Raw genomic sequence first — 70,983 nt, forward strand, 5'->3', positions numbered from 1 at the left:
CATGTTAGCAAAGGAATTCAAGCAGTAAAACATTTGAATTCATTCAACATAATAGCACAATCATGCACGACTTTTTCATTACATCATTTTACAAAGCTATTATAAGGTTGGCAATATGAAAGAGAAAAAATTGTTAATGATTTACCTCACTGACATTACATTGCTCCAAGAACAGATTTCTCCCTTTGTAAATTCTATCAGGCCTTTCCTGGTAATGGTTTACGTAGTGGAAATGGCTTCTTATCACCGTTTTCTCACGAACCACCTTACACAAGAAGATACTGACATTTTATTGTGACATAGCCTTGATCAGCCTTTCCAGTGCTGACCATAAAAACAAGGAAGTGAGTGGATGTGGAGTGGAAACAACTTCAGACTAGCAAAGAATTACAATACTGTTGTTCTTTCCTCTCCTGGGGAGTTGAATCCACATTGTGGTGGGACTGAAGACCAAAGTATCTGCTCCTCACATTCAGACAGCCAGTAGAAAATGGCCTGGATATGATTTTTTCCCAAAATATGACACAGGTCTGATTTTATTATGTCAGTGTGAACAGAAAAAAACGTCTGAATCTGGAACTTTCAGTTCTGATTTGAGCCACTTTCAGAGCGTCATTACTTATCGATTGCAAAAAGACCAGATCTGGCAGGAAAAAAAATCTGAGTTCACACAGCAGCTGAAAGTGACCCGATTCTCAATTTTCTCTCTGATTTGATCTTGTAACGTTGACTGTTCAAACTCCACCTTGTATGGGAGCCATTTTTTACATCAGTGTGTACAGATCTCTGCTGTGAGCCCACAGATTCACATTTACAAGCAAGCGTACATGTTAATACAAAAAAATGTCACTGACGCAGTCCATCATCAATATGAATAAAACAGTGGTGCAGGTATTCATCTCTTGAGTGGTTTGCTGAGGTAACAGTCTGTCAGCTGTTCAGACTGAGGGCAGCGTCACATCAGCAGGAATCAGAAACAAATCTGATTTAAGTTAAGACCGAATATGAAAATGGCCCAAATCAGAATTGAAAATTCCTGATTCAGTATTTTCAGCCTTTGTGGAAATCCACAATCAGGACCACAGTGTGTGTGTGTGTGTGTGTGTGTGTGTGTGTGTGTGTGTGTGTGTGTGTGTGTGTGTGTGAGTGTGTGTGTGTGTGTGTGTGTGTGTGTGTGTGTAACAGGTATTACAGTTTTTTTCAATCGCTTTACCTCCTTTGTCAACTCAGAAATGCTGGTATCAAAACAGTTAATCCATAGGCCTAATGAGAGGTGCACTTCCCAAAATAACACATTTTGTTTGCAAAAGGCTCTTACCATGACAAAACATTTCAAACATGCAGCAAAAGCACATTTTGTCACCGCCCAATACAACTCGCAGTCAGGTGAGTAAATCCAGCCACTCACTCACTTCATACTCAACACCAAAATGCAACACACCTTTTTTAGTCTGAGCAGGTTCAACCTTACTTTTTTCCTGTGTGTATTGCAGTCATATTTTTGACAATTTACATAGTTACATATTACAGTTTTTTTCAATCGCTTTACCTCCTCTGTCAACTCAGAAATGTTGGTATCAAAACAGTTAATCCATAGGCCTAATGAGAGGTGCACTTCCCAAAATAACACATTTTGTTTGCAAAAGGCTCTTACCATGACAAAACATTTCAAACATGCAGCAAAAGCACATTTTGTCACCGCCCAATACAACTCGCAGTCAGGCGACATAATCCAGCCACTCACTCACTTCATACTCAACACCAAAATGCAACACACCTTTTTTAGTCTGAGCAGGTTCAACCTTACTTTTTTCCTGTGTGTATTGCAGTCATATTTTTGACAATTTACATAATTACATATTGTAAAGCAAGTAGCAAAATCCAATATTTCCCTCAAACAACTCAACTTCTGCCCAAATGAGTAGATTTCTTCAGTCAGCTCTACTGTACTGTAACACAGCTGACAGCAGAATACAAAATACAGCTGTCAGTTTGAACCGGGTTCTCCTGTGTGCTACACATTCAAATGTGAACTTACAATAAAGAATTGCATCCAAACTCAGAAAGACTTTGAAGTGAAATTATACTGTATTGATGGGAAAAACTGAAATACGGTAAGTCACATACAGTATTACACAGAAAAACTCAAAGGAGTTGAGAAAAAAAAATACAGAATACAATTTATAGGCCCCTTTTCTGTAGGTGCATACTGATTGATTGGTGAATGGTGATTTGTGGAAAGGGTAGTGATGCAGGTGCACTAGTGATTTCACAGTGATGCAGGTCATTTCTATCAGCTGTGAGCAGATGTTTTGCTTTTGACTACCACAGTGAAGTCAATGGAGTCAGGGCCATGTAAATGACACATGTGAGAAGTGTTGCGCAAGAGAGCCTGAAAATGTGTGAATCCAATGAAAAGGTATGAACACGTTTGCAAAAGAAAACTTCTGCTGTGGTTTGGAGGTGAAGATGACGACAAAGTGGATCCCAGTTTCATTATACTGGAAAAAGCGAATGAAAAAAACTGTAACAGTATTTAGGGGACCTAAATCCACAATTACACAATCAAGTTGTGGTGACTTGCCTCCCGCATGGAGACAAAAAGCAAGTCCCCTTGGTGAAAATCATTCATTTTAGGGTGAAGACTTTATTTAAAGGTAAGCTAACTTTTGGTTAGGTTAATGTTAGGGTTAGGGTTAGGCAAGTACTGCTTAGGGTTAAGGTAAGGATAAGTCTCCAGGAAATGAATGCAATTCAATGTAATGTCCTCTGAAGTGATGGAGGCACGACTGTGTGCACGTGCTTTTGCAGGTGTTGTGTAATCTGTTATCTGTGAAACAGACAAACAAGGCTGCAGGAACCAGAATCAAACCAAAAGCTTGCAAGAAAAGGAGTGGCAGGAGGCGGCAGGTTTCCATTCCAGCCAAAAATCATACGATGTGACTGATTACTTCACCTTTGAGCAGAAAGGAGGAACTACTCAGTGAAGTTTCCTGATTTTAGTTTTGCTTAGCATGAAAACCTGCAGCCTCATGGCTCACAATGGCACTGGTTTGACACACTGACCTACATCATTCACATTTGAGGTTCCTGATGTCTGTCTCTTGCGTTATGCCATGTCAAAAAGTTTCCTGGTATTTTATGTGACATCAAAAAATGACCTGATTGGACAATGCAATCATTGTTAAGATTAGGCTGTAAAATGGGCTCAGGGTTGGTCTTATATAGCCGATAGAAATGCAGCAAATTTAAAAAAAGTCACCCTTTTTGGAATATTTACTTTTTGTTGCCAGACAGTTCAGTATAAGCCGTTTGCTATCCAAATCAAGTGCCGTCAGGAATATTTAACATATTGAGACCTCGATATTCCACCACTATATCAAATTTAGTCCAACACAGGATTTAAGAACAACTTCAGACTAGCAAAGTATTACAATGATGTTGTTGTTTCCTCTCCTGGGGAGTTGAATCCACATAGTGGTGGGACTGAAGACCAGAGTATCTGCTCCTCACATTCAGACAGCCAGTAAAAAATGGCCTGAATCAGGAATTTTTAGTTCTGATTTGAGCCACTTTCAGAGCAGCATTATTTAATGATTGCAAAAAGATCAGATCCGGCAGAAAAAAAAGCTGAGTGGGGTTTGGCCAGGCAGAGACAGTTGTCCACAATATTTTAGATCTATCTGAGTACATGGGGCAAAATCACATCAAACAGGGGTCTGCAGCTTAATGACAGTCAGCTCCAGGTGCATGAATCACGAAAGTCTTGATGTAATGTGTGATATATCTTTCTTTGTGATGCAACAGAAAATAAAACTTAATTTTATCCCAATAAACTTTAAGAGCTCCTGATTTTAAAACAGATTGTTTTCCACTGTGGCCAGACTTTGCTGTCGTTTATGAAGTTGGACATCTCCTTTATTGCAACTTGCACCAACTGGCATTTCAAACCACCATACTGTCACTGGACATCAGAATCCACAATCAAGTGCCATTCATCATCATCAAAAACACAAAATTTCAAATAAATAGTAAAACATTTAGGATATTAGAAGCACATTTATTTTTGTACTCTTTTCTTCGTTTCTATTTTTGTGGCATCGTCATAACTCTGCAGAATCCTTAAGTAAAAAATGATATAAGCCTACTCCTACAGAGAAGATAAACAAAACTTATGCTTTCCTATATTTTAGCAACCTTCTTTTCCCGTGATTGGGTGTATATTTAACATGTATCCAAAGAAACAGCACATCATCTTTATTGTTCAGTGTATATGTACGCCTTTCAAGCATAATTGTATTGTAATGAAAAGTGCATGGTTAATTGTATTTTTTTTTTTTTGGATGCATTTCTTTACTTCAGTTGGCAACCTGTATGAATGCAAATGACTTAGATTGACCTGCCTTAGGCCATGGTTGTGAGAAAGTCACATGTGTTTTGAGAAAGCTGTTGTGCACCTAAAATAAGTCACCTCATAAAACAAACCTGTATTTCATATCAACAATACCGTGTTTGACATCTGACAAAACAAAGACAAAGAGTATTTGTTTACAGACTTCCAAGACTTCCTGGAACAATTGATTTCATAACAATTAGCATGGATTTTATCCCACAGGTGTGTACTTTATTTCTCTAGAACTCATGTCTCAGACTTGTTCCATGGAGGGTAAGGATGTAGCCCGTTTTCATTCCAGCCACACCATCAGTGGCCACACCAGCCACTTTCAGAGCATCATTATTTATCAATTGCAAAAAGACCTAATCTGAGAAAAACAAACAAACAAACAAAAAAAAAACCGCTGTGTAAAAAATGAGTTCACACAGCAGCTGAAAGTGACCCGATTCTGAATTTTCTCTCTGATTTGATCTTGTAATGTTGACTGATCACACCCAACCTTGTATGGGACCCATTTTTTACATTAGTGTGTACAGATTTCTGCTGTGAGCCCACAGATTCACATTTACAAGCAAGCGTACATGTTAATACAAAAAAAATGTCATATAGTGTTTTGCAATCAGTTATCTGTGAAAAAGACAAATGAGGCTGCAGGAATAAAGACTCAAACCAAAAGTTTTTAACAATAGGCTAAAATACAGTGAAAAACAGAGGAAAATATAGCTGCAAGCAGCACTTCCAGGGTTCAAGCCAACAAAGACCCTCAGAAGTTGAAAGCTTCCACAGCTTCATTAAGAATATTTTTTTGTTATTTGTTGTTTGTATGTTTTTGAGACATACCTTGAAATATCATCTGAGGGCTAATGTTTTGCCATATTTAACATCTGAACTTTTGGCGCAGCACACAACTTGATGAGAAGCACATGTTAGCATAGGAATTCAAGCAGTAAAACATTTGAATTCATTCAACATAATAGCACAATCATGCACGACTTTTTCATTACATCATTTTACAAAGCTATTATAAGGTTGGCAATATGAAAGAGAAAAAATTGTTAATGATTTACCTCACTGACATTACATTGCTCCAGGAATAGGAATAGGGTTACAAGAACAGATTTCTCCCTTTCTCCCTTCCCATTCCTCCCTTTCCTGGTAATTGTTTACATAGTGGAAATGGCTTCTTATCACTGTTTTCTCACGAAACACTTTACACAAGAAAATACTGACAACATCTTATTGTGACATAGCCTTGATCAGCCTTTCCAGTGCTGATCATAAAAATAAGGAAGTCATTGGTGTGTGAAATATTGAATGAGATGTTCCGAGGAAATGTTTCATCACATGCATTGATACCTCAATCAAAACTTAAAATGCTCCATAAATATTGGTTTCATTTCAGTCACCAACAATATAATGTGCTAATGGATATTTTATCCTTGATAGACCACATTTAGCTTTGAATTTTCAGTGAAAAAAAGATATAATTCATCAGTTATATTCCTTACGATCAAAGTGGGGTGAATTATCAAATGTAAAAAATGAAAGAGCTTTATGTATAAAACTACTAAAAATGTTCATTTTAGATAAGACATGACATTTATAGTCACCAAAAATGGGGCCCATCAAGTTTGGACTACATCTTCTCTTTCACTTTTAACACTTCCCTGCCTTTAATTTGTTCACCTGAAGCACTTTGTACAGGTGACTCGAGTCACAGTCACCTGTGTTGAATAAATATTGTAGGAGGCTGCACGTGTTCACAGGGAACTTATTTGTTTGTCTTCCTCAGCATGTTCAGTGATCTTATTACAGCAAGCACATAAGGTATCACAAAAGAAATATCTGTCATAGTCATAGTCATAGTCATATTTATTAACTCTTCACTACAATTGTGGTATGGAGTACAAACAACACAAAACAAATGATGAACAGCCATAATGAGTCATCACAGGTCGAAGTTAAAAGAAAAAACAAGCCTGCACTCGATCATTTAAAGAGTGGCAAAACCTTATTCAAAAAAGCACCCAATTTACATATTGTTTGTAAATTATCAGTCTTCAATAAAGCTATACATTTAAACATAGATGGGCGATTTAAAAAATATTTAGGCAAGTACTTATTTCTGGTCTCAGACAAAATTAAATTTTTACATTCAAACAAGACATGATATTCATCTCCCAGGTGGCCGTCATTACACAGGTTACAAAACCTTTCATTCCTTTCCAGACCCTTGTATCTACCTGTTATTTTAGGAAGTCTATTATTAGAAGTTCGGAGATTACAAATGGCCTGACTATACTTCTTATTTTCACAGAGTAAGTATTTTTCAAACTTAAAAACTTCTTTAAATTCACAATATAAATCACATGAGGACATGCTCTGTAGTTCATAACGCCATTTCTGCACAAACTGATCCTTTAACCTCTGCTCAACTGCCATCTTCAGCCATTTAATAATTTGAATACAGAAAATTTTAAATGTATATAACTTTACATGAGGATAAGAAGAGGAACCAGGAAAATAATATTCCCTCCCATCAGAATGATTATGGTTTGATTATCACTACACATGTGTTCAAATGGGACAATATCTCATTGAATTTGTCATGACTGGCATATTATTGAGAACACAAGATATCACTGAGATATACACAGCTCCCCCAGGCAATGTTAGAGTTCTTATTTCTGGCTTTTCGAGCTTTCTAAGGTGTTGTCTTTGTCTTTAAAATTGAGTGGTGGGCTTATAATAGTTGTAAAGAAATTCCAGTAGAGATAAGTTACTCAAAGACGGCGGAATGATGTCCCTGAGGTAAAGCTGAAACCACTATCACACCCTGTGTACATAGATCCTCTGGAAATGCCAGAACATGAACAGGCTTATAGAGGTTAGAATTCCCGCACTCCTCCAGTATTTTCCTGTTTCCTTTTACACGATCCAAACAGTGAGAGCAAGAGTGTGACACAACACACCTGAGACAAAGAGAAAATCTAATCCTGTGTGATGACTAATTCCATCATGGTAGCACTTTACTTGAACTTTTTAACCAATTTATAATCGCGGACTGCCCAACACATGATGCCACATACATTCATGAATATTTATATATTTCAATTTATATATTTCAATTTTTGAAATAAAAATTCTCTGCAATTAGTATCTTGCCTTTGTTCAAAATGACAGAAGGGATTACATCTTTTTTTTTTTTTGTGCTGTCCTGAGCAGTGCTTCATGTGTAATTTAGCATTTTGGCCTGTGTAATGGGTTCTTGTATGGGTCTTGTACAACTGAGGGATTGTTTTGTCATGTCCTGTCCTCTCCAGTGTCCTTGTGTCCTGTTCATTTCTGTTTTTCTGATGTGATGTGTGCTCTTTATCAATTGGTGGTCATTATTTTGCTAAGCTATATTTTTGTATGTAGCTTTTAAACATTTTTCCAAGATACCAAATATAACAGTATATGTAGCACTTGCTGAAAGCTGATGTTTTCAAAATTATTTGGTGAGACAGAACAAAATGTGATGTGACAGTCTGAATTCCTCAGCTATATCTTCACCTTTCATTATATTTAATAGGATCTATACTTAGAATAATGAGCTAATCAAAACTGAATTAGTCAGTTTACTTACATTTGGCAGAAGTTAAGATGGGCATATCAAATAGTTATTTAATTGTCAATTGGTGACTCATCATCTTGTGTCCTGGCTGGTGCACTTTTAAACAACGTCAGGACAGGAACAAGTGATACAGGACAGGACACATGGGACAGAGTGAAGGACACAACACGCAGGAGGCTGCTGTGTGCTTGATTGATGCTTGGAAATGCTTGGAAATTTCCATTAAAGCTATCTAAATTCTACCACTATCACATAATTTTCAACTGTTCTGACTCAAGGGATGTACATGTAAAAAAGTGCTTGCTCATTTATGTGTATATTCATTATTGTAGAAAATTAAACTCCCTGGCTCTTATCAGTTCTGTTGTGGTCTGACTTTTTTTTTTTTCTTTTTCTTTTATGAAGGAGACTGCTGCCAGAATTATTCACTGGCATTTATCAGAAATGCAACAAAATGAAAACAAATATACACAAATTACATGCAAATGGTAAAATTTTATTGTAAAATTATTGCAAACAACATTGTACATTTTCAGTATAGCAATGTATCATGGCAACATGACCCTTCATCAGAACCTGTAACTTACTTCATTAGACTTTATCATGATATATATATATATATATATATATATATATATATATATATATATATATATATTTCTTTTAAGGCACATAAGTTATACTACATTACAGAAGAAAACATTGTGCAAAGAACACTGCACAGGTAGAGTATAAACTGAATTTCTATTTTGTAAAATTGTTGCAAACAACATTGTACATTTTCAGTATAGCAATGTATCACATTGGCAACATGACCCTTCATCAGAACTTGTAAGTAACTTCATTAGACATTAGACATGACCAATAGATAGATAGATAGATAGATGTAGATATAGATATGTACACATATATATGTGTGTGTATCTGTATCTATCTTTTTCTTTTAAGGCACATAAGTTATACTACATTACAGAAAAAAAAAAATTTTTATTTGCAAAGAACACTATGCACAGGTAGAGTACAAACTGAATTTCTATTTTGATATTTGATAATTTATCATTGTCAGAAAGGTTAGGATCGATGGGTGCTGCTGCTGCGGAGAGAATTTTTTTTCATGATATCCTTGAAACATGCATATCTATTCATTGTTAGAAATAGAATTTCATCTTCCCTAGTTTCTTGTGTTATTTTACAACCTTAGATTGTTTGCTTTTGCATATTTTTTTCTTTTCTAGTCATTGTAAATGGGTTGATTCACTTGTTAAGGATAGGTCTAACCATATGACAGCTGCAACATTAGTTAAGTTTTAGTGAGGTGGTGATTGGTGATTTGAGCTAGTATCATTCAGTAATATGGAGTCTACTTAACATATTTACACTGATATTCTTCATATAATCTCCCTGAGTGGTTAAATGTGTATATAGATAGCATGCACTTAAGGACAAGAAACTGTAAGAAATCCAGACAGAAGTGAAGAGATTTACTGAGGTGGACAAAAGCGACTACATGATAATTACAGCATAGAGCTCTTCACTCTGTCAAATATTTGTCGGACTTTTACTGCAGGAACACAGCCTTCCCTCACAATGTTGATGATCCCTGTGGAAACAGCAACATAGTTTTGAATGAGATGGTGCATGTCAAAAACAAAGGAACAAAGACAGTTTATTGGGCAAGAGTCCACATCGTACCTTCATTGATCTTCAGGCAGTTGACCACGGTGGAGGCCACCACTTCATTGGAGTCGCCGTCACACAGAACCCCCTGAATCTTGTGTCCTAGTCGACTGCAGCACAAAAAAGATGGCAGATGAGATAACTGAATGTGCATCATCCATGATTACCAGAAGACTGTAATGAACTGACAAACCACACATTTGTCACGCTGATAAAGTTGGCACACTTAATTTAGTGTGCTGGAAAAAGCGATATTAAATCCCATATCAGAGGTCAGATCATTCTGCCCAAGCACAAGCCTCAGGAATGTATCACTCCTTTGAAATTATCTTAGCATCAAACTTTATGACTCCCTCCAAACTGAAACGTGACACGGTGTAATTGTGGATCAGCTGAATAACAGCAGACATGCTTGAGGACTTGCGTACAGTAGTGTTCTGTGAGGAGACGCTTACCTGATGACCATGCTGTGGTGGGTGCTGTCAGGCTCTCCGCTGGGATTGGCTGAAGTAATGGCAAGGGGTCCAGTCATGTGACACAAGTGCCCGGTCACAGTGTGGTCAGGGACACGGATCATGATGCTGTCTCTGGTACCAACACGGTCATAAGCTGGTCCCACGCCTAAACACATTAAATTAAAAAGTGAAGAGAATGCTGGTAACTGTCATTTAGGTATTTTTTGCATATGTGTTTGATCACAGCAGCCATGCCGTCTTTACCCAGTCTGAGGAGCCAGTCTCCTTTGCTGACAATGCAGCTGATGCCTCCTGGGTACACGTTCCTCATGAACTCCCAGAGCAGAGGGCTGAAGGGAGGTTTGGCTGCCACCAGTTGCTCCACACTGGAGATACAAATACAGATGGGCTTCTCTGCTGGTCTGTCCTGGAAAAGGCCACAGTAACAGCTTTATTAGCTTGACATGAAGCACAAAAAGGAGGGGACTGAAGTTTAACTTATTTACTAATCAAGGCTTAATAGTGTAATAGCTGTTGTTTATATCTTCCACATTCCAGCACAAAATGACACAAACTAGACAATTATTATATTATTATTATATTATTATCTTACTTTAATGTTGTAGATCTTCTCTATAGCCTGAGGGTTCTTGCAGGAGGCAGCCAGGGCATACACTGTATCGGTGGGAATACCACATACCCCACCTTCCTCCAGCAGGCCAGCAATCCGCAAGAGACCACTGGTGAACCGGGATTCAGCCACAGGACAAGGAAGTTCTTGAGTTGTCTCCTCCTTCTTTGTTTCCTAAAAAGGCCACAGATAAAAGGATAGTGTTTTTAAAGAAAGAACACAGAAGATAACAGAAGATAACAGAATGTGTGTCTCTCAATAAGTCACCTTTAATAAGGCTGGACCCATAGGTAGCAGTGTCTGTGAGAACATGCAGTTAACCAATGATGCCAGTGCTCCGTACATGCAGATCATTGAAAAGACTGCAAGCATGGCCACTGTGAAGAAAATCAGAATGTTTAAATAACTTATTACACATTTACATATTGGGATTAAAGCTTATTTTAGACTTAAAAACCTATTTTCATGGAAATTATTTGGGTGTTTGGGGTCATCCATCCTTACTTTCAAGTTGGTATGGCAGTCGCTGCAGGGTAGACAGCAGGAAACAGACCAGTAAAACCTCCATGATTGCAGTGAGAAATAGCAAAACGAGGTTCCGATATGCAGCTGACAGAAAGAAAAAAGGACTATTAGTCATAAACAAACTATTTTGCTTGTCTATTAAAAAATATTCTTGTAACCTTACCAATCAACATGAGGAAAGAATTAATGACCAGGAAAGCAATGGCTCCTGCTGCAAAGCCATAGGCTGCTTCTGTGGTAAACTGGAGTAGGTTACCTGGAATAGAATGATTTGTCACATATTAGAATTCCATATAAACAAGTCAACAAATGTTACTTCATTTATAATTTTGACTTGACATACCTGCAAACCTATACCAGGTCCAGGTTGCCCATACTGCTACATAGAAGGATGGGATTACTGATCCAAAGCGCCCATTTCCTGTGACTTGCAGCCGGCTGACATAGGCCTGGATGATGCCTCCAGAGATGAGGACCCAGGGGACAGTCAAATGGAGGTAGAAGGAGTTTGTGCTGGACACTCTAGTGTGGAGAGCTGAGAGAGCCGCCACTCCATTGGAAAGGTAGAACAGGGCATCTGCAGTCTCTTCAGCATGAATCAGTACCCCTTGGTCTCTCCTTTTGGACCTGCAGAAACTCAGAGCCTTCTGAAGTTGGCTGGTGGAGAGCGGCTGGGGACCTACTGGGATCAGGGACTTCTCTGCTATGGTGTTGATGAGACGGCAGAAGGTGCCATAAAGGGACACTGCAGTGAACAGGGAAGAAGCCACACCAAAGAAGATGTAGTATCCCTGGAGGGGGATCTGGGAGATGGTGGAGACTGTGAGCAGGAGGAAGAGTATACTGTGGATCAGTTCCAGGGTGTCTGTGTTCAGGCTTCCCACACAGAGCACTATCGCTGCCACCACAAAGAACCAGTCACCAACCATTGCTTCCCTCCCGGAGGCCACTTTACTCTCCTGAACAATCAGGGCAGATGACACAAACTCATCCCAAGCCTTGATCAGCCAATATGCCGCATGTAGACCAAACTTAGTGGTGTGGTAGCAATCTTGGCGCAGGTGGGCATAGTAGCTGGAGAACAGCTGGGCAAAGGAGTTGATTGAGACCCATGCAACCCCTAACGCAAACGACTTCATGTACCCAAAGGCGTAGAAAGCGAAGATGAAGGAGGCAACAGTGTCACAGAAGAAACCCAAGGCCATTGGCTCTGCATATTTTGTGTTCTTCTTCTTCTCCTGGCCAAGGTTCTGGGTGCTTGCTGTATTGGTGGTCCCTAGCAGGAGGACATTGAAGAGGGGTGTCCCAAAGCCCTTGAGGGATAGACGTTGGGTCAGGCCTTTCATAAGCAGTGCAGCCGAGCCATAGATGGCAAAAATAAGGATAAGAAGCTCCAGGACTCCAGAAACCACAAGAGCCCATGAGTTGGCCACAAGACCTGCTGCTTCAAACACTAATGTGGCTGTAATGGCTCCAAAAACAAAAGGCATGATGTAGTTGACTGTGGCAGAGCAGAAGGCTAGGACAAAAGACAGAAGGATATAGGGGACCAGACCAGAGATGGCTGATTCTTTAATTGACAGGCTTGAAAGCCAAGCGGGGATCTCAGAGGTGCCATTCAGAGACATGTTGCCCATCAGGTTAGTTGACATGTTCATCTCATGAGTTAAAAATGCTGTAGTAGGAGTTTCAGTCACTGCACCGTAATAGATTCGGGTGGCACCATAACTGCCCCAGAGTGCAGCATAGCCAATAAAGGCAGTGCCACTCAGATGATCATATTTCCGGAAGGAGAGCATGCCAGCTACCAGTTGGCATATGCCACCAATCAGGATGAGGTGAATACCTGAGAAAAGTATTGGTGGGTTAAGTTTTTCAACAAGATTATAGCCAAAATATAAATTTTGAAAATTGGATTTGAGTTTAAATGTTACATTTTTGTTTTTTGGAATCATAAATTATTCTTTTATTCACATTTATTGAGTACAAAGCAATTTAAAGTCTCAACGATGTTGTGGTCTGTGACAGCTATATCCTATTTCAGACAGCACACTCTGGTCTTTACTGTCTTTCTTGAATAAATGACACCATATGTTACAAAAAAAAAAACAAAAAAACAAAAAAAAAACAGTATACTAGTCTTTTAACTGACTTATTTAAATTGTTTATTAAACTGTTTTCTGACCTTAGAATGAATTTAATTATTCATTCATGTTTTTATTTTTATTTATTTGTATTTTTGTTATTTGTATTTATTTATTTAATAATTCAGCTATTTTCTTCTCTTAGTGATGAGTGAGCAGACTCATTCAGGAATCACTCTATTCAGAACTGCAGCTGTCAAGGATAACAGCATTCTTGGTTGATAGTTGTCTGTTCATGGTTTAAAAAATCCCTAAAACCTAATGAATGGTAATGAAAATACCTAATTTGTTATTAGTTTTACCTGCAAGGATGTTCTCTGTCCCTTCTGGTGCAATGCCAGTGTGTGCTGTATTGAAGTTCTGCAGGAGTACGAGAAACGCACTGATCCCGTTGGCTAACATGCCAAGCACTCCGGGCTCACCATAGAAACTGGCTGGAAAACCATCTGATGTTGCCATAGTGATGTCAAATCGTAGTTTCAGATCAAACAGCAGCTAATGAAATAAATGGTAGAGAGAACAGATTTGGAAATCAAATGCAAACATCCAATGTGTATATCATCTACTGACACTTAATAATTTAATTAAGTAATGAATTTAATGAATTATAATTATAACACATATGATCAACTTAGAGCATTAGAGCATTATTCTTGATTCTGGCTAATTAAATACTATATTTTTCTTGTCAAAAGGACATACCCCCATATGCCTGTATGTTACAAAATTACAAAAGCATTACAACCATGTTATCAACCAAGTTATTTGCACAGTGAGATCACTGGCATTGATGATAAGTAGTGTTTATGGTAGGAAATAGCAACATGGTCTGTTTTCGTGACTGAGAATACTCCAACAGCCATCCTGGAAAGATTTTTTAATTATTTGTACAAACAGACAATTGGGATCAAAAATTAGTAGCAGAGAAACATACAGGTAAATCACAACTTCCACAATAAATTCCACCACAATATAATAATTGAACTGTAATAATTGAGCCAGACATAAAAAGGCTACACTATTTCATTCAAGTCTGGGAAGTGGAAATTCTCACTCTCTTAGTTTCTTTTTCATTTCTTAAGCATTAAAAACAAACTGTTTGGCCCTGCCCATTCACTGGTGTGTGTGCTGTTATGATATATTGTGTAACAGTGACAAGAAACACATACACACAGGTGGCTGCTTTCAGCTTTCCTGCTGGAAGTGACAAGGAAGCAGCAGGCTACGGCTTAAGTTATTCAGTGACTAGAATGATATCAGACAAAACAGGAGCACAGCGCACACACACAGGTAACTTTTCAATATCCCTAAACTGTTATGCAATGTATTCATGTTAATATGGCAAATAACTGTTTATAATAGTAGCAATAATTTTGCCTGGAGCAGCAGGTATAATGTAAAGTTTTATTCACATATCATGCTGACATTTGGAAAAAAAAAAAAAAAAAATCATATCAACTAGTGATACAGCTTTGTGAAACGTACATGCAAAAATATTTTGTGATTGTCAGGTATTCTGATAGTCAGTTGTGAGGCAAAAAGGGAGTAAAGATTACCTGGTGGTGACGCTCAAAGAAATGAAGAGTTGTTCGTGAAGTAGGGTTTTAAAGCTTCCATAAATATGCCTCCCCCAGGTGTAGGAGGAGTTCAGTGTAAATTTCCCGAAAATATCCAGTTACATGTGAAATTGCATCACTGCATTCCTCCTCCTCCTCGCCTGACGATGATGATGATGATGATGACGATGATGATGATGATGACAATCTTATGGAAATCCCTCCTATTAATTGGGCAGTGTCTTATGATGAATACACCTGTCCTTCCTTGTTCCTCCTGGGTCAGTATCCATATCATTTCAAGTCCTGGGCTATATAAGGAAGGCAGCCTCTTTCTTCAGGAGCTACAGCATCCTTTGCCACCTCTGGACAGAAAAGAGGAAAGAAGAGAGAAGTTTAAAGCAACTCGTCTGCAAAAACACCACAGTGAAGCCATGATCTCCAAGCTGCAGGTAAACTTACTGAATATTGTTGTTGTTAAGTTAATAGGCATGTGTATCACAGGCTTGAGAGTTTAGTGAGTTGTGGGCTGTAATTGTTTGACTCACACACTCTGGACTGGTTTTAGGGGTTTTTCTGCTGCTTGACTCAATGTTGACAAGTGACATACTTAGCAGCTCTAACCGCACACTGCATCTTTAGAGCCAGGAGTACCAATTTACTCCAATGAAAGATCCAATGCAAAATTATAAGATCACAGAATATGTACTCTGTAGGTGTTTTTGTCACATTAGTTTCTCATTAGATGCTAGGGGCGAATTTCATAGAGCTCTGGTTTAATGCTGACCATACCACACCTGTTTCACCTGTACAATGCTTCTTTCACAAGGGGCACACAGAGCAATATTCATCCTCGTAATGTCACACACACCAAAAGGTTGATTTAATAAGATGTGTGTCTGTAAGACAGAAAGTCACTTCATGTATTAACTGTCTCTCATCTCCCTCTCTGCCAGATTCATACTGTCATAGAAAGTATAAAGAATAATAAATAATAAAATTGATTAAATTTCCCTTTTGTATTTAGAGTGTCAGCAAATATATTCAATATACTATGTGTCCCACAGAAAACCATTAGACCACTGTGTGCAATCAGAGGAATGCATAAGTCTGCAGTGGAAGGTAAGCTCCCATCCTGTCTTCCTGCCATCATAAGACCTCTGATACATAGAATATTGTATGGAATAAAAGAAAACAGCTAAAATTATGCTAAAAGAGCTAATGTTCATTTTCTTATACTCCACGTACTTTTAGACATGAATAACTGAACAGAACTGAACACTCAAAATTTCACTGCTTTCCCTTTTTATTCAATTGTACATTCCTGTCCCCTCATTCTATTCCTTTCATGCCCAATACTTTCTCCTGTCCTCTTTCCTTCTTCTTTCTCACTGCCTTCCTTCACTCCTGTCTCTTACAGTCTTGGAGCGCCCAGCCCCTGAGGACACAGTCACAGCCAGCTTTGGGCAGTTTATCAGTGGGGTGAAACCCCAGCACTTGTCCTCTGTGGTGCTCCACCGCAGTAAAAGGATGGTGCTGGACAGCATAGGGGTCGGCCTGCTTGGCAGCACCACTGACGTGTTTGAGCTGGCTCTGCAGCACTGCCAGGTGAGACAGAGACAGGGAAAGAAGAAGAGAACAAATAACTTTTTCATCTTGTCTGATGCTAATCTAAACTGATATGAGGCAGTCGGACCGGTGAATGCAAATGCCTGACCTTACAAAAACTTTACCCCTGAATTGGTGCAAACACTGTATGTTGACAGATAAGAGAAAAAAAAAATAAAATAAAATAAAAAAAAAAAAAAACACTGGATTAGTCATAAACTTAGACATAGACATTTCTGTCTGTCGGATGACTTTTTTCTGGCTTTCTTTCAACTATGACTCACAAACACACTTCATCACGTTTCACCAGCTGAGGAATGATATACCCAGTCCTCTCCGAATGAAAGTGACTTTGTGTGTGTGTTGACAGACTGTCTGATTTTACACACTGGAATTTTCTATGTAAAATGTCCCTGTGGCTGATCATCGTCTCCTCCTTTTCCCCTCAGCACATGTATGCCCCTGATGACATCAGCTCTGTGTACGGACGCCGGGGCACCAAGCTCTCCCCGACACTTGCAGCCTTTGTCAATGGAGTGGCAGTGAGTAGAAATAGAATAGGTGGAATAGATGTGTCACAGACTTCCCCTATGCACCAGACAATTTGGTACTAATCCACAATCCAAACCACTCCCCATAGCTAAACCACAGCTTTTTTTTATACTCTGCCAGCCTAGCAAACCAGCTGGTTAGTTAGGTTCAGGGGTTGATGCAAATCCTGAACTTAGCTCTCCAAATCCACCTTACAGTAGGCCTTGATGCTGATAACCACATAAAAGAATCAAAAGCATAGTTATTAGTAAAAGATACTGGCTGAGAAGGCAGTATACATCTCAGATTTTCAAAATACACTGGCCACATGTTATTGTGAGGGAGAAGATGATATGTTTACCCATATCAACCTGCAAAATTCAATCATTTTCTGTTTTCAGTATCATTGATGCTACAATTGAATATCATTCTACTGTTTAAAATAAATTTGTCTCTCTGGCAGGCTCACTCTATGGACTTTGATGATACATGGCACCCCGCCACTCATCCCTCAGGTGCCGTCCTTCCTGCTCTGTTAGCTCTCAGCGAAAGGATGCCTGGTAACAAGCCCAGTGGCCTGGACTTCCTGCTGGCTTTCAATGTTGGCATTGAGATCCAAGGCCGACTGATGAGGTTCTCTAATGAGGCCCGCAACATCCCCAAGAAGTGAGTGCCACAAAGCATGCATGGCATTGGAGGGACATACGTTAGGTAGCTATATGTGAAACGCTTTGAGTGTGCTTACCCTTCATATGGTGGAATTAAGATTCATTACCTTCAGTGCACATTTCATTGACATAAATATTAGCGTGAAAAAGTAGCCCCACTGGTCTTTAAGGAGTCCATATATGACTCCAGTGTTCTCTCTGATGCAATTTAAAAGGAGGCCTGTGTAGTGCAATGTGAAGTCTGTTACTGGTGTCAGTGAGGTGTGAGAGGCTTGTTATTGTGTTCTCTTGGGGATAGCTGAGGCTCTGTGTGTAGCAGTGTTAGCACAATTAGCCATGTGGAGAGGAACATTGCTGAGGGCACCATTTGGCAGGTGTTTACACAAAGTCAAATGACCCACTACTTTATTTGCTTTCTGGGCAAATACTAAGATGACTAAAATCTGTTATTTCCTTGAGCACTCCTGAAATAGACTGTCTCTGCATACGGAGAGTTTTGTCACAGAAGAGTTGTGAATACAGCATACACCGCTACTCACAGCAACTCTGTTGTAACAGCATAATGATGGCAGGTGCTCCCAGTTACAAGAGCAAATTGTACCAAAATATCTGACCAAAGTCTCTCTGTCCCTGTCTCTGTTTCTGTCTTTCTCATCACCAGGTTCCACCCTCCCAGTGTGGTAGGCACCATGGGAAGTGCAGCAGCCTGTGCCTGCTTACTGTCTTTGAATGCCTCCCAGTGTAGTCATGCCTTAGCCATTGCTGCTTCTCTATCTGGAGCCCCAATGGCTAATGCTGCCACCCAGTCCAAACCTCTCCACATAGGCAATGCTTCTCGGCTAGGGCTGGAGGCTGCTCAGTTGGCCTCTCGAGGTCTGGAGGCGAGTCCTCTGGTCCTCGATGCTGTGACAGGGGTGGCCGGCTTCAGTGCTTTTTATGAAGACTACATGCCGCAACCTTTGACATCACCCAATGGTGAAACCCATACCTTCCTGCTAGAGGAGCAGGACATGGGCTTCAAGCGCTTCCCTGCCCATCTTGGGATGCACTGGGTTGCAGATGCAGCAGCTGCTGTTCATAAGTTCATTGTTGGGATTGAATCAAACACAGTCTCCCCTGCTCAGATTCAGGACATCATGCTCAGAGTCCCCCACTCCAAGTACATCAACAGACCATTCCCTGAGTCTGAGCACCAGGCGCGCCATTCTTTTCAGTTCAATGCTTGCACCGCTTTGTTAGATGGGGAGGTGACAGTAGAGTCTTTCTCCCCTGCTGCCTTGAGACGCCCTGAGCTGCTCAGTCTGTTGAGTCGGGTTAGTGTTGAGCATCCCCATGACAACCCAGCCAACTTCGATCGCATGTACGGCGAAGTCGAGGTGACGCTTGTTGGAGGAGATGTTCTAAAGGGCCGCTGCGATACCTTTTACGGTCACTGGCGCAACCCACTGACCAATGAGAGCCTGAGGAAGAAGTTCCGCAACAATGCAGGAGTGGTGCTGCCCCCAGAAAATGTTGAAGGCCTGATTGAAGCGGTAGAGGGACTGGATGAACTTGAAGACTGTACACCTCTTCTCTCCCAGCTACAGTGAACTCACAGATATACAACCCACAGATATACAACAACAAAAATATTATCGTTGCACATAAAAGGAAAATTACATAGAAAATTAAAGTTATTTTGTACATTTTTCTTGGATCAGAGATTTGAGCTGATGTTTGGTATTACAATAATTAACTTAAACTAGTTCTAAAATAACAAAAAGCGTCAATTTTCATTGTACATATTCACTTATGTTATGCTGTGTTGAATCACTTTACTGTACTACTGTTTGAATTTTTTGTGTGTAGAATTTCTAATAAGTCAATACTGTGAGTTATAAAAATGTAAGCATAGCTTATTCTATAATGAATGATTTGAAATCTCAAAGATATATAGTATATGCTGTGTTCACAAAAAGTACTAAAATGCTGTAAGATTGGGCTTATAAATGGATCAGGAAAATGTATGTAATTTCTAGATGCATGTACATATAAATGTGAGAATTTATGACTTGTAGTTTCTCTTTTTCATTTGTGTATTTTACAAGGGAAGTATATCCTTTTATCTCTGTATTTTCTTTGTCAAATAAAATTACTGAAAACTACACTCTGAGCTATTTTGCCTTTCAAATAGGCCTAGTGGAAAACAATATGAGAAGGTGATACTGTGTCATCATTTAGAGTCAGATTATCTCACATGTATATCTTTTATAAATTTCTCGAATGAATCAATGATTCAGCTTCTTGTAGATAGCACAAACCCTTGTGTATTCAGTATTATCTTGATCACATGTATCTAAGGGATGGATGGACTGTGGACCTTGGGTCATCAAGGTCCACAGTCATTGATGATGCATGCAAAAGCTAAAATCTAGGACTAGGTGTTTGCGTCACGCATGAAAGTTTGGAGAGCAAACAAAAATCAGTTCTATGTGAGGTCCTGGGAAATGTAATTGCCTAGGAACTTAAAGTCATTAGATCTCTTCACTATCTCTCCGTTGGTGTGCAGAAGAGCAAATTCCTCTCTGCTCTTCCTGAAGATTATCAGTTCTTTTAGTACCAGGTGCAGTGGTGCACCAAACAGTTTTTGGACTTCATCTCTGTAGGCAGACTCATTGTTTTGGATCAGTCCCACAACAGTTGTGTTGTTCACAAACTTAATGATTTGGTTTGCGCTGTGGGTTGGTTTGCAGTTGTAGATGTATAGGGTGTAGAAACTAGGACTAAGCACACATCCCTGTGTGACTCTAGTCCTGAGAGTCAGAATTCAGAAGTGAAAAGACCCCATTCTAATAGCCTATAGGTGATCTGTTACAAAGTCCTTGCTCCAGGAAGGGTGGACGTGAGGATTTGATGTGTTTCAGGACCAGCCTCTCAAAGCACTCTATCACAGTTTAAGTAAGAGCCTCAGGTCTGTAGTCATTAAGGCTGCTGTTACATCTTTTCTCTGGGACAGGCACAGTGGTAGCAGATTTGAAGCATTTATGGACAATGCATGTTGACAGAGAGAGGTTGAAGATGTTGGTAAATCCACCAGCCACCAGCTGGTCCCAGAGTACTCTCCCTGGAATGCCATCGGGGCTAGCAGCCATCCTGAGGTTGACACTGCAGAGTACTCTCCTGATATGCTGTGCTCACAGTGAGTGCCAGGTTATCAGTGGTGGTGGTGCAGGTACCAGGTTGGTACCTGCACCACCAGCCACCACCAATACTCCGTCCTTGTTGCCCTTGTAAGGGCAACAAAAGTTGGAAAAATGAGAGGTCTTTCCTCATGCCATTCCTCTGTCCTTATTGTCTAAGGGGAAATGTCTCTGAAGTTACTATGTGACTATAAATCTGGACTCAAGGAAATAGGGACCTGTCCAGAAAGCATGAGGGCACAGTTCCAAATGTCTTCCCAGATTAGCTCTGCATCACACAAGAGGAAACCAGCACATTTACATATGAGGTTTGGCCCTGTCTGGAGTGGCTGGCTAGTGTTGGCACAGTTGAATCAACAGAGATGTGTCTTGCACTGTGCCCGTTTCATAAAGATTAATGAGTTAAGGGGATTTCACAAATGTTGGGGAAACTAAGTGACCTGACACGGCGCAACTTCTGTCATCCCACGATCATGGCTGTGATTTACCTGTTTTTTATGCTGTTTTTTATGTAGAGGAATGGAACTAAATCTCTGCATGCAAATCTGTAGAAAACTAAAACTCCGTAAAACACAGCATTATACAATGAAAAGACTTGACTCACATTTCTGTATTCATGTGTAACATGACCAGGAGGCCTCTGTGGTGGGACACATTCAGCTGACTACAAAGAAAGAAAACAATTCACCCTAAATAGCTACAGCCTACAGGTGTACAATATCTATGGTTTTTCCACCCACAACATAGCAGCACAACACACCCTGAAATCTCAAAGGACTCTGTGCTATTTTGGTCTTATTTAGCTTAGACACATTTGTGTACAACAATGAGCATATTGCATTAGATGGGTGATCCCGGCTCTAAGGTACAGGAAAAAGAATGATGACATCATTGGTTTTACCAATCTGTTTATATTCCCTCAATACCCTAATCTGTACTCAATAACACCTTTCAAACTTAGGTTTCAAAACAAGTAAATGGAAAGTAAATAGAGTCCACACACCTTCTCATCTTAAGACTTCTTTATTTGTTAAATAAAGAAGTCTTAAGACAAGAAGGTGTGCAGGCTCTATCTACTTTCCATGATGTTCTATATTTGACCCAGCACCTGCTGTCGATGTGCCTATTGTTATATTATCACTTCAAAACAAGTAAAGCCAATAACTTCGTGTGATGCCATCACACCACAGGTCTGTTTCTAGGGCAGAAAAGTCCCTCTATTGTGGAAGCATTCAGTAGAAGTAATGAATATGAAAACAGACTTGCATAAACATTAAAATTGTTGCTTTGCCACTTGTTCCCAAAATACATTTAGACTGTTAATATTTGGCCAGGTAGGGATGGAAATAATTCTTTCCATCTTTGGATATTTTTTTAAAATCTCATCTTACGGGAGGACACGGTTGAGCAGTGCCGGCTTTACCTGTGTTGGCGCTCTAGACAAAATCACGGCCTTGCGCCCTTCCATGCCTACCCCTCGATGTCATCGAAATTAAAAATAAAAATATTAACCTTGCAAGCGCACTGAACTATAGATTAAAGGCTCCATTATACAGTACTTATTTGCCTCGCTCTTGTTTGGTCTCCTCCTGCTCTGTAAATATCCAGCTAGCCGAGATCACTTCGTCAATTATTTTTCACCAAGTTAATCATAAATTCTTTTACCCTTAGCTAGCTCGGTTTCATGTTGAGAAGGCACTTCATGGCACTACCTTTGCTTGCTACACACAGCAGTTGACAGCATCTCCCTAGGCAATATTAGACTAAAGTAAAGCATGGTAGAGTACATGCATGGCTAAAAATTAAAATTGGGCAAACATCATGATTATATGGCAGATATATGATCATTTGAGCACACCGGTTATATAATCAAAAATTTTCTCCACAATGTCATCAGCATATAAAATGATTTTGTGGTGCTGTGACTTTAAACGAATACCTGAAATGCTGTCATGCTGTCTAATGGAAGCAGCAAGGGGTTCACTGTGAAAACTACAAACAATATTAGGTATAGTGAGCATCCCTGTTGAGTACACCTTGGTAGCTGAAATAATATTTAGCATGGGTGATTGCTATTACGAATGGTGTATTTTTTAGGGTAGTGTTATTTTTGTGGAAACTGATAAAATTAAATAGCTTTCATGTGTTTTCTAAGGAATGTCGCCACTTACTGAAACTAGTCTCATCTGTCCATCTGTACTAATGAAAATATTACAGATTTTAGCCTGATTGAAAAGGCTTTTCTTACAGTTGTTATATAGATGTTAATTAATGATATGGGATGGTAGCTAGAATATTGTGCAGGTTGTTTATTTGATTTTGGGATGAATGTGACGTGAATATGGTGAATATGGTGAAGTATACTGGCATTATGGTGTATTTCACATATTCCTTTGAAGAACAGTGGTGAAAGGAGAGGTCAAACTGCTGGTAAAAGTCTGCTGGCTAACCACCCCTTCCAGATGATTTACTGTTCAGCATGAGATAGAGTGCTTTGGTGATTTCTTGCAATGAGAGGTTTTCTGTTTGGGTTAGTGTAGGCAGGGAGTAGTGATATTAAAAGAACAAATACTTCAGTACGAAGTTGATGCCAGTAGTCCAAAAATACAATGGTACCCATATTTCTATGGCACTGTGAGTCCCGGATGTATTTCTTTACATTTAGTATTTATATAGATTTAGCTTTAAGCGGGTCTTAACATATTCTTCTGGAACGGGGGCAGTATACATACGATTTATGATTGTTCAAGAGTGCGCCAAAGAAGAGACAAAGACACGTGAAATAAGCCTCCTCCAGGTGCAGCTGGACCATCAGCTCTGCCTTGGTTTGTCCAGAAGAAACATAGCAAGAGTCGTGTATGGAAGGATTTTGCATTCGAGGCAGATGCTCAGTGGATAATAATAAATTCACAAAATAAAGTATGCAAACGGTGCCATCAAAGTTTCCTGTTATATAGTTGTTTCTTTTTCTAATTTTGTATACGTGGATTTATTATTTCCATTTTTTTCCTCATGTCTCTGTTGACATGCAATTGAAATTCTGTGCAATCTAAAAAGTTATTTAAGCACAGTTGACTTATTGTTTGTTTTAAAAACTTGAAGGTTTAAATATTTGAATGTTCAATAGATTTTAATAAAGGAGTGTATGTCGAAGTAAATGGGATTTTTTTCTTTTCTTTTTTTCTTACCATGGTATCAAAACAATCGTGGAAATTCACTGGTATTATTATCAACTACTGAATTTCTGGTATCATGACACACCTAGCAGGGAGGCACTGAAATATGTCTGATATCCATTCCAGTTAAACTCATCTTCTGTTCCCAGAGCTAACGTCACCTCCTGGTATCTGGTATACCAGGCTTTTCTGGCTGCTTAGAACTCACAAGCATGATATGACATTAGATTCAAGCTGACCAAAGGGAAGGAAAAGACCTGCACGTCTTGTTCCTAGACCTAGCAAATTCCTTTGGCTCTGTCCCACATACTCTCCTCTGGACAGCCTTTGAGCTCTTCCAGGTGCCAGTGACCCTCACAAATCTGGTCTGGAGATGGCAGGAGGAAGAATAAGTTTCAGCATTAGAGGTGGTTGGGAGAAGATCCATTCTGCCCTCTCTGCCAAACTCCAGTGACACCAGGGCACTTCTTCACTGAATGCAAAACAAGTCTGTCCCAAGGCCGCTATACCTGGAGACACAACCAAGTACCACCAATGCCATACCTCTACCAACATCTGGCCTAAAAAAAAAAAGCATCTGCAAAAAGGGAATCAGACCTATTGGCCACAGCCCGGGACTGGAAAATGCAGGTTGACCTGGACCGGAAGCTCTCCTTTCCACCAGATCAGGCCAGACCATTAGATCAGGCCAGACCTGATCTAATGGTCAATCTTGCAGAAGCAAGGTTGACTGCAGGATGAATACCATAGAGTAGCAGGGGTAAAAGCAGAGGGGGCTACATCTGGGACGCCAGGTGTCATCGATGAGCCCTCTGGAGGTGTCATGGGCTCATCATCAAAACACCAATGAAGGGGGGCACCCACCTGATGACAACAATGAAGCAGTTACCCCTACCTCCACCCACTCTAGACATCAAGGAACTGTGTATTATTTTAAGGCATTGAAAAATCAAGTCATATGAGTTTCATTATGTTCACAATAGGTGCTAGTCTGAAGGTGGGAGCCATTTAATCTTGTGTATAATTAGTATTCCTAATTTGATTTCCCTGACATTTTCTGCAAACAACATATAACAATCTCTACCAATTTCAAAGCACCCCACATTTCCTTTTTCTTGTAGCACTGGACACAGTGACAGTGTTGTCACATGCAAACTAACCCACCATATATATACATGAGGTACATTCAACAGATATTCAGTTTTGAATGAACACACAGTAGATGCAGGCTCTACAGTCTACTTCAACTTTTGCACATTTGAACACATGAAGTCTTGTTGGCCTTGTGCTCTGTCACTATAGTAATCATAATGTTATTGCCTCAGTGTAACCAAAGGAAAAAAAATACATGAATAAAAGCTTTGATTTACTGTGCTTGTCATACAAATTATTATTTTTGTCTTGGCCACTCACAGTATCTCCTGGGTTCGATTTCCTCACTAAATCTTTTATGATGGAAAAGGTAAGAGGTAATTGAAAATTTTCTCTATTAGCAGTTCATATGAGAACTGCCATGTGGAAAAACATCAAAAGAAGAGCAGGATATTTAAATAAATCAAAATATTTATTCAACTGCATAAAATCTTTGGATGTTGATTTTGACAGGACACAAGCAAAATGCTAACAAGATATTCTGAGCCCATAGCATAGGCTAACAAAATCTAAAGAGCTATTCAAAATGTCACAAAATGCTAGAATTATAAAAAAAACAAAAAAAAAAAACAAAAAAAAAAAACAAGACATTTTCATTTGAAGGATTAGTAGGCCCATTAGGGAGAACAATTTCTGATTTTCAACAGATTAAGAAACATTACATATAACTGCTCTCTCACACCGTGAAAATATTCATTAATAGCATGCCTATGTAAGCTCCATTAACACATGAACTTCTGGTCTGGAAAATGTTTCACGTCAAATGAAGAATTAGGAGTATTTCTATAGAAAACACTCTTTCCTTCACACACATTATTAAAATAGCCACCCCGGTCAGCAGAATTACACAGTAGTACGGTCTTTGCATGGCCAGCTGATGTTATCCACCTCAATCTAAAACAAGTGTTGCTGAAACTAATTGCGGTCATTTCAAAATTGTGCAAAGGGGCCCCCTGGACAAAATTAGTCACTGGTATGTTGCTAAGACTAAATCATCTCCAGAGGAGTTAAAAATTTACCACTATATAGAGGGCTAAAGATATCCCTCTGATGTCAACTGTTAATAGCTTGACACTTCAATGAGATTGTCATCTGGGTCCCGGAAGTACAGAGAGGTGATGACCCCCACAGCTCCAGTCCTCTCCACTGGACCCTCCTCTATCTCTATCCCACAGTCCTGCAGAGGAGCAGAGATTAGAGTAACTTCTTGACTGATCTGAACATTTCAGTGGCACCTATGCTAATCCCATATATATATATATATATATATATATATATACATATATGAGAGACAGTATTACAAAACGTTCTGAATGCAGGGGGTGAAATACCTTCAGGTGTGCAGCAACTGTGTCCAGTGGGGTCTTGGTGATGAGACACAGGTCTGCGGAACCTGAAGTGGGATGCTTGGCTTTGGGCTCAAACTCCCGGCCCACCTGGTGGAGGTTAATCTTCTGTTGCCCAAACCCCAGAGCCTTACGGTCCCCCTTAGTAAGGCAGAGATGTGGATGTTAGAAAGCTGAAAGTCCCGTAGAAGTGGCTGGGTTAACAGGATTACTAGCTGCTGAATTGTTAATCAAAGCCTGCCATCTAGTGGACATTCTCTTAAACTGCAGTGTATGCCACCGGTAATGAAGACTACCCTTCTTCTCATGCAAATACACACCTGAAATCCCTTACATGTAATTATAAATGTAACATACCTTGAAAGTTATGACCTTCATGCCAAGCACTGAGGAGTAAAAGTTGATGGTGTTGGGCACACTTTTCACAGTCAGGACCAGGTGATCCAGGTGGCTCAACTCAACTGGGCAGGTGCTTTTGAATTTGCACAATGCCTGTGTCTGGCTGGACAGGGTCTACAAGGGAGTAAGACCAGTGGTGAAGCATATATAAAAACTGCTATGCCCACAAAATGAATGCCAGATTTACGGTGCATTAATTACACTGCAACATAACAATCTATTTTAAACAGCGTCACTGTGTGGTGAATTTTGGTATTGCACGTCCAGGGTGAGTCTCTCTCGGGTAATTACTGTACGGTGTTCCTAACATTAAACCTTATTCATGTGCAGCCTAACAAAATGGGTTTAATGAGTAGAGCCAATGTCTTCGGCACGTACAACCTCTTGGACAGCTGGCGTTATACATTAATGTTATTATTCCCCGCAACACAGGTTATGAAGTTCAGCGCCATTTGGGCTGCCGTTTCACTCCTATTTGAATTTAGAGTGAGCCATAGACAGAAAGCCTATAGTGAGCGGTTCTTTACGGAAAATGAGAATTAGCGTTACCTTGACACAGGTCTGGTGAAAGTAAACCAGACGACTTCCAAATGTCCGAAGCGCCATCCTGGTAGGTTGTGACGGACGTATAATGTAATAATTCAGCCCTACTTCCTTCTCTTTCGTTTGCTCTGTGATCTGTAAAAAAAGACAGTAAATAGACAGGTTCCCTCGGCCCCTTGCTGTCTGTTTCCACCGCCGTCTGCAGACCAACCAAGACTAGGCAAACTAGTCTGCTGACTTATGAAGATGCCACAGCTGTTTTACCCGTATGCATGGATTTTTACGGTCGTGAAGCATCAAGCCATTCAATCCATTTTAACTCCCATAATGAACAGATCACTGACACTTTTTACAGTGTTATTCTCTAGCGAGCAGCCCAGCTTTCCCCCTGCCTAGCGGGAGAAAAGCAGTCCTCCTGCTGACTCTCTCTCTCTCTGTGTGTGTGTGGTAAGGTGAGCAGTTTTTTGGGAGTAAATCCAGGCATATTTGTGATTTGCTGACAAATATTAACTACAAACGCCATTCCTGAATCTGACTGGAATTTTTTTTTTTTCTGGATAGCTTTTGTATGCTCCCCCCCCCCCGCCACATTTTGTTGATTTTCTGGTTACTTTTTGCTCATTTGGAAATAGCTTTTTTTTCTGATGTTTTTGAACACAATCAAGTGAATCTGTCTGACTGGTACCTTGTCCACTCACAAGCTCTTTAAGCAACATATAATTATGTCCAAGAAGTTTAGTGTGTCTCGAGATAAAAACTACAAATCAACAACTCTGTCTCTAAGTAAACCACCTGTTGAGTGTCTGATGGTTATTTGTGCTTGAGAACACAACCACTGTGAAAATAACCTGTCTCATTTAGTCACCATTTAGCACCACAGTGCGCTGTCAAACTCCAGGAGGAAACCGTGCCATCAGCTTGACAGCGCTCTTTTCCTCTCATCTTTCTTAAAAAATGGGCCAGTTAGCCAACAGCAAAGGCTAATTTTACTTATAGGGTTATCAAAGAGAAATATCTTCCCCTCATCCTGAACTGGACCTAAAGCCATGCTGGAGTACCTCCGTTTCACAAATGAGGTGGTACACAAGTTGAAGCAGCTGCACTGTGTTCGACCCAATCACAAATGTTGTGCTGTCAGCCCATATCCCCCAAAGCTCAAGTCCCCACCTCTGAGTAGTGACTTTTTGTGGTCAAAACAGACAGTTCCACAAAAAGTTCCTCATCCCCAAAGAAAGTTCCTGCTGTAGAAATGGGCCTTTAGTTCCATGAAGTTACCCTGGTTGGTACCTGGGTAATTTGAGTGGAAAAGTGCCTTTTAATGTCAGCGTATTATGTGGAGTAAACCCTCAAGGAGGGAGGAAACCATATGATTTCTATATTAGGAACTTTAGCCAACTGCATACATAAATGCCTTTACTAAACAAAGTAGGACTTGTAGACCCATTACTCTCACAATTATCTACCTTGAGGGTTTTGATTTTCTCAAACATTACCAATGGGGATGCTAGAGAGCATGACTTTGGTTATGCACATGTCATGGACAAATGAATCATTAAGAAATATGGCTGTGATCTTTAATACTGATACCAATGATTGGTGAAAAGAGGAAAGAAAAAAAAAAAAACTTCAATTACCTTTCACTATTAAGCTATGAACTCAATACTATAACACCTGAACAGAATTCCACATCGTAAGAAGCCGCTTTAGAGCATGTAGACTACATAAAATGGGAAATTTAAAAAAAAAAAAAAAAAAAAAAAAGTATCACATAGCTGAAAAAAACTCCCCAAACCAGTCAATCATTTACATTACCAGAAACAAGATCAGGCCACTCTATACTGTGAGAGCAAATTATAGCCTACTGCATGGTAACTGAATGTTCATAAACAATCAATTTGGCTTCTGATTTGGCCTATTTGAATGTAGGAGAAACTCAAACTATTTGTATGCAGAACAAAAGTTTCCTTCATAATAAAATAAAGTAAATCAAGTTTATAATTCATGCCTAAAATATGTTCTGTTGCGTAACAGCCTGTTTAATTCAGAAAAGCAGTTAGCTGAAGTGAGTTATTCCGAGTCAAAATAACGCACCGGGTCATGAAGCCAAAACTAGAAAAGATGGCTAAAAATCAAATACATTTCATTTACAGTTATATGGCATCCAAGAATGACAACTGCTAACATTGAAATCTTTATATTCAACAAAGGGAAGTCATAATCATGGCAAAGGTAAGAAACTGTAAAACTAAGATGAGATGGCATGATGGCCTCATCTTCCTTAAGTCAGTGATCCTCTTCACCCTTAGTGCTATAAAAATCCACAGAACTGAAAAGAAAACAAGCTTCAACACACTTTAAAAGGTAGCAAGTTTCATTTAAGAGAATTTTAAACAGTCTACAACAGTTTAATAATAATAATATATACATTTATATCATGGTTTGTAATTCCCTACTTTTAGGTTCCCATTTTTTGTATTGCACACAGACATTCCAGATATGAAGCATTAACTCGTGAGACAGTAAGAGGACACAGTGGGTGAGTATCTTGGCCATCTACTGCAGTCTCAATTAGTGAGACACAAGGACAAAGACAATTATTTCTGACTTGGTAGATGTCTCAGAATCAAGACTCTGAATTAATAATGGGAGTTATGACTGGTACACTGAGATGGACCTTAATCCGACATCTGTATAACTAGATTTGAGAGAAAGAAAATCTGCATTTCATTTGTGGTAGATACACCAATATCACTGAATGCCAGTGCCACATGAGAGTACATAATTTATCAATCAACAATTCAATCCAATCGATTTCCTTAAAAGTATTAGACCAATGATTTACAGATGACAGGACAAAATGTTTGAGATCATTCATTCTACATTCAAGAGAACAAAAATCCTTTTTGTGTGAAAGCAGAAAAAATGTCATAATTTTTAAATCTTGATATGGTACACATGCCTTTTAGTATGGGGTTTTAGTAGTGGGGAAACTCAATATGCCAGTTCATTCAAAGCCATTGTTGGGACATCTCTATTGTCACATATCAACAGAACTCAATTCTTTCTAATGATCATGAAATTAAAGATGTAATACAATTCCAAAATAAACTTCAGCATTCCAAAAAGTTATCTTAGTTGCCCTAAGCCTGTACAACATTCTACCTTTTATATTTAAAACAATTCAGCAAGCTTTGACATTTTTCATAGTCCATGCCACTCCAAAATAGCTTGTTTTTCAGGTGAGCGATAAAGGGAACAAATGAGTCACACTGAAAATGGCAGCTCACTTTCAGTCTTATGTCCTTTTGGCATCACCATGTCCAAAAAATCTGCTGAGTGTGTACAGATACCACCTGCATGTTTAACTCCAAACCTTGGGATGCTCCAACTGTGTTTTGTTTTCTTGTTGATGTTGTTGGTTTTGTTTTGTTTGTTTGTTTTTTGGCCAACACAATCCTTGTTTTTATATAGCAGCTGTTACAATTCAACAGCAATTTACTGATAAAAAAAAAAAAAAAAAGTCTTAGAATTTTTTACAAGCTTATTTAGTTAAGGAGTTGTGTCAACTGGGTAGTTTGCAGTGACATTAAAACATAAACCACAGATAATACTTTGAAATGATGTGAATAAATAGATCAGTACCAATACCCACTTTATATTAAAGGCGCATACTGAAGCTAATACAAAACAGTAGATATGAAGTGCATCAACTAACCGCAGGTGTGCAGCATGTGGAACCAGAGGGTTCTTTGTAATGGTGGTGCTTGGTGCAATGCCACAAACACTGTGATCATTAATGGTTGGTGCAAACAACATGCGTTGTTTGTTTCCAACACTGGACTTCAATGTCACCGTAAGCCAATCATCATCTGAATAGAAATTTAATATCTGCCAATGCCAATGTGTGGAGCACCCCAAAGCAAACCCGTAACTACATTATGATAAAATTCACAAATTTTATGAGGGAAAATGAACTTCATGAATAATGTAGATGGATATCCTAAACACTTCTCATAGACTTGAGGTCTGAGATACCACAGTTAAGTTTAGAGAGGCCTGCTGTCTGCCATGAGTGCCAAAGCCACCTGTGTAAGCTCAACCCATTTCTTGGCACTAGACCACACTCTCTCGGCTGGCAGATACCAAGACGGCCCTGCGGCAGATGGGGCAGGTGGAGTTTTCAGACAGCCAGCGGTCGATGCAGTGCACATGATACTCATGTGAGCATGGCAGCTTCCGTAATTTGTTACCTTCTGCATACTCTGTTATACAGACACTGCAGGTCTTCAGGGCATCACTCTCCCCAAAATTGCGCATGGAGAGGTTGTCAATTTGCTCTTTGGTCAGCCCTTGGGGCTGGTCCTCATCATCATCATTGAGGAGAAAGAAGTGGGCGAGCCGGAGGAAGGGCAGTGAGCTGGGCTCCTCCAGGCTGATGGGTGGTCTAGGTCGTGCCCTGCCACCAGAGGCAGCCGGACCAGTAGCAAGACCATCCTCCAGATCCCGTTCAACTGTCCTTGCTCTACCTCCAGCAGTCACAGATGGCTCATCAACCACAGCAGCAGCAGCAGCAGCAGCAGCAGCATCTGGGCTGTTGAGGGCTTCGGCCAAATCTGCAGGTGTGTTTGCACCACGGTTCAAATCTGTGGAATCAGAGTCAGAGTCCATGAGGTAGCTGAGCTCACCAAAACCTGTCATGATCTGTCGAATCATAGACTGCAGCGCCATCGAGGTTGCCTCCCCCAGGCCTGCATCAGAGATCCTCCGGATAGGGATGCGGATGGTGCTGACATAGGTCCTCACACCTGCACGCTCTGAGCGTGAGAAGGTTCTACGAAAGCCACCACGCTCACTCTCATAAAGAAAGGTGTTGTTTGAGTTTTGGGAGCGCGAACGTGTACGATTGGCAATGCTGTCTCTCTGTCGATATTCTCCAGGACGCACACGGCGCACCTGGAGATCAAGCATAATGGTAGGGGGACGGCGGCCAGCCGCCCCTTCTTCTCCACCGGCAGCGTCTCCTTCCTGAGATCCTGTGTTGTGGGCCTCTGGAGCTGATCCTTCTACAGCACTGGATGGTTGGGCTTCATCGCCAGCAGTGCTTTGCCTGGAAAGAGGATGCTGTCGAGTCCTGGAACTGCCCTCCACTGGGGGGACAGGGGGAGAGTTAGCAGCAGAGTAGTGGCCATGAGAGCGTTGAGCATGACGAAGGTTAGGAAGACCATCTAGCCGATCCAAGTTGAGGGGGGATCGGCTCCTGGCTGTACGGGCCCTGGTCCTCCGTGGTTCTGGACTGCGGCTGCGGGCTCTCCTTTGTCCTCTTCGAGGGGCTGGAGACACTGGGGTTTGGACAGCCACACTGGAGGGTGAGCTAGGAGGTTCTACAAGCACCTCCTGTGAAACAGCTTCTTCTAATTCAGGTTCTGGCTCCACTATGACAGCCAGCTCCTCTACAACTGGTTCCTCCACAACTTCTTCTGTCTCCATAGGGACCTGTGGCTCAGCATCTGCCACTACTCTTGGAGCCTGTGGAGACTCCTGCTCGCCCTCGACAACTCCTTGCTGTTCAGCCAGGCTACGGTTCACATTGATTTCCAGGCTGAAGCGAAAGTCACCACTGTTGGGGTTGGTCTGGCTTACTGCCCGCCATGACTGATTACCACGATGGCCAGTTCTAGTCGTGTTGCCTGTGCGCCTCACTGTGTTCAGCCAATCCAGGAGACTGTCCCCATGAGCAGCGTCCTCATTGTTTTCTGGTGGTTCTGAAGATAGACAAATTTAGGGAGTCAAAAAGAATATTTGAGTCTGATGATACCAAATATCATGTTGGGAGAAAGTCAACACACTTACCACCTGTACTTTCTCCACTCTCAGTACTGGGACTGTTACTCCGTTGTTCTGGACCATCCTTGATTTGTTGAAGTCGACTCAACAGCTCGTCTTCTGTTATCTCACCTGAAAGAGACAGATGAATAAAAAACAATTTCTTATTAAAAAGTAAATAAATCTTTTGCAGACCAGGTTTCTCTTTCCTGAGGACTGTTGTCAAGTGATTCATTGACTTCCTTTTTCACAGCCTGACGACCAGCATGAAGCTGGTAGACAGACACGGTGGGTTGCTAGAAAGAACTGACAACTTATACAGTTGCTACAATTAGAATAAACAATTTCTGCTTTAATGCACAGAAAGGGGGGCAGCTTTAGCATGAGGACACACTTCTCAACAGCTATCCAGCAGGTCATTAATTTAAGAGAGAGAAAAAAAAACCTTCCTCCAAAAATATTTTATATTTCACAAAAAGTGATGTTATGCTCAAATGATAAAACCAAAAACTATTCACTATATGTGTACTGTATTGGCCCATAGAGCTGTTTGGTCTCCTTCGAACACAGCAACAGGACAGTACTGAAAACCACCAGACTTACCAGGACATGCCACTGTCCCTTCAATGCCCTCTCCTTGCAGGGTGCTCTGCTAAAGGATGCTCCAAACTTACATTCCCTCTCCCACTATCCTGAGACAGAAACGGATTGGGCATCTTCAGTAGTCCACAGGCTGTTGCATTTTGAGCACAGTGACAAAACTACAACTACCTTTCCTAAAACTCAAGTAACACAGCTCATTCTATTTAAAGTGGGCAAGTACGAGATGTGCAAAGGTGGAGGAGGGAAAAAAAACTTTTCCAATTTATTGGGCACAGAATAGGAAACACTGCAACATCACGAATCAGATTGTAGAAAAACTATTTCAAAAAACTAAATGCTGATAGACTAGGTAAATGCTGGCAAATCTATAAACTGTCCCAAGGCACCCCTTTAAAAATAAAATGTATGGTAATACATATGCAGTTACTTCACAATTCTGCAACACACATATTACAGTCATAAATCATGGTTTTGTTACCTGGGGTTCCCAAAAGATTGTTGTCTCTCATCAGGCGATAGTCCTCATCACTGAGATTGTTGACAAACTGATAGAAGGCCTCTTCCCTGTCCAGCCGGTCCAGCTGCCTTCTGCGCTGTGACTCCGACTGGTCACTGCCACCTTGCTCTAAGCCGTCAGACCCCTCCATCGATGCAGAAGGAGAGAGGATGAGGAATATTCTCAGCCAAGATCCAGTTACTGTGGGAAAAGAAGAAAAAAAAAAAAAACAGGATCACACAGTTGCACTTAAATGGATAGATATAGATCGTACTTTATTCATTCCCGAAGGGAAATTCAAGTGTGAGGCAGCTCATAAAAAACAACCATACTTACTATCACACATACAATCAAGTAGTCTTAAACTGGATGTAAATGCATGAACATACTGAGTTTACTGACTACACAGCTCATAGTTACAAGGAGTCTGGCTCAGAGATTATCCCTATTTCATTTAATGATACATGTCAACTGCTTTACTGTTGCATTTGTTCCATTTGCAAAACCTTTGAAAATAGAGAAAATAAGCCAGAGAGCCTCTTAAAATTATAGAGTAGCAAGGTTTCAGTACCAAAGGTATGACAGAAAAGCCTGTGACAACTGATGATAACTACCTTTAATCTATTTCCACTGAACTCTACTGAATGTGATGGCCCTGTGTATTCCAGTCAGTCAGGGCACTAACATTAGCCGTTCATGGAAACGTCTGGACAGAGTCTTGTCTCCACAATGCACTCACACAAAATCATGAAAAGGAATATTCACGAGTAGCGGGCAAAAAACATACAATTTATTTTAGGCCTAACATTAACCCTTGAGTTTACATTCACAGCTTAACGTACAAAGCAAAGTGAATGCTAACATCACCACAACATTTCGCCTTAATCCTTAGGTGATTTCTCTAACCAGTTCAGAAAACACGTATCTGACTAAATTGCTATGATTTGGTGCTAATATCATGTCGAGTGGTTGCTTGTCAGAGTCAAACCCGGAGTAAAAGCGAGATGTTGGTCGAAGTCGAGCAAAACAAAATGGCATCACCTAGCCAGCTATTAGCATGCTAACGTGGCTGCTAATGTCCACAACCTCCGCTACCGTGTTAGCAACATAGCCAACAAGAGTCAACGGAACCATAACATTTCATTTCAATGGCACTTATCTAAGCGGACATTTCGATGGTATTTAAAGGTTCAATGTGATACGTCTCAAATCGTTGAACTAGAATAAAATGTGGATGACGAAACGACCGTTTATTTAGCTAATGAACCTACTCCCAAGATAACGCTAGTTAGCCACCACGCTAACTAGCCGAATAGCTAAATTGTTTTTAACGTTAGCGGAGAACTTCTTGACAAGTGCTCCCAATAACGCAGCTAACAACAATAGGTCACAAAACATCCATCTAGCGTTTATCTCTGTGACGTTTCAGACATTACACGAACTGCGACATCACACGAACTGAATTTGTCACATTTTACGGTGGGTTGATATAAAACATAAGGCTTTCATGTTTTTTTAAAAAAATATATATATCGCTACATCAAAACCAGCTATGCTAGTCGGCTACAGTTAGCTAACGTTAAGTGAGCGACGTCAGCTAATGACGTTGGTGACCGCTGCCTAGCCAGTGCAAAAAACAAGCTAACTAGTGAGAATTCAATCAAAAAAGGAAACACTCTCTGTTCGGCTAAATCTCCGAAACTTTACCTGTTGGGTGTTGTTATCAATCGGGCGACCGTAGTGTCAAATTTTATTCTTGAGAAATAGTCGGGAAGTCGCCTGAATATTTAAGTACTGTCTCAGGATTCCATTTTCTATCTTTGGGGCAGCTACAGCGATCTTCCGGAAACTGGGGGAGAGCATGAGTAAGGAAACGGATGTTTGTTTTGGATGGTGTGGCAATGTTTGGCTGTAGCGTCATGATGCGGCGATAAATGAAAAATACTGCTGTTGTGGTTGTTTGCGTTTTTTTGTGGTGCCCCGCGTTGGCTGCAGCACTTAGACCACCAAGGGTATTTTGTATCCCAAAATATCTTAAATCACCTTTCCGCTCATTTCCGTCCTTTCGCCCATGTCTTATATCTTGACAGAGAGAATGACGAAGTGTCCTGTGTGTATCTTCCCTGTCCATATACTTTTCGGGGCAGTATATGACTTTTTAATAAAATAATAAATTATTGCATTGTCTAAAGAGATGGCATTTCAATGTTTTACTGTGACCAAATCAATGAATGCAATGCAATTAAACCCAGTGTCACAACTTTAATAATTTAAATAATGTGGCCCAATATATTTTGGCATAGGATGCAATTTATGCATTAAATAGACTGATGACTTCAAATCCAGCTCTGTCATGAAATCATGAATAACACGAGTAAATTAGCTTCGGCTTAGTGACCAAAATACATTTTGCAGCACAGTGAAGTTCCCTAAAATAAAACAGTGGAGTTGCTTAAAATATACATGTGTGTAACAGACTAAATAAGATGTGCTTGGTGATGGCACTGATTACTCATTTCCTCTGCTTTCTTAGTTACCAAAGCAGTGTAATGTTGGAGATGGCTTAATGTATCTTAAAGAGGTACTCGGGTAAGTCTACAGAATATTTCTACCTCTGTGTAGCCTATATTTCATATATCTTTAACTTGCTATCATAGCTCACATCTGTTGCTGTTGTCCAGCCTGACTGAGGCTACAAATTGATTCAGTAAAGATTTTGACCTTGATCTTGCATTGCCGAGCCACTCCAAATTGATTTTTTAGATGTCTCCATAACTTGATTGGAGTCCAACTGTAGCTAATTCAATTGATTAGATATGTTTGAGCAAGACACATATGTGTATATAAGATCCCACAGATAGGAGCCAAAACTCTGCCATGAAGTCCCAGGAAATACCAATAGACTTCAGAGACATGTAATCAACTCAAGAATCATTGGCAGTCTCCATGAAAATGATTTTTTAAAAAGTTAAAAAATAAATAAATAAATAAATAACAACATATAAAGTGAGTTATAATTTGGTCATACAGGGCAGCCATGTGCTTTTATTTTAACAATGAACAATTTTCAAACATGAAAAGTTTTACTCAGTTGAATTTCTTTTCCCTATAAAACCTGTGCATTCCAAAAATTTTGGCACCCGCCCCAAAATTTATATTTGGTGCAGCCTTCCCTGGAGAGGATAATAGCACCGAGCCTCTTCCTGTAACATCTAACAGTGATGGAGAACACTTCAGGAGGGCTGTGGGACTGTTCCTCCATGTACATTTCAAGATGTTTGATATTTTTAGGATTGCTCTTGTGGTCTGCCCTCTTCATTTCGGACCGTAGGTTTTTCAGTCGGGTCCAGGTCTGAAGATGGCCTTGACATAACGCTGACTGTGTATCCCTACAACTACTCCTGTACTTGATGCATGTTTGGGGTTACAGTGTCTTATTGACAATGTTGGGAAGGTTACTTTTGAAATGCAATATGTTACAGATTACTAGTTACCCACTTAAAGTGTAATAAATAATGTATCAATTTTAATTCATCAAAATAATATAACTTATTGCATTCTATTACTTTTTGATTACTTCTCCAACAAATGTTTTAGACCGGACAAAATCTTGAATTAAGATCAGAATGTTTGGATTTTTAAGCGCAACCGCCAAAACAAATCACAGGTAATGTAAATCACAAACAACAAACCGCCTTGACACGGTCGGCTGGTCGCAGGCATGGCGCATGGCACACTGCTTCCTCAGAGCAATGTGCATTGATTTGATTGGTAGATGAGAGGTGGTTCAAATTCAAACAAGATTTGAATTTGCACTAGATGTAGAGACAGCTCGTCATATCCTACCCTTGATGATGTTGCACTCAAATTTGTCCCGGCAGGTTTGTTGACACTTGTCTGGACATTCCTGCACAGCAAAAGATGCAAAGCAACAGAATGAATGTTACATTCTACTTATAACGTTTTTACCAAAAACAATACATTCAGGTGCAAGCCCTTTGTAACCACCAATATTCTGATTAGTAATTGTGATTTAATTACATTTCTTTTCTCAATAACTGTAACTGATTACAGTTACATTTATTTTGTAATTTAACAACATGTAACAAGTTCCCTCCAACACTGCTTATTGAAAGGTCCATCTTCAGCCAAATCTCAACTTCACAACAGAGGCAACCACATTTTGAGTTGCATTGTCATCGATTTCAACAAGAACCCCTGGACCACAAGCAGAACAAAGCCCAAAGTAATGTTCCACCGCCATGTTTTACTGTGGGTATCATGTTTTTTTCTTGCACTGTGTCCTCTATTGTCCCTAAACACGCCGATGTAAAAAAAGTTGACCTTGGCACTTGATTCCAGTTCAAAAGGTCCTTGGCAAAATTGGGGTGGTTCAGTTTATGGGCTGCTATCAGTAAACAAACCATTGAAAGAGCTTATTGACATGGAGGTGATTTCTTAATGCCAATTTGACACTTTAGAACCCCAAGATTAAAATGTGCAGTTCTCAAACTGTGATCCTTCAGCTCTTCTTTGCCTCCCTCACCATCTGCTGCAGAGTGAGTGTGGGCAATATGTAAATGCTTCCTCTTCTTGACAAATGTGCATCTGCTCCTAAGTTCTGAAACTTTCTTGATTACTTTTTTGACTGTGCTCAGTGATATGTTCAGCTGCTTATGTACTTTTTAACTATTACTTAATATGTGTAGGTCAACAACCATCTGTCTCCTCTGAGTTTAGGGCTTGTTGGTATTCTCCATGGCCATGACTGACAGTGGGATTCTGCATGTGTGCAACCTCACATTTATACCACAGTGAAACAGGAAATGGTGAAAAGTATCAAGGTATCAGTTTCTGGACACAGGGTTAGGGTTAGTTGGGAAAAAAAAAAAAAAAAAAAAAAACAGAATTTCACCAAAGACACCACTGTGGTTGTATTTTAATGGTCTGTAGGGGTGACGGTAATTTTTACCCTCAGAGATGTGGAAAGTTTATTTCACACAATCATTTTGTCAATAATTCTCCAGTTGACTGGGCCCAAGTAAAAGGTATAATGCAGTATCTAAAATTCACAAGAGCACATCAGGCTTCATTTTTAAGATATGATAAACATACTGAGTTTCCCAGCTGGTCCTCCCAACCAAAATGAATAACTGGGCAATAAAGACCTTGGCGACAGAGGTGAACACAAACCCAAGGATCATTGTGACAGAACTACAAAGTTCATTGGTCAAGTGGAAGCAATGGCAGATTTGGCTGGAAAGGCAACAGACAATCCAGTACAGTGTTATTTTGTTCTCTGTGGCAGACTAGCCAGACAGAAGCCACTTCTGGAGGATGCTTGAAGTTTATGAAAGTGCATGTGAAAGACTATCAGACTGAACAGTTTGTGTTCTGATCCAACAAAAACTGAACTCTTCAACTGGAATGCAAAGTGGTATGTCTGGCAGAAACAAGGCACAGGTCATCACCATCTAACACAATCCTTACCATCCTTTAAGTAGCAATACAGCATGATGCTATGTTGTCTTGGTTGTTTTGTGTTTTGTTGTTTTCATTGACAGGGACTTCAGATTAGGGCTACATGTCGATGACCCTAAACCTACAGCCAAATCAATGCAAGAATGATTTCTGTACAAAAACAGAGAGTTCTTGAATGGCCCAGCCAAAGATTAGTCTTAAAGGAGATCTATGGGATAACTTGAAAATCGGTGTTCACCATCCAGCATGATCAAGGTTGAACACATCTGTAAGGAAGAGTGGGAGAAATCCCCAAATCTGTGTGTGCCCTGCTGACACATGCTCATGAAGACTCAAAGCTATTAATGATTTCCAAAAGTACTTGAAAAAAGTGTGTAAAAATATGTTTTCACTTTTTCAGTATGAGAATTTTTTTTCAGGCTGGCAAACTATCAATTCTGAATCGAGGTTGCAACGCCTCATAAAGTGAATAGCCTAAAGGTATGGCTGTAAAATACATTATGAAGGCACTGAATAAAGTGCATCTACTAAAACAGTCTTACATGTGTAACATATATGTCAGTATAGCCATGTATTGATTAGGAAACAAAATAATATCACAGATTTCATCAATTTATGGAAAATTATGATTGGCACAAGACCACAAAGTCAAACACTAGACACACTTTATACAGCTCAACATTTCTACAAGCAAGACATTTCTGAAACTGTAAATTCGAATGTGTCCTTTTTGGGCTATGGTGAAAACTTTTGTTCTTTAGCTTCAAGAAATGATGCTGCACTCAGAATCACTGTTATTAATGTCTAATTTTTCACTTTATGCCATTGTACATTTCATGCTCAGATTATCTTAAGGGTAGGATTGCAAAGGTGGATTGCCACTGACATACTTGTACCCACCAGATTGCTACAGCTAGACCTGACTGGGTGGAGATTGGTCACCAGTGACACAGCAGGGTGCCAACACAGACTCATGGATGATCCCGGGCAGTAGCTGGTAGGCATCCACTGACTGGCCAGTAGTAATCCAGTGTGCAAAACACTAGCCAGCCCCCTATGGTTGCAGATAATGGGCCACCTGCTCAGGAAACTTCAGGCTACTCCCTATTTATACCTGCAGGTTGAAACCGGCATGAGTAGTAAGGCTATAATGTTTATTGGTCAGTGGTTGAGAGCTGCTGCTGCTGCTACTTCTTAATTTAACACAGTAAATATGAAAGGGTCAAATCTGTTTCTTATTCTAAGAGTTGCTTGGGCTTGGGCGCCCCTGTAGCTCACCTGTTAAGAGCGCATACTGCTTGTTAAAGCTGAGTCCTGATCGCAGCGTTCTGGGTTTGAACCTGACCTCAGGACTTTTGCTGTATGTCATCCCCTCTCTCCCTCCCCAGCCTTTCCTTCCTCTCTCTCTCTCTCTCTCTCTCTACTGTGACTGTCAAATAAAGCAGACTTGCCAAAAAATAATAATCTTGGGGAAAAAAAAAGAATTGGTAATCTGCTGAGCCAAATCCAAAAATTAAATGAGTATAATTAAAGTTAGGGTGAATGCCCTTGTCCCATCTCTGCCATCCGACCCTTCCAGGTTCCTTGGCCAAACCTACACAATGAAAAAACTTCCCAAATAGACATGCAATTTCTTTTAAAGTTGTTTCTCCACAGTCTTCTCAGTCAGTAGAGTGCAAAAACAAGCAGATTGTTCTTGAGCTACTGAAGGCTGTCTAAGTAATGTGAGCATGGACAGACAAAACAACCAGGCTCACATTTAATAACCACAGGTGTACCTGATCCATTGCATTAGACATTCCGTCTTATAATTTGCTTGCCCCATTATCTGCTATGGGTGACTAAAGAACAAAAACAATGCTAATACCACCTGACAATTTCGGAGGGATACATCACAGGATCTGTTTATGGTATCTCCAACTCCAATTAAGCATGCCAGAATGTGTTGCAGTGTGGACCACAGCAGCCCAGCTCAGAGTTATGGATGAGCAATCACTCTCGCAATGCCTGACCCTGAGTGCTAATTAGATATGACATTAAAATAACATGAGCCAAAGCCGGAGTTGGGCAGAAATTAGATTCCTTCCGTCTAGGAATCTCCAACAGAGGACATTTGAATAGACTAATTGGAAATCTTAACTTATTGTTTATTTACAGTTAACCGTATTGTTATGAGAATAAATACTGAATATGGTAGATTAGTTACTATTATTGCAATGGCATAACATGATAAAATATTATACTTTGCCATGCTTTAGTCCAGTCTGTTCATAACTAAGAGATATGCTACGAATCTGAATAATTTGTACAGTTTTGGAGTTGTTATATTTAAGCATCTAAACATATAAGTGATAAATCCCAGAATGTGATATTGCAATAAGTTGTTAGGGATGAAAAGACATCTGGCAAAGCTTCATGCTATGGTCAAAATGGACGTTACCGGTGGACTTATTATTGTACTGCTATACAATAATAAGCGAGTGGAAAAAACACAGCCCAACTCTCTTCAGAAAGCAGCATTCAAAATCTTATTTTAATTTGTATATTTACTCCATAAACATTATTACAAAACTCAGCAAGTTACCAATATTACATTATCACCATACAGGCTTGATCACAAATATTTAAAACCTTTGCAACAGTTACAACAAAAACAAAAAACAAAATAATACTCAAATAATTTACATGAAAATCTATAAAACAGCAAATTGTTCACAAATTAGATTTTTTTTTCCAAGTTTTAATTTTTTTTCTTTGCTTATTTGTGTTTTGCACAGTAACACAACACTCTCACAACAAGATCATGGTCTTATTACAAAACTCCCAACAAAATGTAAATATTTCTAGTTTTCTGTTGATACTTTCATATTTTGGTTTTTAAAACCAGAAACTTGTCATTGTATATCCTTTCCACTGCCCATAGAGGCGCATAAAAGGTTACTCACACACACAAATACTTCACAGCACTTTCTAAGAAAAATATACACTTACAAAATATGTTACAAATTGGCACACAAAAAATATACAAGATTTTGTCGTGTCAAGAGTTCATTAAGATTCCTTCTGGTAACAACTCTAGACAGTATATATAAAGCTCGGTATTCTTTTAATGAAAAGAGCAAAAGTAATTCCAATCAATGTCAAAGAATCATGAAGTGAATACATCAAACATAACAATATAATATACATTCATAAAGAGGGTTAGGTACCTAATCTATTTTGCATTTCTTTTTTTGTTATCTCTGGGAAAACAAAAAACAATTGTCAGCTTTCTTAGCACCATTAACATGAGGCAGCTCAACAGTGGCACATTTTGAAAATAAAAAAATAAAATCAAAATAAAACAACTACGAACTCAGAGAAGTACATTCAATTTGACAATAGGCAGAAATGAGAGAAGGCAGACTAAATGGGCTTGTGGCCCATGTGGAGCTTCCCATCAGCAGCTTGTCTTGGTCCTAACCCTGATACACTGGAGAAAAGAAACAAAGGATCATAGCAGAGAGGAGAGGAAAAAAGAGACAGAGAAAGATTGATTATGATTCTTGCCATATGCAAGCAATCAATTCCTATCACCTGTGCGTCAGAATTACCATATCCAATGTGACAAGGCCTGTATTTAAATCAAGCTTCAATTTGTTGGCACATTTCCATGCAGTCTCACTTAATTACTGCTAGGTTTAAAACAGATATTTAATGTTGAAAACAGAGAGAAAGCATAGGCCTACTGTGTGTATACATATGTAAAGCAAATATTCACACCAACAACTAATTCAATGGGCTTTGTATTTCTCTAAGCTATCTGTAGTGTATTTGCACATGATGATATAGAGCCAGCTGACGTACAGTAGGCTGTGGTATTGTAGTGATCATCAAATCAATGCACAATGTGTTTCTAATTGTATATTTATGTTGCAGTTTGCATAATGTGCATAATCCAGGTTTGTTAGAGTGATATGATGACAGTAAGATAATCTCCTTTTGCACATAATGTCAGGATAGTTTTCCCAGCAATTCTCAATTGATTAGACATGAATGCATGTTCCATGTTGAGATGGATTTTGGAATGTGCATTTCAGTGCAATGAGGCAGTGAAGGAGCCCAAAAAGTGTACTTAATATAAATGGCCTGGGTAAATGCAAGAGCAGAAACTACCAATACATGGTTCTTCTGTTCTTGTCCATATTTGGACTTGATTTTATAGAGAGAGAATTTTCTGCCAAGATACTGATCAATCCAAACAGAGTTGACCATTAAATAAATAACACATATAAGAAAGTACCTCTAAAAGACCAACGGTGAAAATCAGAGATTATGTGAAACATATAATGGTTGATACAAATGTTTTAGAGACCAAATAAACAGGTGGTACAACTTAATTAGTGTTTGAGAAGTGTTAAGAAATATGTAAACTACATGAGAATGATAAAGAAAATTCTAGTTCTGCTTAAATTACCATTTCAGGTAAGACAGGAGTAAAATTCTCATGTGGAGCTAATGCAAAGACATGCTTTTCTTCATATACAATATTACTGATTCCATTTGTACTGAAAACTGCTTTCACATTCACATAAATCTAACTCCAGCGAATGTAATGTCCTAAGTCCATTCACAATTGATGCGTGCATCAGCATCTCTATGAGTAATAAACTGCCTTGAATTTTCAATACAAAACAGCTATTCAGTGAGGCACAGCCCCAACTGACAAATAATTTCCTAGCTTACCCTCAAACATCTGCACTACACTCTCCTTGGTCCAGAGAAAGCCCATTTGAACATCTCCGTTTTTCATCTTCTTCCTCTACAGTAGCCTTCAGAGCAGATCTCCCCTTTGCCTCTCTTTTGTTGCTTCTCAGAGCCAGGCGATGTTGAGGTAAATTGAATTTGGCAAACAAAGTGGGGGAAACGAGGAGAATTCAGAGTCTTTCTGATTTGGTTTAGTGAGTGGTGGTGTACCACTGCCAGCTGTTGGTGCCTTTCATCAGAGAAGAGAGAAAAGTCCCAAATAAAGAATTCCTGGAGTGGCAAGTCTTTGTCAGGAATCTCCAACCCGAGCAGCCAATATTCCAATGGATAGAAAAGAGGAACAGCCAATATTCACACATATATAAGAGGTCATTTACACAGCATTGTTACTTTTGGCACATTGATTTTAAGATTATAATTATCTTTTTTGCAAATATTGCATGTCCCTGTACAACAACATTGACAAAAATACTCTGAGGGTGGAGCTTTTATGAATTTGCAAGGCGTAAAAATGTAAATTTAGATAACCAGTTCCTCTAAACTCCAGAAGAAAAAGAAATGCTCGTTAAAAGGAAATGGGGAGTCATTCCAACTTTGAGGAAGAAAAAAAAAGAAAACTTCTGATATGTCATCATTACAAAATGGTCCCATCTTGTGTTAAAGATGTCTTGGGCTTAAATAGGGCTCATTATTTGTAGTTTTCCCTCTTGAAATGAGCCAGGCAGTGTATGAAGGACAGCAACAACAGGACATCCATATTCTGCATACAAAAACAGATGAGGAGGAGGGGTGCGTAGATGTCACTCAATGCATTTTTGTATATAGCTACATCTTTAGGGAAAAGGGGAATAAATACATAATTCAGGGCAGCTAGTTTCGCTGAGAAAATACAAAAACAAAGTTCCTCAAAAAAGGCGACAGAACTGTTTTCAAGGCTTATTTTTTTCAGACAAAAAATAAAACTAAAAACGACTATAAGAAGAACAAACAAAGCAGAAACAACAAAAGCAAGAAAAATGCAGCCATGGTCATTTCAAATCTCAATCAAGCTTGACACAATCACTCAATAGGTAGTTTGCAAAGTACAAGAAGTTTTTCATGCAGATATTAATTTCCTCTTCAGGGGTTAAAAGGAAGTGGGGGTAGTCAGGGAGAACGTAGTAGTCATGCAGCTCTGGCATAGCGTCAGTGTAGGTATGCTTGGGGGGAGGGACTGAGCAGGTAGTGGGGGGAAGTGAGAAGGGGGTGCAACAGCAGCTGATAACAAAATATTACCTCAGTTTCTCAAAAGAGGTCATCAGTGCTATGTCCTTATTAGGGTCTCTCTCAGCTCGCTTCCCCTTCAGTGTCTCAATCCGAGGGAACTTTGCACTGGTCTTGTGGCGGTACAGCTTTTTGTGTGCAGGCCCAGGGTTAATAAAGTTGGGTTTATCAAACATGTTACAGCCCAGAGCTAGTTGGGGGAATAAGGGATGCGAGGGGTTGAATTTGGCCTGGTTTTTCCCTCCCTTTCCCCCCGCCTTTCTGCCTCTCCCAGCCCCTGTTAGCCCGGCTCCTTTCTTCTTCAGGTCGGCCTCTGTGCCTGCCAAGATTTTGAGGGTCTTTAGGTTTAGGCTATTGGCCTCGGGGGGCATACAGGCCTCAGACATAGGGTTCCACAGCGGCTCAATGGAGGCCATCATGAACCTCTGGACCTCAGCCATGCCAGAGACAATGTTGGACAGAATGTTGGAGGGCTCCTCAAATTCTCTCTGGTCGTCCCCTACCAGACTGTTGCTCTCTGACCAGCCCGTGCCAGACCAGTCCCCAGTGCTGCTACTGTCAGTCAGGCCTGTGCCACAACCACCTGCCTGGTTCTTTGCTGCTTTTCCCTCTAACATGGCCTTTATCTTTTTGGTGGAACGGGAGTTCTGTTTGGGGGCCTTGACCTTTTCTGACTTGGGAGCTCGGGGGGCCCGGACTTTCTTTGGCCCCTGTCCTGCAGCTGTTTGTTTGTAATTGCCTTTTCTCTTTGACTTTATGCTTTTTGCACCCGCCAGCATGTCACCAGTCTGTTCATCAAAGTCTGTATCAATCAATTCTTTTTTATCTAAACACAATCCTTCCTGACTGTTAAAATTGTGCAGTGGAAACTGGCTGTCTTCGACTGTGTACGTGCCTACTGTGTGCTCCTGTTGCTGCATAACATCACAGTTCCATTTTACCTCCCTACTACAGTCCAGAGTCATATCATTCACATCCTGGTATTCTCCAACATTCCCTGCCATCTTCATCTCACGCCCCACCACCTGAGGGGACAGGTTGGGGGTCTCAGGAGGGGAAAGCTCTGACAGTGATGAGTGTCTGAACTTGTCAGGGGTGAAGTTGGAGATATCTAGCAGGTCTGAGGACTCCCTGAGTGGGGTGAGGGCATCCACACTCTGCTGAATCACCACTTTGGGGCTGCAGTGAGCTAGGAAGCTGTCTCGGCCCTCCTCCTCACCCTCACGTTCACAAGACTTGAGGCTGAGGGAGCTGTAATTGCTGGAGGAGGCTGACAGAGAGCCCACTGAGTCATAGCTGATGAGCCTGCCATTGTCTGTACACAGGGACCCTCTTTGGTATTGCACCTGGCCCTCCACACAGGCAGACTGACACACTTGCAGATCTGCCCCGGGCTGCAGCCCAGCCTCGGTCAGGTAGCTCTTCTCATAAAGCAGCCTGTCAGCCTCAGGGCTCAGCTGGCTGTAGTTAGACACTGGCAGGCTGTCATTCAGGGGCAAGGCAGCAGGGAAGTTGTTGGGTAGGATGGGAGTCTCTGGGGTCTCAGACCCAAAGCTCTGGCTGTGACTGGTGCAGAGCTGTGGGTGCCACATCTGGGGGAAGCTGGGGCAGTTCTGGGGCGACTGCTGGAGCTCTGATTCTGAGGGAGGAGAGAGGACACAGCTCTGAGCGAGCTGCAGAGAAGAAAACTGTTTCTCCTCCAGGGACAGCCCCAGAGGATACTGCTGCCTAGAGGGCTGCTGGGGGAAATAAGAGATAGCTGCTCCAGCAGAGGAGTCTGTGGCATCTAACAGGGTCTGCAGGTAGCCCCCAGGGATGACAGGGACCCCAGCTTCCACCTCCTCTGTGGAGGCAGCTTTGTCGGGGGAGCAGGTGGAGGAAACAAAGGGGAATTTCTCCTCGGATGTGTGAGTGGTAGTGGTATTGTCAGTAAAATGGGGGCTGACTGTAGTTGAGCTAATGCCTGCCTCTCCTAACCCAGCAGTAGGGTCCTCAATCTGTGCCGTAGCGACACAGGCATCCGTTTCATTTGTCACGCTCCTCCCTTCCTCTCCTTCTGCCTTTTTCATTTTCTTGCTCCTCAGCCTGGCTTCGCTTTTGAATTTCCTTATCCTGACTGTTTTATTTCCTCCCAGTCTCCTCCCCTCCCTCTCCTCCCTCTCCTCCCTCTCCTGGGAGCGGCTCTTGGCTGTGACTGTGTGCGTGATGGAGTTTGAGTCTAATGTGACTGGGAGGCCTGGGGCTGCTATTATTCCTCCTACCATGGGGGTGGTCTCCTCTTTAGCGGCAACTCCCTGGCCCTGATCAGAGAGAGGGGAGCCCTGTGCCGTTGCTGATTGCTCCACAGTGTGAATCCTCTGAACCTTAAGCCTGTTTGCAATCTTGTATTTCCTTTTGGGATGACTAGAATTAAAGGGGCGATGATGGCGTCCGTTTAGATGAAAACTGCGTTGTCGTTTATCTCTGGCAGCCAGCTTAAGCTGCTCCTCTCTCTCTTTTTGCCTCTCCTGCCAGAAATCCTTCAGAGGAGCCAGTGTCTCATATTTGCTCACTGCGTCGGCGTTTAAGCTTACAGTGGCTTCCACTGGGTCCAACTTCCCCAGTTTCACTGACATGTGTCTCTCTCCTTTGAACCTGTTGATGATGATGTACTTGATGACCACGGGTGGTTCCTTGCGGCAGGATTTCCGACGTTTCTTAGGGCACCAGTCTACATCCTCCTCCTCTTTCTGACCAGAGGGAGCTTTCTCTTTTTTCTCTGCATTCCTCTCACTCTCAATGGAGTCAACATCATACAGGTAGTCATCACTGTATCGGACCTTCCTCTTAGAGCGCAAGCCGTAGTTGAGAGGGTTGGAGGGGCTGAGAAATCTCCTGGAATGGCCCTTCTTCAGCTTGCCCTCCTGCAGGGTGTCTGAGGAGGAGCCAGTGCAGGAGCTGTCATCACTGTATTCGCCTGACTCCTCAGTGGAGTTGAAATCCATTAGGTAGTTCACTTTAGGAGTGGACATGGGTGAACCTTGGGATCCATCAAGGGGACTCCCACCACTGCAGTCCCCAGCCTTTCCTTCCTGCCCCGCACCCAGGATGAGCTCATCAGTTTTAGGATGAAGCTCATCGGCACCCCTCCTCACAACCCCTCCTCCCTCTTCTTTCTTGGTACAGTTGGCCAGGACACTAGGGAAGAAGTTGAACTGGGTCTCCTCCTGGAGCACATTGGTCTTTTCCCTCATGTTGTCCTGGAAGGACTCGTAACGAATCTTCAGGGAACAAACATCGCTGCTCAAAGTAGAGTCATCGTCTTCATCATCAAAAAGGTTGTCAACATCTTCCTCAGAGAAAAGGTTGACTGACAGTTCGTTCTTAGAGCACAAGTCCAACAGTTCCATCTTGCTCTCGCTTATGAAGGACTCAAAGTAGCCCCAGTCCTGACCAGCATTAGCCAACAGAACCTCCTCGCCGCTCACCTTGTCCAGCAACAGCCCCTCGTATAAGTTCTTAGCTGTTGCATCATCCTCTGGATCATCACAGTCCACTGTCGTTTTGTCCCCGTCCGTTCTCTTCCCCTCACCTGGGGCTTTAGGCAGAGGGAAGCTAAGGAGCTGGTCAGACAGTAGCTGCTCTCCGTAATGACTCACTGCTTCCCCAGCGTGGCTGAGGCACTGGATGCTGATGTTGTTGATGTCAGAGAAATCCTCTCGGCCCACATCCCCTATCCTCACGTTTAGCCCAGTCTCTGAGTCAGGGTTTGTGTTGGGGTCATGCGGAGGATTGTGGATGGAGTTAGGGTCAGTAGCATCGCGGTTCTCGATGAAGCAGCCAAGGCAGGTGCGACTAGGCTGAAGAAGACACTCTTCTGTCAGGGCAGACACAGTGCCAGGCTCCATCATTGTAGCTGACAGAGGGAGGGCAATGGGCAGCGGAACCGGGGTCTTGTGGCCGTCTCCCGTCGGGCCCCAGGAGCTTGCAGCTGGCGTAGGAAGTGAGGTGGGAGTGGGAGTGGTCTGAAGGTGGGGGACTACAACTGGGGCCTCATGGGTGGGAGGGCAAGGGGCCACAGTCAGGCCCAGAGAGGGTTCAGTGCCAAGTGGCAGGGAGACGGTTGGTGGTGTTGGCGTGGTCCTGTGGTGCGCTGGGCAGGCCCTTTGTAAAGTCTCTGCAGCAGGAGGAGGTGAGGATGGAGGAAGAGCAGCCTCAACGAGTCCACGCAGCCTTAGATCACTGCTCTGCTCACATACTCCTGCAGGATTTACAAAAAAAAAAAAAAAAAAGAGTTCAGTTCTTTCAACTCTTTGAACTGTAAATAAGTCTAAAGTTAAATGAGGTTACTTTTTTGTTCTGTAGTTACACAGACATTTCTTCAGGGCTGGCAAAATGTAATTACTATCAATTAACCCTCTTGAGTTTAAAGTGTCCTTTTGTCTTTCACATTAATAACTCAAACTCTTGATTCAAAAAGAGTTATTAGCTATGTCAAGATGTAATGACAATTCTTTGCACATTTTTGACTGACTTAATGTTCAAATGTAAAGGTCAAGGAAAGTCTAAGAATAACACAGCCAAAAAAATATTTTATTAGGTTATTGTCTGGCATTTTTGCTTTATTTGGTGGTAATGGTGAAGAGAGAAAAGGAATAAAGGGCGGGGAGATTGTGTGCACAAAGGGCTCAGGCCGCACTTGAACCTGACCACTGTGACAAGGATTTACTGTTAATGGTACATGCTCTTCTGATTGAGTCACTGGGGTGCCCATAAAAAAAAAAAAAAAAAAAAAATGTTTTTCAGTATACAGCATATATACAGTAGGTCTTAGAATGGGGTCACCTGTCTGGGCAATCTCGGTTTAAGTACGCCTTTAAAAAAAATCTGTACACAACTCTTTGGCGAGTGAGTGGGAGAGAGTCACTCCAAATATTCAAAAGCCATAGTAAAAGTAACAGAATGAAACGGAACAAAATTGAAAGAAAAAACGGAAAGAACTCGTATACATGTTTGAGTAAAAGGCGAGTACAAAGTTGTCAAAACGAGGGCTTGTCAGGGCTTGCACAATAGTCATACCTCTCCAACAAAAATAACGCCTTTCTCATCGTGTTGCCTCCATGGATGATTGTTAAGCTGGTGAATAGTGTCATATCAAAAAACAACACCATCAACTCTTGTCTTATTAACATGTGAAGGTGGCCCTGATCCTGTTTGAGCCTGCTGTGGATTAGCATGATGTCAAAAAATTTTATGAGGTTACTAAATGCTTTCTAAATCATTTATACTTTTATGATAATTAGATAAAGCACCTGTCATTAACGGATGTGACAGTGACTAAGTCACAAGTGTAACACAGAGATGTTTTTCTTTACAGATCTAATACATATCAATTGGGAAGGCCCTGAACCGTGGTATAAAGTGTCGTCCTTCACAAACCAAAGAACATTACATGAAATTAAATCCAGTGCAGACACCTTACTCCTCCCTCCTTTTAGCATGTCATCTGTGTTGTTCTTAAGTAACAGGATAACACAAATTACCAAGACCAGCAGCAACAATGCCAGTAATGACTAAATTGAAAGTAGGTTTCGGTGATTTTCTACAGGTCGATTGTGACAATGTCTTAATCAGTTGAAGAGATCCATCTGATGAGTAACAATCAAAACCCACAGAAGCTGGCTTGCAGCAGCAGGCAGATAGCTTTGTTTGCTCTGCATAATTAGATGACAGCAGCAGAGGCAGGTACGTACACATGGGACACGACAGGCCCATATGTTGGAGACTGTATAACCAATATTATCTACACCTGCCTCCCTCCACACTCCCAAGCTGCTGCCTCACACATATTCTTTAAGAACATGCCAGAAAAAAAAAGAAAAAAAGAAAAAAGAAAAAGAAAAAGATACCACAACAATTAGTGCATTCATGAAGGTTAACTAGCACTGCCCCCCATTTTAGGATGGCAGCACCTGATCATTGTTGGGGTACTAATAACTGCCTGAGGGGAGGGCTGCTTAAACAGTGTGCGACAAGGCTGCATTGGTAGGCTAAATAAACCTTTGAATATGGATATGATTTGAGAGTGATTTAACGAGGTAATGAAATTTCTGAGTGCAGGTCCCTATGGGTCTGCGGCCTGCAGACACATCAGAGCAGCCAGAACGCCTACTAACAGCATACAACTGCGCTACTGTCATACTTAATGAAGAAAACCTCAGGAGAAATAAATGTCTTCTCTCCTTCTCTCCAACTCAGAAAAATGTTACAGCAGCAACTTCTCAGAGGCTGCAGAAGCGTCACAGCGAGGCGTTCACATGCCATCGGTTAACTTCAATCTGTGAGCCACTGACGGCCACAGAGCCAAAAGCATGTTATTGACACATGTTCTGTGGGGAGAGAGAGGCAGAGGAACAGATATCCCCTCAATTCAACAAGCATATTCCATTTAACTTTGCTTTCTGAGCCACATCCACCGAGGTGTGTTAACTTGTTTTTCAAATGCATGAAGAAATACTTAAAATCAAATTGGATTTATTTGGAAGTGCGCAAAAACTGTGCCACTGCTTCGGAATCCACCATATCGGCCTCCAACACAACGAGACAACATAAATATAAATAAATGATGACTTATCTTCATCTTTTATCTTATCTCTTTTATCAGTCCTATACAGAAGTAGAGCTATGGCAAGATGGAAATTTCAGAAAAGGAGAAATTAACTTTCTTTATCCTCCAGTGCTTGTATGAAAACCTAAGCTGTCACCTAATATTGTCAAAAGATTGTTCAAAATTGCTGTGAAACATTAAACTCATATTGAGAAACGTGGTTCCTTGGGGTTTATGATGGATTAACAATTTATCCTATCCAATGTGTGCGTGCATGTGCTTTCTGGTGTGTGTGTGTGTGTGTGTGTGTGTGTGTGTATGCCTGTGTGTGAATGTGTGTGTGCATGCATGGATGCATGCATGTGTGTGTGTGTGTGTCTGTGTGTGTGTGTGTGTGTGTGTGTGTGTCTGTGTGTATGAAAGGCGGAGTGATAGAGTGTGAGTATTGGCTTGGGGGTATAGTGTTATCGAGAGGCCATCTGTCTCCAGCTGGACCATTAGCTCTTCAGCTGTTCAGAATGTGCCACAGATCAGTCAGTCAGACAGGTACACACACGCACACAAACACACACACACGCACACACACACAGCATCTCACAGCAATGACGGATGCTGACAAATTGAGTTTGACATTAGAGGTCAAAGGGGAAAAGGCAGCCTCATATTCACTGATACAGTACGGGATAATGCTACTATTGCATCTGACCTGGCAACTTAGGCAGGATAAACATCCAAAATACTCAGTGCTGCCAACACTCAACATCCACTGAGGGAAAAAAAAAACCTCCTATGCTTCTAGACCACAAGCTGCGTGCATTCCGAGATCATCCAAACACAGTTGCAGATTTGTAATTGTGTTATCAGGAGGAGTGCTATTTGAATACGGGCTGAGGCTGGATGTGACACAGCTCATGCAATCTGGCATGGACATCCACCAGTGAGCATATGGAAGGACCCTGGCTGCTGGCAGGTGGTAGTGATCTTCTGATCCCCGGCCCTGCCAAGCCCAGCCATGCTAGACACAGCCTGACCACCGCCAAACTAGACCAGAGCAGACCAGAGCAGACCAGTTAGCACTCCGAGCTTCGCCGACTCTACTCGATCTCGGAGCCTCGTCCACCTGAGGTAAAGCCCGAGTCGTGCCCGTGCCAGGCAGCTCCGCGGGGAAACAAGCCCACGCCGAGGGACATGAACATGGACATGAGGAGGGAGACGAGCTGGCGGCCGTGGCCCTGTCTATTAGTGTGTCAGATGCCAAACATGCACACACAGGTGCACGTGCATGCACAGTCACACGCTCACACACCCCGTACATGCACAGTCTTTCTCCCTGTCAGACAGAAATAAGAGTAATTATCCAAACACTTCTACATGAGAACTGGCTGCCATTGCAATTAATATAGATCAGATTCATATTTCATTACCATTCTGTGTAGCTAAGGGGATGAAATGGCTCAAATATCACAATATGTAGTATAATCTAAAAGAAAACAGCTGACTTGGCCTTTTCCTCCTTTTAATGGCTGTTTGAAACCTCTGCTCCTTCCCATCCCCCTTCCAATTCCTTCTTCCTCCCTTTTTTTTTTTTGCTCACTATCTCCTTCCCCTCCCTGCTTCCCTACTCCTTATCCCTGTTATATGGAGGCTTTTACATTTGTAAAGTGCCGAGCTAGCCGTTCTGCAGCTCAGCCACCCGGGGCGTTCGCTCATCCAGCTGGTAGGCCAGCTACAGAAGCCGCTCGCTACCTACTGCTCCATCTTCACTATATGCCATTTTGTGAATGGTGGGGGGAAATCAATCCAGCCAGTACAGGATGTTCATAATAAGTGGTGAGTAACTGCAGCATGATTCATGGCCATCCTCCTCAGAGAGCTGCCCTATTCCTGCTCAATGGAGCCGCTTTCACCCTTCCCTCTCTCTTTTTTCCTACTCTCTCCAACTCTCTGTCCGTCTCTCTCTCTCCCTCTCTCTCTCCCTCTCTCTCTCTCCGTCTCTCTACTTTTCTCAGTACCTCTCAAGGCACAGGCTAGCACTGGGGATAATCTGTATGATTCTGACAGTGGGGGCCAGTCAGCCCCCACTTAGCAAGATCGGGGCTGAAATACAAAGATAAACCTCATCTAAGGACCACTGGTGCTGGGCACAGAGAGCGTCTGGGGCTGATGCAGACCATAGGGGGCAGCAGGCAGAGGCTGACTGAAGAAAATGCACATCATCACTGGAGGGCCAGTGACAGTCACAGGGGGTGCACAGGCTGGGCTGTAAGTGACACTGCAAATATATGTGAATGTTTCACATGAATAATAAAAGTCTGTTTGATGTCACCTGTAAACCATCTAAATGTCATTCATAAATTATGTGTATCACGGTTTGTCTTACTGAGGGTGGAAAAAAAAGAAGGTGCCAAGAAAAAAAAAAAAAAAAAAAAAACACTCATGCCCTAAAAAACAGTACAGGGTAAACACCGACCTATTTTGACAATACTGCTGAATATGAGTGGAGGTGAGAAAATTAACAGCTGTACTTTCTTTGACTGCAAGAGCAAGGGCAGATGTCATATTTCTGAGTTGCGGAGCAGTGGCAAAAGAGGATTAACAATAGTTTAAAAAGCTTTATTTAATGTTTCTTCTTCACATTTCCACTTATCTTGTCAGAGAGCTTAAAACTGAGAAAAAGGAAAAAAAAAAAAAAGATTCCAGAAAGCCAGTATCAAGGTATTTGGTATTAGTAATTGTCTTTTTAAAATTTTCAAGGCTTTGTGAAACTTGTCCTCACTAGGCTTTCATTTATTCTAATAAGTGTTGACTAAGTCTTGCAAAAATTTAGATTTTTTTTTTTCAATGACAAAGTATGTCTGACCATTCAAAGCAAATGTTGAAAGAAGTAAAGGGAAGAACTGAAGTTAAAGTTTTTCATGTGTAAGTTTCCACTGAAAATAAATCACATCCAGTGGCTGTAATATTTGAGAAGCACAAAGATGAGGAGAGTGTCAAGTGTTTTCACCTGTGCTCTCCGCTGCATTTGCATTCTCCGGTTCTGAAGTCTTCACGGTCAGTGTGAGACTGCTGTCTGTTAACACATCCATCAATACGGTTCAATGCTGCACCTCCTACGCATCATTTTGACTGTCCCACCTGTTGCAAGAGAGAGGCAGAGACAAAAGGGGAAGAAAGAGACAGACAGACAGACAGACAAAAGGGAAGACAAAGAAGGAGAGGCACAGAGAGAGAGAGAGAGAGAGAGAGAGGTGAGGATGAGGGGAATCGTTAACAGGTGACTGCCATGTTTCTAATGCAGAATAACAACAGCAGCACAGTAGATTTTATCAGAACAAACACAGTGACACAAGATATAGACACAAACACAAAGTCAGAGTAATTCAAGAAAGCTCAAAATATGATAGAGACATCAAAGAGGCCCCTGGGGCGGCAAACAATCACTCATTCCTACTCTAATTGTATCACAGATTCTCGTCTAAGATTAATTTCAACTCTGCCAACCAAGAAAATACACAAAGAATCACAGCTGAGATCGCTATGGCAACTGTATGCCACACTATCCTATTTTAAGCTTCATTTAACATTTATAGCAGAGTTGTTAACCTATGGGAACCTTACATAGGCGGCTCTGAGCATATTTGTTTATTGTAATTAGCTGACTCCCTCCCTTCTGACTGTGTGCCTCGGCAGCAAGAAAACCAACTTGGCTCAAAGAGGAGAGATTAAAGAGACGTGACTGAGGCGGTGACAGCAAACTGTGAACATTGACAATACTTTTTACTGTAGCAAGTGATGGTGAAAGTGGGGGTGGGGATGATTGAGTGGGTGCTTGTGCGTAGCAAGATGCGGTGCACTGGTATAATGTAATACAAAACAATACATTAGGGTAGAGGGAGAGGAGAGGTTGAAGTTTGGCAGCGCGGTACCTTCCCTTGAAACTGGGTTGGGTGGCACAGCGATGAAAAAGCATATTAATCATGTGATGAGTACAAAAACGATGATGATGTGAGACTTGTGAGGCCAGTAAATAATAAACGTTTGATGCTGTGGCCCTCCTGCCTATTCATATTGTTTTCTCTCTGCTCCTTTCCTTTTTTTTTTCAGCTCCTGCAGTCCTACTCCTCCAGAGGAGTGCTGCAGGATGACAAATGAGCCAGGGGAGGGGATCTAATAACATGATCTCCTTGTGGTGTGAAAGGGGTGACTAGGAGATTAAGACAGACGGCAGACAATAAGACAAAGGTAGTGCGCTGCTGACTACAAACAACTGCCATCTCTTTCATCTCCCTGCCTCTAAATGTCATTAGCTGATCACTGACCTGAGCAGGAGCCAGAGAGCTACCTGAAGGGAACCCCTGGCTCATCTTACAGTTGCATACACACTGGGTCAGTGGGTAATTACCTTATGAGCCATCACATCTGCTCATGTGTGCAGCAGGTACAAGGGCCCTGTAGGTAGAGCCAGCCAGAACTTCTTCCCTTCATAAAGGAGAGCTGTGACTCATAGCGCCAAGGCTGGAATGCACGTTGCATTTATGGAGCTATGACATGGTTTGGAGGTCATGTTGTAACACTTCAGCACCGGGACAATTGAAACAGTGGATCTGGCAATTAAGACATTCCTTTCAACAAAGCATAAATTGGAATTGCACAGCCCCTCCTGACCTGACTGACTCAGATGAGGCTCGGCTGAGTCCGGCCTAACCGCCTTAACAATCCCGGAGTCACAGCAGCAGCCTATTAAAAATAGACTGCAGCCACCAAGCCGTGCTGCTCCAGAGTGGCAGTGACACAGCAGTGAGTTCATTCACAGCACACAGCTGGGATGCCGGCCTGGACACAGAGGTCCTGCCAGAGCCTAGAGCTGCCGGTCGATGTGTAGTGAGGTGAATGTGTGTGTGCGCGAGTATGTTTATGCCCACTTGAATGTGTGTTAGACAAAGCCCCAAGGCTGAGAATCCACAGCATCAGCATCCACTGGCAGAAGCTGTACATACAAACACATGGAGAGAGAGAGCGAACCACAGCCAGGCATTTCACAACACTCCCAACACCCCTCCTGACAGTCAGCTCCAGTGCCTCAAATGTGTTTATTTTCCACATTATTCATGATTCTCCTGCTCTCTCTCTCACTCTCTCTCTCTTTTCCTTTCCCGTCTCCACCACTCTGTGAAGACCTGACGAGAGGCCATTTCAATAATGAAGATGGACTAACTGCAATAGAGAGTGCACATAAATTGGAGCTACAGCCAACAAGCATGTCCAATTTGCCAAGCGGTTAAGCCTGATGTCTGGATGCAGCTTTAAGAGAGCGCCGCGGCTGCCGTCAACAGGTCTGTGCCGACCTGATTCATCCATCCACATCATTAATACTTCACAGAGGGCACCACCATTTAACTCTGCTGCAGGAAACCGCTCTTTAAACGCCACACATTAGGACACACAATTACTACGCACTCATTTCAGAGGCATTCAGCAGGTGTAGGAAAATGGCTGGTACTTCTGACCCCTCCATTGTTCTTGCATGTGTGGCGGCGTTCTCTGCACGATGGGAAACAGAAATAGAGACAAAGAGCAGAGAGTGGGAAAAGCCAAACAGAATGATTAGGATTTGATTTATCCATTTAAACCCTCCTCCACCTCCTCCACACAGCATGCGTTAATGTGCAAGCTGGATAACAAGATAAGAACATGTTTACTCGCTCTATATGGAACTTATCAGCAGCACAATCTAATTCCTGCAAGCCTCTTCCAGGGTCCCCGTTTCACTGCATTTCTCCTCGATTTGATTGCATTTCCCTCCAATGAAGCGGCAGTGAGAGGGAAGGCTGGAGTGGGATCATGTATAATTGCTGTAAATACGAAGCAAGGTACTACAGCGGTAGTGTATGTACTTACAAAGGGCCCATTGTGTTAACAGAGGGAAAGAGTCAGGGGCCGAGGAATAGATCCCCAACAGAGGAGCTCTCAAAGAGCGCATAGCGCCACAGGGAACGCTGATCCAATCAGACAGGGCTGAAACGGCGACTCGTCTTTTCAGCAAAAGTATACAGTTTCAGCACAGGTTCACTGTCTGGCTGCAGACAGGCCGACGAACCTGCTTTACATGCTACTCATGGTAATACTCTTAGGCTTTTGAGCTCACAGCATTACCTGGTGGAATGCTGGAGAAAAGAAATAGCAGCTAGACATAATAATTTTTTACAATTTTATCGCCCAGAACACAAAGAGATCCAAATACAGACACAAATAAATACACTCTCACACACAGAGAGAGATTAGCAGATAGGAACTTGTCTTTCATCTTGAAAGCCAGCCTTCGATCCCAAGTCTTTTCTAAATCTGCAATGAAAGTTTCTGCACCACCCCAAAATGTTTGTGCAGTTAAATAAACTGTTGACTGTTTGGAAGGTGGTTTGTGCTCAAGGTGAACAGAGCTCTGTGAACGGTAGCAAGGGGCCGGGCTCCATCTGTTCTTATCTGCCCTTCATTAGCTGATTGTTGACATTCTCCTGTTAATTGATAGGTGGACTGGAGAGCTCTCCTCATAGCCCTGCTCTTGTTTGTGTTGCGTACGTCTCTGCTCCTAATATGTTGCAGAAGAAACAGCATCTCTCTCTCTCTTTCTCCCTGCCCCTCCCTCCCGCTCTTTCTCTCTCACAAACGTGACCATTGTTCTGTCGAAGGTCAACAGACCTCCTCAGAAGCGCAATGACAGAGCTTTCCTCTCCTCCTCTCAGGGCTCTATGGACTCAGCTCCTGAATCGTGCCGGTGTCTGGTTTCAAGCTATATTTCTGCACAAAACTCACATTGGACAGACTGCTGTCTGTCCGTTAATACCTGTGTGGCAAAATGAAACTTGGTGATTTTGTCGCTGACACATGGGAAAAGACTGAAAAAAATTCCTAACAATATCTCCTAATGCAACGGTCTTCTCTGCCACTGTGGTGTACTCTAGCAGCTGTTTGATAGCTACAACTGTCTGATCAAACATCCTCACCTCAAAACCCTGACATAGCCATGCTGATGGAGGAGATACAGCTCCTGCGTAAGATAATCATCGTCGATCAGAGGGCAGAGAAGAGCCCAGGAAGCATGGGCTGCTGATCAACAGAGATACAGTATGAATTAGGATTATAGAGTAGGATTTTTATCTCCGGTCAACACAACATTGCTAGTGCAACCTGCAGAGGCTGAATCGGGCAATACTAGCCATTGTTCCCTCTAAGACCAGGATACACCTTGGAATAGAGGAGCAGTTCTCTAAACTTCAGACTCCATCTTGTTCTAAGGAGACAGGGCAGCGACTACAGGAATCCTGAGGTATATGAGTTTCTGGCAAAAATTCAATCCAACAGGTCGTAACTCTACAGAACATGTTGCTGTTTTTTTTTTGTTTTTTTTTTCAATTTAAAGTCAATTTAAAGTTTAGTTAAGACAAGTTAGAAGTGTTTAAATGAGGTTGTGGGATGGCCCTTGAATGGCAGAGTGAGAAAAAGTGGCAGCAAGGTACGCAATGGGCGAGGTGTTAAAAGTTGATTAGGTTGTTAAAGGTCACATAGTCAGACCTCATCAGCTGTCCCAGTAGAGCACAAGAAGCAGCTCAGGGCTTCAACGCATCTGCTAATGAGTCAGAAGTGATGGCACTAACATATGGATATAGTCTGCCACAACGTATAGGAATCCCTCTATGGTACATGGGTGCGCACATCAGAGCCAAGTTAACATGATAACATGGGCAAAACACAACTAGCCTAACCTATGGTTTCTGTAACAAGTCCTACACCACAACATGCAGAGAAAGACTGGATAGTGTGTAACGGTGAGGCATGTGAAGCTAAATCAACCCATACAGAAATCTACTATAAGAACATACATTATATGAACAAAAGTATTCACATTACACCTACAGGAGCTTTTATGACATCCCATTCAAAATCCATAGGCATTAATATAGAGTTGGTCCCCCTTTGCAGCTATAACAGCTTCCACTCTTCTGGGAAGGCTTTCTACAAGATTTTGGAGTGTGTCTGTGGGAATTTTTGCCATTTTTGCCCAGAAGAGCATTTGTGAGGTCAGACTCTGATGTTGGACGAGAGGGCCCAGCTCGCTAACTCTATTCTAGTTCATCCTAAAGGTGTTGGATGGGGTTGAGGTCAGGGCTCCGTGTGGGCCAGTCAAGTTCTTCCACACCAAACTCACCCAACCATGCCTTTATGGAGCTGCTTTGTGCCCTGGGGCTCAGTCATGCTGGAACAGAAAAGGGCCTTCCCCAAACTGTTCCCACAAAGTTGAAAGCAGAGAATTGTCCAAAATGTCTTGGTGAACTGAAGTATTAAGATTTCCCTTCACTGGAACTAAGGGGCCGAAGCCGACCCCAGAAAAACAAGCCCATAGCATTATCCCTCCTTCACCAAACTTTATAGTCGGCACAATGCAGTCAGGCAAGGAACGTTCTCCTGGCATTCACCAAACCCAGACTCATCTATTAGACCGCTAGATAGAGAAGTGTGATTCCTCACTCCACTGAACACGTTTCCCCCGTTCCAGAGTCCAGCGGCAGCGTGGCTGCATTGCTCCATCTGACGCTTGCTGTTGTGCTTGGTGATGTAAGGCTTGCGTGCGGCTGGTTGGCCATGGAAACCCATGCCATGAAGCTCCTGGCACACAGTTTTGCGCTGATGTTAATGCCAGAGGAGGTTTGGAGCTCTGCAGTTACTTAGTCAGCTGAGCGTTGGTGACTTTTACACACTAGGTGCCTCAGCACATAGTGTGTAAAAGGTCTGCCATGTAAAGCTGTGGTTCCTAAACGCTTCCACATTACAATAATATAACTTACAGACTGTGGAATATCTAGGAGGGAGGACATTTCACAAATTGACTTGTTGCAAAGGTGGCATCCTATTACATTACTATCACAGTACCACACTCAAATTCAGTGAGCTCTTTGGAACGAGCCATTCTTTCACAAATGTTTGTAAAGGCAGACTGCATGGCTAGGTGCTTGATTTTATACACCTGTGGCAATGGGACTGAATGAAAACACCTGAATTAAATGATTAAGAGTTGTGGCCCAATACTTTTGTCCATATAGTGCACATGGCCCTATACCAAAGAAATCTCATATATGTTCTATAGCCATCCATAGCTATATACTAACTAAACAGCCATACAACCCCTCTGGATATGGTGATTTATGTGTAGCACAGATATGTTATACATATATGTGTATATATTAATGACATATTGTCATATATATGCATCCATACCTATACACATACTCAACATGCAGTATGTACATGATAGTGGCAGCTGGTGGTTCAAAACACCAGGGAAGACGTGGGTATTTATAATACATGTTAGACATATTGTCCATTTATGGAAATATACCAAATTAAAAATACATTTCATATTGGGGTATTTAATATGTACAAAACTGCCATGTGTGGAAATCCCCGACACATACGGTTATTACATTTCCATATGGGTAAGTAAGAGGAATTGAAAATGCTCTAGGTTCAGACAGACACTCGTGCACACATAAAACACACACACACACACACACACACAAACACTCACAGAGGTGCAGAGGCTACAAAAACTTACAAAAACTTACTTTCACATTACAGATTCATTGGCTCATTTGAGCAAATCTATGTTTAGTCCACCCACTGCTCTTGAAGGGTCAGTCTTATGAAACTATTGCGTATTTAATGAAGCCCTGCATTCAACCAGCTGTATGTGTGCACACGCGCACAGACACACACACACACACACACACACACAAACACACACATTTGGAGGCACAGCTCCCACTCAGTACAGTGTAAAAGATGCTGATGTATGAGTAACTGTTGATAAATACAGACGATACATCCACATACCAGAGAAGCACAGAGGTGCCACAACTACCAATCATGATCAAGCCTTAGAAATCTGGACCAATAGACACAAAGCTGCACATAAATGCATTGCATACATCAAGTAATCTTTACTGCAACAGGGGAAAAAAGGTCAGCCATCTGAGTTGTAATTATCATATTTCCAACAGGCGCAGTTATCAGAGCAACGCTTTGTTAGCTCTTCGTTTACAGGGGCCATTACATTGCAGTGATCAGTGCTAATACACAGACATAATGTCCTGCAGGTTTACATGCTCGCAAAGGCACTCTGTCAATGCCTCTTTCTTCCACAACAACATTGCTCTGACACATTATGGTTTGAAGTGATCAATATTTTTTATTACCACCACTTTGTTCCACCTCTCTCACATAAGCTCCAGAATAATTGACATTTATGCAATTTTAGGGGCCACTGCCTTTCTTTTCTTGTGAGTGTGAATGGGTGTGTGTGTCTGTGAATGCATGCGCTCCTTATTACATCTTGGCAATAAAACAAACAGAGCAATGAACATCTTGCATTATCTGGCTCTTTGGCTAGGTAGACGGTAGTGTCCCATTGCACATGATTGAATTTATTCTGATTTGTTAATTCTAATTTGTGTGTGCATGTGTGTGTGCGCTTGTGTCTCGCCGCATGTTTGCGTGTGTTCAACATTGTGCGTATGCCACTGAGCGTGTGTGTGCATCTGCATTTTTGTGCATGTAAGATCTCAGAGCAACAGAGTTCCACATAATGAGGAGCCCTTAGAGGTGAGGCTGGATCACAGGTAAAGGGCACCAGAACAAGAAGTGATGATGGTCGCCATGGTGAGAACAGAAGCATAACAGCGATATACTGTGCCCGTTTTATTTTGGAGTGCAGCAACCTCCGCAAGAACAGACCTGCCTGCAGCGGAGACGGCGGAAAGAGCAAAATCACACTCAATATCAGTGTTGGCTACAACTGCCATCAATGGCTAATCAATAGAGCAGTGCTCCTATGGGAGACATGTTCCATTAAGTCTGCGAGTCAATGTGTTTGCCAGCAGATAGCACAGGTTTATTTTCCCTGACACCTTGTCCCCAGCCCTATACCCCACATGCTTGATTAGCTGCCCTGCTTGGCTCCATTGATGTGTATCAGTGGTCACCCCCGGAGTCCTATCAGTCAGTGGCCCTGTGAAGGCGGAGGGTGAACACATACGACCCATGACCTCTGCCCCCTGACCCAAGCTGACCCTGGCTTGATTAGGTGTATATGTTTACACATCATCTGCTCCACTTTCACTGTTATTCTGCGTTCTTAAAAAAGAGAAGAGCACACCAGGCATACATACATGAGCACAAATGCTGTTAGTTGAGCTATGCAGCAGAGAGGTGCTAAAATAATTGAAGGGGTCTACAGCAGCGTGGTCATGCTTTAGCTGTGCAATGCATTATAGTTTGGCATGTAAGAAAAAAAGTATACACTGTTTTGTCCTTTAGCTCAGTTGCTGTCTGATTTATTTATTTTTTGTCATTTAGTTGACATTTTCCTTTTTTTGTCAGTAACAAATCCATTCATCATCACATCACTGTGCTGATTGATAAACAGAATGACAGAGACACACATGCCATATAGTTGCTAATTGATGAAATGACCTCCTCTGCATGCTGCACCTGTAGTAGCCCCTCCCCTTGACAAGCGCACACACTAACACACACACTAGGATGAATCGGCTGCCTGTAGCTGCTGGAACCAGCCAATTATTCTGTACTTTACTGGACTCTCGCTGCATCGGAGGTGTGATTGGAATAACAACCATCCTCCGAACCGCACGATTCTCCATTCTCTGTGGGGCAGCACAGAACCAGCAGGGGAAGAGGGAAGGGAGGGAGGGGAGGGCGAGCGAGGAACAGTCGGGAACGATGAGGAAGAGGACAAAAATGAGGAAGAGCCGAGAGCAGAAGCGAAAAGCCAAGGATTACGTGATGAAGGAGAGGAAGGGTGAGGGAAAAGATGAGGATCAGGGAAACGCAGGGAAGAGAGAAAGGGGAGGAGAGGGGAAGAGTCGAAGCAGGGGCTCCCTGGCAACATGTAGAGGCAGAGGCAGTGTGAGAGTGAGTGCTGTCTGAGTGACACTCACTCTCATATCCCCCCCTCTGGGGAAATAACCCCCTTAATCCAGCATGCTCTTTCAGATAGACAAGATCCCCCTTCTTCTCTCAGCAAGGATATGAAACGCTCCCCCTTGTGATTCAAATACCAGGGAGGAGGGGTGAAAATCGAATAGACAACAATGACGTGGCATAGCTAGAGAGAGACATCAGTGTCCCCGTCTACTCCTCTCTAGCAGCTGACTGGCTGCTCTGGAAGGAGGCAGAAAGTCATTGGTTAGCACTGAAGAAAGCATCCCGTCATTGGCTAGTTTGGTGGGAGGTGGCATACCATTGGCTAGCCTGAAGGTGCAAAATCAAAATCGAGTCAGGTGCTCAACATCAACATTGTTTCTTTCTGGTTATAAATAAAACCTAAAAGTTTTAAGCAAATCCTCTTTACAAGACAAATAAAAACATCTTTGTCAGACTCTATTTCTGTGAGCACAGAGTGAAACATTTTTCTGTCTGTATCTAAAATCGCTGCCTTTAATTACTCCCTTAGTTTTTGAAAATCACCTACTATATCCTTCCTGCTGTTTTTAATGCCGTGCCTCTCTTAGTAATGTCCTTTTTCATAAGCGCACACAATGTGACAAACACTCTGAGACAGAGTTAATTAACAGTACACGGCGTTGGACGGACCATGGAATCAATGAAGTCAAGGCGGGCCCAGTCGCAGCAGGCCGAGCGGCAGGACCCGCCAACCACGCAGCCTTTTCAGTGTGAACCGAGGGAGGTCTTTTTCTCTCCATACTGGTAAATCACTCCACAGCCAGGCTGCTTGGTACACAGAGCGAACTGCAGAGCTAGGCCGACACAGTGTGATATTATATTAGCATTACAAAGGCTTTCCCACCATCTGTGACACACAGTGGGAAAAAAAAAATCACTTTTCTGTTTCCAAGCTCATAGTGCTGACGTTTCCATAGGTTCTGTGGGTAGGACTGATGGGAGTGTGGCTAGGGATGGCAAACATTACATAGATGTGCATTTATAAGAGCCCTCCTGACATGTGCAATTCACCTACAGCGCAGTACATGCTCTCCGAGGGTTCAAAGCCAGCCAGCCATTCTAAGCCTTCCGACTTCAGCTGAGGGGCTAACAAATACTGTTATTCACAACCGTTACAAACCTGTTAATGTTACAACAGTGCACTCAGTGACATTTTCAGCCTGTTTCAAAAAGATGGGCTGTGTTTATGATCATTTCTAGCATAGCGTATGATAAAAAAAAAAAAATCATAAAAATCTCTGTTCTCCTCGGCGAGAGCAGAGAGAGTTCTGTGCTTCACTCGGAGGCCTAGGGGAATGAATAGACTTGGCTCATCCACACAGCTCTCCTTGCTTCCCACTGTAGCCTGTTGTCACTAGCCCCTGGTCGTACGCCAGTCGCCTACTTGGCAGGGAGAGGTGCTGTACAAAGCAACTGGCAGGTCTGGTAAATAATGCTGATGGAGTGTGATAGAGAGAGAAGCATCTCCTTTATTCCACACAGCTACTCTATCTGTTTCGGTGTGGGGAGAGAAGAGACAAAGGCTGTCTTCCTTTTTGTATCTATTCAACTGGAGAAGGAGAAAAACCCAACCTACCTAGCTCTAGCGCCTTGCTTGTGTTATCTTCCATGATGTTTGCCAGCTTAAGAAAAACAAACAGGCCTCAGCCAATGGCTTTCCAGAACAACCAGGACTGCAGGAGCGGACAACCTGCCAACAGCCGGGATTTACAGTTGAAACTTCATGCATACAATTACACAGATGAAGGAGGGACAAGTGGACAATAACAATGTAGCGTTGAGGAGAAACACTCATCCAGGCAATCATGCAAAGCCCTTTTCTTAGTGAGTGAAATGGGAAAACAGGAAAAGAGAGAGAGAGAGGCGTGATTTTCATATGGTGACTTTCATGGCTACAGCTTCAGCACCGACGGAGCAACACGAGCACCCCGTCTCCTGCAGCACAACGTGTGTCTTCTCCACCAGTGCTGCCTGAATGAGGGGAAGACACCTCATGTTCAGCCAGCTGAGAGAGCTCTGTGAACAGTGTCACTGTTATATCACACATGCAAATGGAGTTTGTAATGGATATGTGGCTTTATGCATGCTGAGGCTTTGGCTTGTGCTCCCACTAATGAGAGCCGAACCAGGACCAGGGGTATCCCATTAATGTTGCTCATTCTTTCCGTGCACTAAATACACATTCTAGCATCACTGCCTACTATTTGAAGACATGAAGGAGATATATAGCGTACTGTGGGTTATATTTAATGGGAAAGGGCACAGCATATTGTATGTGTACACATCCAGTGGCTTTAGACGAGGCGAGTGTGAACACTTATCAGTGGAAAGGCGAATCTTGTAAATGAAAGCACATGATCCCATATAGAGGCTTGCTGCCAACCTGTAATCCATATATTTGGATGGGTGCATTATGTGAATGCATAATGTGTGTGGACTCCTGTCATCTGCAATGGAAATTAATGGGAGGATGTTATATATAGACAGATTAAGAGCATTTTTTTGGTTCAGCAGAGGTATTTTAAAGCCACCGCCATCCCCGTGGAAGCACAAAAGGGCAATGCGGCTTCATAATATTCCTGTCACTGAGGCTCATTCTGAAAACACCTGTAGACGCGGTCTGTGTATCACTCTGCCTTTCACTAAGAGTAATTCACATTAGCATATGGCCCAGAGTCTCCAGCTAGGTGAAGTTGTCGGGAAGACAGCCTGGTGAGAGCAGAGGTAGCAGGGTTAGCTCTCTTGTCATAACCAATATCCACCTCTTGAAGACTAGACTGGGGAGCGGCAGCCAAAATCATCTGCATAAAGGAGAGGCACTAAAATCACCACTCATAAAATACGACAGGGGAGCCAGCTCACACTGGTTAAAGCATGATGAAAGGAATGGAATCCAGCACAGCTCCCTGTCTGTGGATAATCAAACAACCCTGGCGCTAAAAGCATGGCATTCAAATTCAATTGTGAAAGCTGTTGCTGTCTGAGAAAAGAAAAAGAAGCGAGCAAAAAAAAAAAAAAAAAAAAAAAAACAAATCCTGTTGTTTTGAACTCTGTGGGAGCTTAAAAGATATGTTTTATAAGGCCTCCCCATTAGAAGCAAATACACAAAATCTAAAAGTAGAAAAATAGTTAGCAGTACAGTTGGTCTAAATTGAAGTGAAGACCTGACAAATGGAATAGTAATTGTGGAAATTATGATTGATCAGTAAGGCAATGAGAACAGTAAAGATTTATTAAAGTGCTGGCAGGCAATAGTGTGATCTCATGACAGTATCTTCAACACACAGCGCAACAATCACATCTAATCCCTACGGAATTAGCAGTGCATATAAACCAGCAAATGATGACAGTATATCACTGATGGTAGGCATTATGACATTATCACAACATATCAATACACAAGACAAGGTGGCCCACGCTACACAGTCGAAGCATCATAGCAAAGACTGCATAATTCAAAAAATAGATATGCGCTATACCTGCTTGTGTCTTTTTTTTTACCCATAAAATCCAACAGGTTAATATAGGGGGATGAAATAACATCACTGCACATCAAAGGCCTGCACAGACTCACTGACACAACGGCAGGTTTTTACACTTGGACTGCAATGTAGTGGTGCAGCAAAACAGCCAAGGCTACAGAGAGAGAGTCTGAAAGCCTTATTACAGTGTGTGAAGTGGAGCTGGGAGCAGGGAGAGAGAGAGAGAGAGAGAGAGAGAGAGAGAGAGAGAGAGAGAGGGGAACATCTCAGTGACAGAGGCAGAGGCTGATGAAAGCCCTGCACAGAGAAGTCGAAAGCTCCGACACATGACACAGCTCATAACTGCTCACCATCCAGGACAGGATCGCATTCATGTAGCCCTCGCCTTCATGTATATTTAAACACTCCCAGCTCCAGTTCAATTTCATCTGAAAACGTTAGCTTTTTCAACATATATATCACAGCGTGCCTCGCACGGCAGGGGACTGAAAAGAGAACTAGCCGAGGATGACCCCGAAATGGGAACGATGGAGGCAATTATTATTATTATTTCCTCCGATTCCTTATTTTGTTTTTAATTAATGCATCAGGCTGTAGTGGCTCTGACACATTAAGACTGTGTGATCTTCGCACATGGGTGTATCTTCGAGGCCCTCGTCGTGTTTGTGTATGGGTGTCAATGTGAGAAAGCGTGTGGGTGTATTTGCTTGAATGTATCTTTGTGTAAGAGAAAAAAAGGAATGACGCGATGATGAGAGCGAGCAAGAGGGAGAGAGTGCAGGGACGAGATGGAGAGGGCTGAGGGGAGAGAAAACGATAGTGAGAGAGAGTGACTACGGCACAAAGAGCGCAGAAAGAGAGAGAGAGAGAGAGAGAGAACATGGTTGTGGGAGTGGAGGGGGGTTTACTCTGTGAGCCTGGGGGGTAGGTAAGATTACAGATGTATACACAATGTTCTGGAGCACAGGCCAAGGGCTGAATAACAGTGTTGCTGTTCCTCCACGACTGCTTGCTGCAGCTCATTCTGTGCCTTGTTCTGCTCAGTGCCCAGGGCGGCCATTCAGAGCCTCTCCCCTAGTAGCAATCCACAGATACGCTCACACCCCAAATAACAAGAGTCCCTTCATCTGAGGAGCACTGTCAGCAATGATCCCCAAAAACACGCAAGGTAGGGGAATTTCAAGGGAAAGGCTTGTGTTTTTCTTCCATGGTAACTCTACGTTTGCAATAGATCTTCCTCAATGCATTTCCTGCTGGCTCTGCTGTTAAAGTTGACAGACCACTTGCATCCTGCAGACCAGCCCACTCAGCTGGGTGGTGGTGGCGCAGGGGCACCATCATACATTTTCCCCAGATAAAACTGACCTTTAATGTCTAAGGTGCTAATTTAACCCTCATAATTAAGTCTAATCCAATTTTCTCTTATCTGAATCTTAATATAGTCTCAAAAGAAAAGGCATGCATAAATTCATTGCCCATTTTCTGCAAAGAATTCAAAAAATATAATGTATAATGCGCTCAATGTAAGCAAAACACGTCACACTGAACTGAACTGTTTATTAGTAGTATCACACAGTGCTTGAGATGACTCCTTGTAGTTTAGTAATATTTTGACCAATTAAGATAGCTTACCGTGTTTTTGTGACCTTTATTTCTCAGTTTACTGAGTAAACACTTAGCTGTTTTCCTTTGCATTGCCTTCTTTTATTCCTTTTATGAATTTGGTGGCTGTTCAATAATAATAAACATCACAGCACTGGTGGCACTACTATTTGTAGAATTAGTAGTATTATTAAAATTAGAGCTGTGTGATATGGACAAAATAAAATATCAAAATCCAATATCACAATTCTTCTTCTTCTTCTTCTTCTTCTTCTTCTTCTTCTTCTTCTTCTTCTTCAAATAATCAAATACTGAAGTGTTAGCATTGTAATCATACTGTAGGAATGACTATCCCTGATTTCATAAGACATGTGGACAAGATTTTTGATAAACAATCGCTAGTAAAGTGGATATTACAACCAAGCAGGTCGGGACAAATAACAGAACAGCTATAACAGTGTTACAAATTCACAAAATTGCATCCCTTTACTGTAATGGAGACTTTAAAACCAGGAAAAGACAACACTTACGCCATATAACGATATTATGATATCCAAAAGCTATGCCCGAGAATATCTAGCCTCACATCACAATATCAATATAATATCAATATGGCTCAATTGCTTCAATTGCAAAGTCATGCCTTTTAGCACTTTGCATACTGCACTGCACTTGTAATAGCACTGAGCTCAGCTCTACCTGTCTTCAGGAATCCTCCTGGCATTTCCTCATCGATAACTTAGCCTGTGGCAGACTCACAAAATAACAACAGATATTCTTCCACAAGCACAACATAGATTATTAATGACTTTGTGAAGTCCATGCACTGTAATGCCAATACTTTATAAGCCAACAAAAGTTTTAACACTACAGCACTAAAAAAGTTGTGCAATGCGTTCCATTTTGTATGCTTCAGTTCTTTTCCGGTCTCTGCTACCTGTCTCATCATCATCATTGCCATCATCACCTTCATCATCATTATCCCGTGGGACTGCTGGCTGTAAGTGTGTTTGCACACAAGACATGTTGGACAGTTTAGAGCATGTCGCTGCATCTTTATTTCTTTTTCTTGAATCTGCACTCTTCAGCTACCACTTTTCTTTTTCTAATCTCCATTTTGTTTACAATTTGACCCTGGGCTACCTGCTCCTATAACTTCTCATTACAACATTCGTGGAGCAATCACATTCTAAATCAAACCATGGTCTCAGGGTTGTTCCAGCCTCCCTATCAGCCTCAAGGTGGATTAAGCGGTGTTTTAGGAGC

General features: G+C 41.7%; 5 protein-coding genes and 1 long non-coding RNA gene across 7 annotated transcripts; 1 reads left to right on the forward strand and 5 right to left on the reverse strand.

The window, feature by feature from the left end:
- Positions 1 to 9,318: 9,318 nt before the first annotated feature.
- Positions 9,319 to 10,929, reverse strand: LOC115366800 (putative threonylcarbamoyl-AMP synthase). The gene is made up of 5 exons (XM_030062437.1): positions 10,758 to 10,929; positions 10,409 to 10,571; positions 10,145 to 10,310; positions 9,705 to 9,799; positions 9,319 to 9,612 (listed from the first exon to the last, which is right to left on the reverse strand). The coding sequence occupies exons 2-5, from the start codon at positions 10,473 to 10,475 to the stop codon at positions 9,527 to 9,529; spliced, it is 414 nt and encodes a 137-aa protein (XP_029918297.1). The 5' UTR covers positions 10,476 to 10,571; positions 10,758 to 10,929; the 3' UTR covers positions 9,319 to 9,526.
- Positions 10,930 to 11,041: 112 nt separating this feature from the next.
- On the reverse strand, positions 11,042 to 11,531 carry LOC115366096 (uncharacterized). Its single transcript, XR_003928807.1, has 3 exons — positions 11,464 to 11,531; positions 11,280 to 11,384; positions 11,042 to 11,152 (listed from the first exon to the last, which is right to left on the reverse strand). It is a non-coding gene; the product is annotated as an uncharacterized LOC115366096 (long non-coding RNA).
- A 3,869-nt stretch (positions 11,532 to 15,400) lies between these two features.
- irg1l (immunoresponsive gene 1, like) lies at positions 15,401 to 19,396 on the forward strand. The gene is made up of 6 exons (XM_030062216.1): positions 15,401 to 15,452; positions 16,068 to 16,122; positions 16,421 to 16,608; positions 17,058 to 17,150; positions 17,603 to 17,805; positions 18,469 to 19,396. The coding sequence occupies exons 1-6, from the start codon at positions 15,435 to 15,437 to the stop codon at positions 19,394 to 19,396; spliced, it is 1,485 nt and encodes a 494-aa protein (XP_029918076.1). The 5' UTR covers positions 15,401 to 15,434.
- Positions 19,397 to 25,739: 6,343 nt separating this feature from the next.
- Positions 25,740 to 27,827, reverse strand: glod5 (glyoxalase domain containing 5). Its single transcript, XM_030062067.1, has 4 exons — positions 27,609 to 27,827; positions 27,018 to 27,173; positions 26,646 to 26,801; positions 25,740 to 26,491 (listed from the first exon to the last, which is right to left on the reverse strand). The coding sequence occupies exons 1-4, from the start codon at positions 27,663 to 27,665 to the stop codon at positions 26,375 to 26,377; spliced, it is 486 nt and encodes a 161-aa protein (XP_029917927.1). The 5' UTR covers positions 27,666 to 27,827; the 3' UTR covers positions 25,740 to 26,374.
- Positions 27,828 to 29,385: 1,558 nt separating this feature from the next.
- On the reverse strand, positions 29,386 to 36,395 carry rlim (ring finger protein, LIM domain interacting). 2 transcript variants are annotated; one of them, XM_030061911.1, is made up of 4 exons: positions 36,232 to 36,395; positions 34,507 to 34,725; positions 33,453 to 33,557; positions 29,386 to 33,364 (listed from the first exon to the last, which is right to left on the reverse strand). In XM_030061911.1, exons 2-4 carry the CDS (start codon positions 34,673 to 34,675, stop codon positions 31,716 to 31,718), a joined length of 1,923 nt encoding a protein of 640 aa, XP_029917771.1. In that variant the 5' UTR covers positions 34,676 to 34,725; positions 36,232 to 36,395; the 3' UTR covers positions 29,386 to 31,715. The 2 variants fall into 2 exon arrangements, with proteins under 2 accessions (XP_029917771.1, XP_029917772.1); XM_030061912.1 differs by lacking the exon at positions 36,232 to 36,395 and adding an exon at positions 35,139 to 36,066.
- Positions 36,396 to 45,408: 9,013 nt separating this feature from the next.
- Positions 45,409 to 55,686, reverse strand: nexmifb (neurite extension and migration factor b). Its single transcript, XM_030062817.1, has 2 exons — positions 55,605 to 55,686; positions 45,409 to 50,254 (listed from the first exon to the last, which is right to left on the reverse strand). The coding sequence occupies exons 1-2, from the start codon at positions 55,684 to 55,686 to the stop codon at positions 46,023 to 46,025; spliced, it is 4,314 nt and encodes a 1,437-aa protein (XP_029918677.1). The 3' UTR covers positions 45,409 to 46,022.
- Positions 55,687 to 70,983: the final 15,297 nt, after the last annotated feature.

Source organism: Myripristis murdjan, chromosome 10, assembly GCF_902150065.1.
Source record: "Myripristis murdjan chromosome 10, fMyrMur1.1, whole genome shotgun sequence".
In the NCBI taxonomy this organism is placed as follows: domain Eukaryota; kingdom Metazoa; phylum Chordata; class Actinopteri; order Holocentriformes; family Holocentridae; genus Myripristis; species Myripristis murdjan.

Excerpts from the sequence above, each read along its gene's own strand:
- LOC115366800 (XM_030062437.1), bottom strand. The coding sequence starts at position 10,475 with ATGAGGAACGTGTACCCAGGAGGCATCAGCTGCATTGTCAGCAAAGGA. Across the intron at positions 9,800-10,144 it reads CACCACAGCATGGTCATCAG|TCGACTAGGACACAAGATTC; the intron begins GTAAGCGTCTCC and ends TTTGTGCTGCAG. Across the intron at positions 9,613-9,704 it reads CTGCCTGAAGATCAATGAAG|GGATCATCAACATTGTGAGG; the intron begins GTACGATGTGGA and ends CTGTTTCCACAG.
- irg1l (XM_030062216.1), top strand. Across the intron at positions 16,609-17,057 it reads TGGCTCTGCAGCACTGCCAG|CACATGTATGCCCCTGATGA; the intron begins GTGAGACAGAGA and ends TTTTCCCCTCAG. Across the intron at positions 17,151-17,602 it reads CCTTTGTCAATGGAGTGGCA|GCTCACTCTATGGACTTTGA; the intron begins GTGAGTAGAAAT and ends TCTCTCTGGCAG.
- glod5 (XM_030062067.1), bottom strand. The coding sequence starts at position 27,665 with ATGGCGCTTCGGACATTTGGAAGTCGTCTGGTTTACTTTCACCAGACC. Across the intron at positions 26,802-27,017 it reads TGAAGGTCATAACTTTCAAG|GGGGACCGTAAGGCTCTGGG; the intron begins GTATGTTACATT and ends TGCCTTACTAAG. Across the intron at positions 26,492-26,645 it reads CAGTTGCTGCACACCTGAAG|GACTGTGGGATAGAGATAGA; the intron begins GTATTTCACCCC and ends GCTCCTCTGCAG.
- rlim (XM_030061911.1), bottom strand. The coding sequence starts at position 34,675 with ATGGAGGGGTCTGACGGCTTAGAGCAAGGTGGCAGTGACCAGTCGGAG. Across the intron at positions 33,558-34,506 it reads CAATCTTTTGGGAACCCCAG|GTGAGATAACAGAAGACGAG; the intron begins GTAACAAAACCA and ends TGTCTCTTTCAG. Across the intron at positions 33,365-33,452 it reads GAGTGGAGAAAGTACAGGTG|AACCACCAGAAAACAATGAG; the intron begins GTAAGTGTGTTG and ends GTCTATCTTCAG.
- nexmifb (XM_030062817.1), bottom strand. The coding sequence starts at position 55,686 with ATGGATGTGTTAACAGACAGCAGTCTCACACTGACCGTGAAGACTTCA. Across the intron at positions 50,255-55,604 it reads AAATGCAGCGGAGAGCACAG|GAGTATGTGAGCAGAGCAGT; the intron begins GTGAAAACACTT and ends TAAATCCTGCAG.